We start from the raw sequence: 63,516 nt of genomic DNA on the forward strand, positions 1-63,516 counted from the left end.
ACATAACAATGGAGACAAGTGTTTGTATTCCAAAACTTGCAAAGTATATGTGATCATTGTTTGTCTATATGTGGATGACATGCTTATCCTAAGTGATAACATGAAAGAGATAGTAGAAATGAAGATATTTCTATCACCAACCTTCAAGGTGAAAGATCGTGGAGAAGTTGACATCGTACTTGGTATCAAAGTGAAGAAAAATAGTCGAGGTTTTGTGTTTGGTCAAGCCCACTATATTGATAAAGTATTGAGCAAATTTAACCATCTCAAGGTTAAAGATGCCAATACTCCATTCGACTATAGTGTAAAACTCAAGAAGAATGAAGGAAGAATGGTGGCTTAATTGGAATATGCAAGTAGTATAGGGAGTCTTATGTACGCCACTCAGTGTACTAGACCTGATATAGCTTTTGTGGTGAGTAAACTTAGCAGGTTTACAAGTAATCTAAGTGTGGATCACTGGAAGGCTATTGGAAGAAACCTAGGTTATCTTAAGAAAATCCAGGACTAAGCCTTCACTACTCCAAATTTCCTTCAATCTTAGAAGGGTATATAGATGAAAGTTGGATATCCAATCAAGGGGAAAACTTGTCCACCATTGGATAGATATTTACACTTGGTGGGGGTGCAATTTCTTGGGGTTCAAAGAAACAAACTTGTATATCTCCTTCTACTATGGAAGCAGAGTTCATACCTCTAGCTGCTACTGACAAAGAGGCTGAATGGTTAAGGGATCTTTTGATGGAGATACCCCTAATCAAAGAAAATGTATCCACTATATTGATACATTATGATAACCAAGCAACATTGGCTATAGCATATTAGTCTAAGACACAAATATGTCCGAGAATTGATTCAAGGAGGAGTCATCTCAATATCCTATGTGAGATCAAGTGAAAACTTGGCGGATTCTTTTTCTAAGCCACTAACGAGAGATTTAGTGGATACCTCATCTTGAGGGATGGGACTTAAATTCCCTAAAGAGATTCATGATTGATGGTAACCTATCTTAATACTAGTTACTTAACTAGTGCCAGTTTCAATAGGTAATAACAAGTCAATCAAGTGAATATTAGTTGTACTCAAAATAGTCTCATCTAAGATATGAGTAATTGTGAGTTACCTATTTGAGGGTTAAAATCGATAGGTTTTTTAATAGAACCCAGTCTTGAGAAGACAAGTATTTTATAGTATTCTCAAGAACGTTCATGAATGGAAAGTTCACATGGCCATTAACGGTGCAAAGCGGGACAACGAGGTCTCAAGTGAATATAGCAAATGTGTGTGTTATCACTGGTTTGTTATTATGGAAAGTTGGTTCAACATCAAGTGCAATCAAATTTTCAACAAAATTTATGATAATTACACTATAGTAAAGTTCAAGTTGAAGAACACTTTACTTTGTGCACCAATGCAATGACTTCTATATGAGAGAGCTATTATTTAATCAAGTCGGGGAAATATTATTTTAAATATAATGTTGATTGATTAAATAAGTGTTACAATAGTGAACTATTTAATCTAGTGGGAGAATGTTATATTATTTTATAATATGATATTTAGATTAAAAAATGTGATAATGAGTGTCACATATTGTAACATATAAAAGAGAGTTACAATATTTGGATATATGTGAATATTCAAATATGTAACATATTTGGAGTTCCAAATTCAGTTACAAATTTGTAACTCCCAAATATCACCCAATAATGTGTAGATTTGATGCTACACATTTTTATTTGAATTTGTTAAAGTCATAAGTGGTATGGCTGTTGGAGACATTATTTTAACCCCCATAATGTGTTTGGAGGTTACAAAGTCATGTGGGAAGAGTATATAACCGTTTAGAAAATTGCACAAAAAATATGTGCTGAAAATGGGCTATTGCCGCAACCACTAGTGTTCCTGGCCGCAGCGGTCTGTGGAACAGAGGCTCACGGCCGCGGCCAGTATTGGCTATGGCCACAGCCAGTGAGGCTGACAGCCAAGACCATTTTTCCATTTCTATTTTGAACGGTTCCAACAACTCATGTAACTCTCAAAACTCTTTTTTAATTCCATAAACATCCAATTAAACATTGGTAACAACCATGGGGGTTGGTGAAATTTGAAATTCAAAGGGTATCTCAAAACTCTATAAATAAGAGCCTATTGCTCACTTGTAAGACACACAATTTTCTATCCACAAGAGTACTTAGCTAGAAAATCACCTAGAGGCTTGATTATTCCAGAGAGCTATTTACAAAATGTGATAGTTCCATTAGTGCTTGAGATAGGGGCAAATAAGCTTTTGTACAAATGTTGTAAACCTTGTTCAAGTTGGTGATCCCCAAAACTCTTCACTTTGGTTGTGTGAGTGAGAATGTTTGTTTTATTCTTGTTCTTCATTTTCTACTGCGTTTTATCTTCATCTCTTCTTTTGCCTATTTACATTTTAGCTGTATATTTATGCTATAGAGTTGTATTTCCATCTTTATATTGTTCATCATCCTTTAGTTTATTTGTATCATTTTGTTATAGAGTTATATTTTTGATCACTCTCTTCTTCTAAATCTTTTCACATTTACATGTATATTTTGCAATAGAGTTGTAACTTATTTAATCAATCATTTTGTCTATTGTATTATTTTGCTTAGAGTTGTAAGGGTTTTGACATCTTTCCATCGAAGCAATTTAAATATCTCTAACATTCAAAAGCTTAACCCTTGTTTGTTTCAATGGAAGGTGAGACCACCAAGATCATGAACCAAGACCTAGTGAGGTTGGATAGGTTTGATGGATCCAATCTCACTAGGTGGCAAGACAATGTGAGATTCCTCCTGACCAATCTCAAGATCACCTACATCCTAGAGTTCACCTATGAACCTCTCCCGACACCATCCAATGTCAAACTTACAAAGCAAACTAGATTTATTTATTTATCATTCCATTCCAATATTTATTCCTTTAAATCTATCGTGCTATAAGAGTTATAAAGTAAGGTTTTGCGTAATATAATATATATATAATGTCGGTTTAATAATTTTTTTTATTTCTTTTTATTGGCGTAGATCAATTATTTATATATTGTTATTGGAGAATTTTGTAATATATAAGACCAAAATAGCAAGCAATCGAGTATAAGATTGCGAGTACTCAAATAAAGTATTGATGATTTATATCTTAATAACATGTGTTTAAAAATAAAATGTCAAGATTTATAGTGGTTCAACTTAATCAAGCTTACATCTACTTTGCGTATTGTGGAGGTTGATTCTCGAAAGTTGATAATGGACACGAGGTGGGTTAAGATGGTTTGGCCCAGACCTCTGTATCTTGATAGGGATCTTGTGGTGGCCATCCTCCTAGGTTTAGAGGACTCTGCTGAGCATCTTGATCCCTAGTTCACACATATATATATATATGTATATGCTCAGCATATATTTATGCACTAGGTGCATGTCGGACTCGTCCTTCAAAACCTCGAAGACACTTCTCCTTTAAGCGAAAAGTGTCACGTAGCCAACCACTGGCCTCGTCACAATGATGAGGGGATTGGCTTTTGTTTCAGTGAGTGAACAATACATGCAAGGAATTTGGAGAAGCATGCTACACGTCACCCCAACCTACGGATATGCTAAAGGGATTCACCCCAAACCGTCATATCAGTAAAGGGCAAAGGCTCTCTTTTGTCTCCTTAGACATGTTTGCTTCACTAGGTTTATGAGCTGATGTAACATCCAGATTACACAATGCAGACACCACTTGGACTCCCCAACGATTCAAGGACTTTAGGCTTTAGGTCTCCATCTATAAAAGGGAACCCTTTCTTTGTATTAGTGTAAAAGAAACTTGTTTTATTGATTGTAAAATTGTCTCTGTACAAAGAACAAGAAATGAGCTGATATATATATATATATGTATCAGCTTAACAGAATGGTTGTTAAAATAACAAGCTGTAACTATTTCTCAACTCATACAAAGTGACAACTAATTCTAATACTCCCCCTCAAGATGAGGTGTAAAGGTTCCTAACACTCATCTTGAATATAAGCTCTTTGAAATGAGTTGGAAATAAAGGCTTTGTAAAAAAGTCAGCGAGATTAAGTTGAGAAGAAACTGGTATAAGCTTTATGCAACCATCTTGAACTTTGTCCCAAACTATGTGACAATCAATATCAACGTGCTTTGTACGTTCGTGGAAGACAGGATTTTCAGAGTTATGGATTGTTGTACTTTTGTCACATAAAAGAAGGGCAGGTTTTGAATGTTGAATGTCGAAATCTTTGAGAAGAGCAAGCAGCCACATGATTTCACAAGTAGCATTTGCCATGGCGCGATATTCGGCTTCAGTGAGAGACAGTGTTTTGCTTTTTGGACTTCCACGAAATAAGAGAAGTACCTAGAAAAATACAATAACCAGCGACAGATCTTCTTGTATCTACACAAGAAGCCCAATCAGCATCAGAAAAAACTTTTAGTTGTAAGTTAGATGAAAAATCAGATTGATCATTAACTTGTAAATGATGGTGAATTTGAGATGGAAAAAACAAGCCTTGTCACGGTGTTCCTTTTAAATATTGAAGAATGCGTTGTGTAGCCCATAAATGAGGTAATCTTGGTGAAGCTAGAAATTGACTTAATCTATTAATAGCAAAAGATATGTCAGGTCTATTTATTGTGAGGTAAGTAAGCTTACTAATGAGACTTCCATAAGATGTTGGATCATCTAGAGGGTCTCCATCGTCTTTACTGAGCTTTAAGTTTGGTTCCATTAGAGTGGAAGCAACTTTAGCACCAAGATAACCTGTATCACTTAGTAGTTGCAAAACAAAAGGCCTTTGAGACACTAAAATTCCAGAATTAGATCGACCAATTTCTAGACCAAGGAAGAAACGAAGAAGACCAAGGTCTTTTAATTTAATTTTAGAATCTATTTGAGTTCTGAAGTCATCTATAGCTATAGGATTGTTACTAGCGATGACATTATCATCAACATAGATTAAAAGAGCTAGAAAAGTCCCTTCGGTACTCTTTATAAAAAGAGAGTGATCCGAGGGTGATTGGCGAAAGCCATCTTTTATAAGAGTGGTGCTTAGTTTAGCATACCACTGACGTGAGGGTTGTTTTAAGCCATATGAACTTTTGTTGAGTTTACATACCGGATTTGGTGGAAGCTCCCCCTTAGGTTGATATCCTTTGGGAATGGTCATGTAAATTTTCTCATCTAAGTCACCATGAAGAAAAGCATTATTAATATCCATTTAATGAAGGGACCAATTATAATTGACAGCAAGAGAAAGTAAAACTTTAAGAGTATTAAATTTCGCTACGGGAGCAAAAGTGTCAAGATAGTCTAAAGCGTGCTCTTGAGTATATCCTTTGGCCACTCAGAAAGCTTTGTAATGTTCAATGGCACCATTAGACTTTTGTTTTACCTTGTATACCCATTTGCTTCCAATTGTGTGTTGGCCATGAGGCAAGGAAACTATATTCCAAGTATTGTTAGCTTCAAGAGCGTCAATTTCAGATTGCATAGCATCTTGCCATTCTTGTATTTTGGAAGCAATATTGTAGGAAGTTGGTTCGATGGAGTTTTTGGCAGCAAGGATGGCAGCTCTAAATTCAAGGGAAAACCTGTCGTAAGATAAGAAATTAGCTAAAGGATGAGCAGTAGATGATATTGCAGCTGAATAAGAACAAACATAATCATGTAGATGCTGAGGTTTATGTACAATATGACCAGTTTTGATCATAGTATTTGTGGTGGTTTCCTTAGAAGAGGAAGAAGGAAGAAGTGTTGATGAAAAATGTGTATCATTTTGTCTTAAAGGTAAAGAAGCTTCATTGTTGTAACCTGTCATAGGAGAACTAGGCAGGAAATTGTTAGACAAAAGACTATCAATATCAACTTTGGCATTAGATTGAAGAGGATAATTATCCTCATAAAAATAACATCTCGATAATGAATTATTTGATTAGTTTCTAAGTCCAAAAATGTGTAAGCTTTCATACCTTGAGGGTATCCATTAAAAATGTCAGCACTTGACTGATGAGTAAACTTATGCCTTGTTCTATCAAGAGTAGAAACATAAGCAAGACACCCAAAACTTTGAAGGTACTCATAGTGAGGTAACTTTTTATCAAGCATTTCAAAAGGTGTCTTATGTTTTAGAAATGAAGAAGGTATTCTATTAACCAAGTAAACAGTTGTAGTAATGACATAATTCCAATAAGATAATGACATGTTAGATTGAAAGACAAGGGCTCTAGCAACATTTAAGACGTGTTGGTGCTTTCGTTCAACAACATAATTTTGTTGTGGATGGTCAACGCATGAGTGAAAAAGTTGAATGCCTTTTTATGCATAAAATGAAGTTAAATTGAGTTCCTTAGCATTATCACATCTTATAGCTTTTATATTAAGAGAATATTGATTTGCAATATGAGTATAAAAATGAGGAATAATGGTTTGAACATCATATTTTAGCTTTAGCATAAATGCCCAAGTATATCTAGTATGATCATCAACAATGGTAAGGAAGTATTTATAACCCTCAATACTCATAGGATGAAAAGGACCCCAAATATCAATATGGATTAAATCAAAAGGAGCGAAAGTAGTTTTATTCCGAGAAATGAAAGGCAATCGTTTTTGTTTTGCAAAATGACAAATTGAACAAGGTTTATCATGAGCTTTATTAATATCAAAATGGAAAGTTTTATTGAGAAGATTAGTCACTAACAAAGATGGATGCCCAAGGCGCTTATGCCAAAGATGAGCATCATTACAAATAGTAGAGTGAGTAAAAATAGTAGGACAAGATGAAAATCAACTTTGTCTTGCTCTAGGAGGTATAAATTGCCAACTCTATGAGTTGTCCCAATCGTTGTACCCACAGTAGTATCCTGAAGAGAACAAGATTGAGAGGGAAAAAAAAAGGAATGGGGACTGTTTTGTAGAAAAGCATTGACTGAAAAAAAAATTGAAATGAAATTGCGAAACATATAAGACTTCATGAAGAATGAGATTATTATGTAAATAGACAGTCCCTAATTTTTCTATTGTAATTTGTGAACCATTTGGAAGAGTGAAATTATTGGCAATGAAATTTTTAGAATATGATGTAAAACATTTGATGTCAAAATAGACATGGTGAGTAGCACCACTATCAACTATCCTACGATTAGAAGGAAGAGATACAAAGTTACCAGAAATGTTAGACACCAAGGGAGGATTCGGGTCTGAATTTGGTGGCCCTTGTTGTAGTTGTTGACTGATGAGGGACATCAAGTTGTGGCATTGAGAAAGCAAGCCATTGTGTTTGAGTGGAGGAGCAGGTGGTGTGGAAAATACGGCATGGTGAGGAGCTAGTGGCGTAGAAGCCATGGCACGAGGAGGAGCTGCTGAAGTAGAGGCCACTGCGTGATGGGGAGAAGCCATAGAGTGATAGGCAATAGGTTTGGGTTTGTCTTCAACCTTCTTGTTGTAACTTCCAGGGGGAAAACCATGGAGAAATTTTTTTTTATCAACAAGATGTCCTGGCCTTTGGCAATGAGAACAAGTGGGTCTGGGTTTTTTATTTCTAGGTTGGGGATTCTTGGTTGTAGAAAAGGCAGGGACAACAACAGTGATAGATAAAATTTGAGGATTGCCAAGGGTTCTTTGGCATTCATCTTGAACAACTAGAGTAAAAACCTTAGAGACAGAAAGTAGGGGATCATAGAGAAGAATTTGAGCCCTAATTTGGGTAAAGGTGTAGCACCCTCACTTATTTTAGTTAAAACCATATCTCAGGTATTACGTTTTAAAAATATATCATAATAATTACTTTCAGCGGAAGTCTGGATATTTTTTTTCTAAAAGAAAACTTATTTCACATTATTTACATTAAACATAAAGTGTGTCTCAAACATATTATACATAAGTATTAAATAACCCAATTTATTTTCAAAACACAACTTCACACTTTATTACAAACATACACACTGATAAACTGAAATAACCCACAAAATGTCGATATGTTCATATGTACAAATCAGGGTTAGGACCATGCTTCAGTTCTCCTTTGTCATTCACTCATTTCTTTCTCTACCTGCAACACAAGACAATTGTGAGCCTAAATCTCAGTAAGCAAAGTAATGCATGCAAAGCTAATGATTACCCAATGTCAATGAGCATACACCACTTATTTTTAAATTTTGGGCCCCTCAATATTGTGCACACTGTTTGATTAGGTCAATGCTTGCAGGGCTTGTTACACATATAATATAAATCCCATGGGTTCTTCTCCGGCTAGCCATCACCACAGTAGGGCGCATAAAAAACCTTATTCCATTGTTGCCCCGTCGGGCTCAAGAGTTAAGGCGGCCACACACTGTGGTGTCAATACATATAACAATAACTCATATGGAGGAGAAATAAAAACGAGAACATGGCAAATAATATAATTGGTTCACTAAAACCTAGCCCAAATTTTTGGACTGCTGCTATGAGCCTAACAATAGGCCTCCGTTTACACTTACTTACACTCTCATTTGCCTTTTCAAAACAGTGGCACTGAACTTAAACTTCTTATTACAACTTACTTTTATGTTGCATAAAACTTGCTAAGACATCACATAAATAATCATCATAATATCATGCATGGTCTTATATCATACAATAATTCACCATATCACTATTATGTCATGCATACAAATTTATGATGAAATGTCAATGTATGTTAATACCACTCACTCACAAAATATTCATATAATGCATACTTTCACATAACATGTAATTCTTGTGTTGCAGTTGAGTACTTTACTTACCTTGCGTCCAAAATATATTTCACCGTGTAACAAGTGGTGTCTTAGGTGTTGATGAACTTATCCTAACAATGGCATGAATTTTGCATCACTATAACATATGATTTTTCTTAGGGTCTCTAATGACATATATAAAAACTTACCTCATTGTTTTATTTCTTTAGAAAAATCCCAAAATCCTCATAATATCATAATCATGACCATGATAAATTTTAACACTTAATTAGGTTATTATCATCAAATTTATAGAAATCCAATTTCACACCATAATGATGGAAGCAAGACATTGAACTATCATTTAAAAATATTCATAGAACATCATATCAAATTTCATATCCAAATCATGCCTAAAATGTCTTAAACCACTTAGATTGAATATTAGATTTATCTTAGACACTTGGAAAAATTTTGATAGAGCTTCCCCTTAATTTTACCTATCCCCAAATATAAAAATCAATCAGTAATCAACATCAACTAATCTGTCATAACCACATATCTCAAATACCAACATAATTCATCACAAAGTTATCATATACCGATTTCGATAAAATTCTAATATCCAAGATCATCACCCAAATTAAATGAGTCTCTACGTCTATTCAAACATTTATAAACATATCTACCCTCTTATAAACTCAATCAAATAACCAAAAATCAGTTTGTACTCCAAGAACCACAAAAACCTCATAAAACACAAAATTTCACTTACCGAGCAAGTTTTTGGCGAAAACAATCTCTTCTAGCTTTTCTAAACCTCAAACCACTTGGAAACCACCAAGAAATATCTTAAAAAAAATTAAACACTATGGATAAGCTCTCAGCGAAATTCAAAAACGTGGTTTAACTTCCAGGTACAAGAACTTACCATAAAAAGGTCAAAACTAAGCTTAATCCACTTCTTTGGCTTTGATTTAACTTGGATCTCCTTAGAATCTCTTCAAGCCAGCTAAGAAATATTTTTGGTTTTCTTTTCTCTCTGTTTTTCAGTCTTGGTCGTGGAAAGTGATAAAATTGATGACAATTCTTTATTTTTTCAATGATTTGACCTTATTGTATCAAAACTTGACATATTTCACCTTATCATTTCACTTTTTGACTTATAAAAACCTTATCACTTCAATAATTTCGATTTAATCATCTCCTAGGCCTATTATCCTTATGTGTGAAACACTCACACCAAAGCTTAGGTCCATATAAGTTCATACCCAATAGTTATGCTTACCCGATTGAGCGTAGCGCACTTATGCTAAGCTTGTTTTGACTCTGCGTCAATACCACTGATTATGTATACCTCCCATCAAGACTTGATCTAATGATTCTAAAACTATTTTTACTTCATCAATGAGACCTTAATCTTACCTCAATTATATGTGGTAAATCCACTGATACTCAATTTTACACCGAAATACTAGTAATCGACATTGTACTATTTTTCACCACTTAACATCTTTTGCCTTCTATATCTCACTTTTCTCACTTGACTTCATGCCTTGTTCAAATTTTTTATCCTTTTTTATATCTTAAACACATCAAACACTCATAAAAGACAACTCAAACGTCACAAGGTTAATAATATTGAATATACACAAAGACATCATATATACAATTTTTATACTTATACGTGAAAATACTATAAGAATATGCATATGCTCAAATTATATATATTGTATGATATGCAATGCAATCATGTGATTATTAACTATATTATATCAAAATAATATGAGTGCTACAATAACTAATTCTCAACTCATACAAAGTGACAGCTAATTCTAATACTTTGCGCACAAACACACAAAAATGCGTCTTGCTCAATATACGAGTCTGTGCTTGAGATTTAGACTAATTTTCTTTCTGTTCTCTCTCAAAAATACCTCTCGAGGTATACCCCTTTATTATCCACTTACGATACTTGACTAAGGCTCAAGCATAGAAAATCAACTAGTGCATGTCTTTGTATATTTGCCCTTTGTTTTGTTCCATTGCAAAGAAATAAAACCTTGCACCGATAAATGTAGTTTGCTACTAACATTGATAAGAGTTTGGATCACCCATTTATAGTATATATTTATAATTTTATATGGATGGGTATATATTTTTACAGTTGTCCAACATAGATGTAAATGAACAAATAAGTTACTTTTGGGGTCAATGTTTATGTATGTAATGGAGATTGGTACAATTATTGTACAAAAAGCTAGTAACATAAAGCTTTTGTGGTCTTTTCAGAAGACCACACGAATAATAATAAAAGTTTTCACTTTATATTTATCTTCATTTCTTTTTTATATTTATATAATAATGAGAATGTTATCTACTGCAGCGTGCCTCTCTTTTAACGTGCCATGTTGACTGACTATTATTAAAGTTATATAATTAGTGCATAGCCATAGATGAGTACTAATAATTATAATGATATGGCAACATAGTGACTTGGTATAGCAAGTCACCAATAGGTAAATATTTTTTTCTACATTAACTTCAAATTTAGATATATTTTTTTGCCGTAATTAATGTTGTTTCCAACCAATAAGAGACACTAGCTATATTTAGAAATTAACATGCATTTGAAAAATAAAAAATTTACAATATTATATTTTCATAATAAATACATGTTTTCATCATGTAACCCTTCCAAAAATTTGAAAAAATCAAAATTTATTTTTAGAAATATTAATTAACAACTATAAATATGGACCATTGATCTTAATCTAATGGTTAATATTAAAGTAATCGTCCATGGGTAGTAACCATTAAGAGTGCACCCATATATATATATATTGTTTCACTAACACCAAAATTAAAAACATTTAGCAATATATTTTTTTTCTCTTTTAACCACAACACTAAAAATTACACTAAAAAATAAATTATTTATTATTATATTATTTTTTAATAAAATAAAATACTCTTTTTATTATTATATTATTTTATCATTTATTTATTTAATTAATCCATTAAGTAAAAATACTATTATTAATTACATAAAACTTATATCATAAATATTAAAACTTGACAAATTATACTAACATATTATATTTTCCTATTTAAATATTACACTACTAAAATAAAATACATTCAATTAACTCTAAAATATAACACACTTCTGAAATATTAATTAAATTAAACTAATTTTCCAAGTTAGTATATTCGTCCCACAAGTGTTCAATTAACGCATTGCGAAGTTCAATGTGAGCATCCTATCTTTGATTTTTCTAGGTCGAGCCAAAAATTCTTGAAACTGAGCATCTTCATTACCCACCATCTCAACTTCTGGATTTGGCACTTCGAATCGTTTTTCAATTGGTGCATTAACGTCGCGTTCATCTTCTATTATCATACTATGCATAATAATACATGAAGTCATTATATCATGTATTATCCTCTTATTCCATAGATGTAACAACCTACTTCCTTAGAGTCGTTACAATGTGAGTTAAAAATGTGTCATTAGCTCGCTAATTGAGGTTTTATGTTAAAAGTATGACTAAATTGAAATAAAACTAATTTAATGACATAAATTATAAATATTTGGACATTCATGGAAGTCATACAAAGTAATACATTTGGGATCCCAAAACACTGTTTAAAAATATATTGCAACTCAAAAATATAAATACGGTCAACCTAGGTGAAAAAACAACCATTACAGTACACTTTCCCAAAATAACCCTAGTCGTGGCATCCAGGTAGGCCGAACATGTACCCGTCGCTCCACGCTCTTCATACTCATGGTTGGTCGACATTTCCTTTGCCCTTACCTGCACCATAAAGCACCCGTGAGCCGAAGCCCAGCAAGAAAACTCAACATATAACATATAATATAACAATCCACGACATACAGCAAAACATCCAACAAGCTAAACACATAGCGACATACGCCGACCCAAGTGCTTCACCATGCCCTTGGTTTGCGGTCTTCACCGAGCGGGTGGATACAACACCCTTGGAGGGTCTCACCCTAGCAGCCTGCACTCAGCGTGCTCAATGCCGATCCTGCCCCATTGTCATACCTGGCTTCTTGCCGTTCTTGGCCTTCGCCATTCCCAGCCTCTGCCGTTCTCGGCCTTTGCCATTCCCGACCCTCGTCGTTCATTCTTAAACATACATAACATTCACAAATATTCACACATATATTAAGCATAAGCAATAGGGCCACACCCTGAAACACAAACAATAGGGTCATGCCCTGCTTTACGGGTACAACCGTTTTCTTACTTGTGTCCTGAACCGATTGACTACCGCGATCCCGAGCACGATCCCCTAACACGAGCCTTGTTGAAAACCTTACTGAGAATCCGGCCTAGGCTAGCTCTCCAACACTTCTAGCTGCAAATTCCCCAAGCTCCCAGCCTCTAATCTTGAGTTTCCCTTCAATTCTACCCAAAGTTCTCTAAGTCACAAAGAGAGGGAGAGAGAGAATTGAGAGAGAGAGAGTGTGGCAAAGCTGAGAAGGGTCCAAAACATTCTAGTGTGCTGTTGATTGAGTCTATCCTAGCTGCATAATGACCAAAATGCCCCTATGTCTATCCTCAATCCTTTAATGCTACCAAGGGCAATCCCATCAATTGTCACCTCCCGCTAAATCCTCGAGTGTTCCTATAAATTCCCATTTAATCTCTGACAAACTTAAACAAAAATTATATCACTACACGTTACCCGGTAAGTCCCGAACACATACTATATTCCCAAAATACCCCTAGATAATGCAAACAGGCACATATCATATGTCAAATATCCAAATATAAAGCATTCAACATGCTTAATCAATGATCATAAGCATAATCATAATCATGCACATACTCAAGCGTTCATGCCCTATTCATGTTCCTGTTCAACAATTCGAAATTACAAGCATAATAATAATCATGCACATTTACAGAGATTCAACCTCTAATCAATTCTATATTCAACATTTAGGCCACGCCATAATCACATGTATCATATACTAGGTGCAATTTTCTTACCTTTAGTCTAAGCACAGGTTACCAATATACGACCCTCGAGCACGATCCTGGTTTCGAGCCCCTAGCGATAACCTAGTCACAACCATGATATAGAATCCCATCAAAACAAGTAAACACAGGTTTCCTGTAACGCCCTGCTAATTAGGGTCCTTTACCGAGTGTGTTTAAAAATTAGTGTTGGACTTGCTAAACAAGTCGTTTAGACCAAACATGTGATTAAGCCACTAAAGGTTCAGGTATTAAAAATTTGGTTAAGTCATAAACATTTTTGTTAAACCAAAAACTTTGTTCTTTACACGGGATCCCCAAAATACTAGTTTAAAAGTTGGTTACAATACCAAGATTACAAAATAAGCCGACCTAGGTGGCAAAACTGGGTTCAACCCTAGCTTCCTTGAGTTTCTCGGCCGTGGCGGTCGAGCGAACTGCATATGTACATATCACTGCTATCACTCTGTTGGTTTTTATTGATCAAATCAGAGATTATACGCAGTGGAACAACAATCAAAATTGTTAATTTAATCCCACAAGATTTCTAGATCTACATCTTCATATGCATATATATATATATTGAATCAAAGATATGGATAGAAAATTACCTCAAGTCCTTCCTTGCTGCTATCTTTTTGTATGGCAAAAATCATTTAGATCTCACACCAAGATCTTCCAAAATGTTCTCAGCACACAAAGAACGAGTATAGACTCGCTATACAAAATAACAGACAAAATCTATTTATCAGATGTTCTCAACACATGAGATCTGATAAAGTTTGGACCTAAGTTTGTGAAGAACAGTGACCTACGCTTGTATCACTGTTCTCTTTCTCTCAGAGAGATTTCACGATATTTTTCTATCCCCGAAAAGTATTGTTCTGAAAAAACTGATATCCTATATTTAATATATCCAATATATTAAAAATAAAACATTTAGTTATTTTAAACAATTTGAAAATAACTAATCAGTTATCAGATTATATTTAAATAATAATATTTTAATCATATTACAATATCTCATTATTTATTTAATATTTAAATAACAAAAATTGTGGAACCCAGAAACTACCAAGAGCCTCTTATGCGTGTAGCACAGTGACTGTGCACTGTGCTACACGTGTACCACATGCCAGGGATGACATGTGATTTTTCCCAATTTTTTCTTATTATTTAAATACCAAAAATCCAAAAAAAAAATAATTCAAAATTAATTATATTTTTGTTAAATCAAATAATTAATTAATTCTCAGTTAACTAATTACACATAATTATACAATAATTATGTTTGATGCATAGAAAAAATATTTTACTTATCAAATAAGTCATTTTGTCCATTTTTGTATTTACCTTTGTCAGTGTTTGTTTGAGCTATTTCGGGGACCATGGACCTATAACATTAAGCTCTAATAAATTGAAACTAAATAATTAAACTCTTTAATTATAATAGTTAATTTATTAATTCTGATATTTCTCCACTATAAATTCAGAATTGCACTCTTTATGTTATAGATATACTTTTACAGAAATCTTATTCTAAGTTGTCCATTGATATAATCATCTTACAATAGTTCAACTCTCTAATTAATTAGTTCATAAATTAGAATGGAAGAATTACCATTTTACCTTTCTAATTTACTTCGTATTCCTTAAAACCATTAATTCACTAGTGAATAATTAATCTATAATCTAATTATAGATTTGAGCTCAAAATCATTCAGTTCCATAATTAATCCTTAAGGGAACTAATATACGATCCGTTAGGAAATATTAGATTTCGTATTGTTGATACATGTTCCCAGCCATCCATGATATTAAATCTCTAAAACAAAAGTCATTAGCCTCATTCTATGAAGATACCTTAACGAATGAATCAAAAGATTTAATAAACATGAACAGGAGTTCATGAGCACTCAGGATTTAGGTTGATCTATAAATGATCATCAGTTATGATATAAATTACAAGTCTTTATTGTTAAATGGTTTTTGGATAAAGACTTTTATTCATATCGGTCCATGTCATATATAATCATATTATATAAAACACCCTTACCAAGATGTCTTACCACATCAATAATCTGAATATAGATTATTTGTATCAACATGATACTCAGCAAACCATACTTACAACCCCAATTAAAGAGTTCTATAACTTTAATTTGTTGTTGTTGACTATTTTTATTCATTCATGTGATCTTAATTCTCTCGTAATAATACAATATCACATCCTCAATAATGAATATGAAATTTTTTCTAATATTTACAAAATTATTCAAACAATAATTTAATAATCTAAATATAACAATAATAGACCATTGTATTTATTTATTCATAGAAATAACAAATGTTTTTTACATGCTTTTAGGACACACTCCTAACATGCTCTCCAACTCATGGCTGGCTAAGCTTCTCCTTACCTTTACCTGCACCACAAAGCACCCGTGAGCCAAAAGACTCAGCAAGAAAACACATTCAACAATTCATGGAGTAATACATCAGACCAACAGTAATAACTGAAACTAGCATAAACATTTTACAGATCAACAACCATAGAGTTGCATAAGTGTGTGTCGCACTCCCTTTCAATTTGTTTGGCATCCGAGCCAGTTAGATGCTTGGTGCACCCCCAAGGTGGCCCAGCCATTGTGGCTTACACTCCACGTTCGTAATGCCAATCTCAGCTTATAAGCCGAGTCCTACAAGTCCTCGACTTATGAGTCGAGCCTCACATACCCCCGACTTGTAAGTCGAGGCTTAAAGACCCTCAACTTATAAGCCGAGCTTCAGAGATCCTCAACTTATAAGTCAAGCCCCTCAAATCAGATATGCCCTCGACTAAGAAGTCGGTCTTCAATTAGATGCTTCATCAAACCCCTGGTTTACAAACTGAGCTCCCTAGTTATAGCAGACAATCACATAATCCATTTATCATATATATATACACACAGATACAATGTACTATAATACATTTAATCAAGCATACATAGGCATAATCATAATCATGCGCATTCACAGGCCTAACGCCCAAATCAAGATTATACCCAGCATTCGGGCCGAGCCCCAATCATGTATATTATATTCTGGGTGCAGTTTTCTTACCTTCGGTCCAAGTGCAAGCTACCAATGAACGACTCTTGAGCACGATCCCTGATCCGAGCCCCTAGCGTTGACCTAGTCACAACCATAGCATTGAGCTGGGCATCGACGAATGGAACTTTAAAGCGGGCGTCTATCTGCCAATGGCTTGTCATCTTTGTGTGTTACCCTGCCACATGCGGACTCTGATGGCAAAGAGCATCTACAGATTGTGACAGCCACTTGCGGACAAAGAACCCATAACTGCATCAGGCTTCTTCTACCGTGGTCGTCCAGCCGTTGAGTCTAAATCGAGCACATAAAGAGGTTGATGAAGAGAGAGATTAAGGGAGGAAGACCAACCATTTTATAATAGAGTTGAGGAAAATGAACAAGAGGAGAGTTGATGAAGGTCAATAGATGGGTCAACCAAATCAAATATAAGGTGTTTAGGTTTTTTTTTAGTTAATAATTAATTAGGTTTTTAAAAAATTTGTAATATTAATAATCAACATTGTTTGTAAAAAATATATTTTGACTTTGCCACGTCATTAAATTTTGACATGTCAACACACATTCGGATAAATGACATTCTAGGTCCTCGTTGGCACTTAACTACCAAAACCTATCAAGTACAACGAAACATTACCTGAAGAAAGTTTTGCCTTCAAATTTTTTGATTGAGATCATACCATTTTTTGATTGCTGTCAAATTTGTGTCAATTTTGGCACAAAAAATGAGTCAATGTTATATTTAGCTCAATATTTATAATTGTGCTCCAATAAACAAGATGCAAACTAACTTAAAAAAGTCAACAATTTATTTAATTTTTATTGATAATATAAAAAAAATTAATATATATTTTTTCATTTTATATTGTAAAAAAGATTAATAAAAATGTATTATGGTTAGTCATTAATTGTTAATTAATAAATTAATGGTAAATAAAAAAATGATATTTATTGTTGTGCCAAATTTGGTCTATGCTATATCTTATACTAAATTTGATATAACTTTTAGCATGTGCCAAATTTAGCACAATTTTTAGAACACCATTAGAGTGATACTTTTACTAAAATATACATTTTGGCGCTCCACTGGAGATGATCAGTGTAATTTTTTAAAAATAATATATATATATGATTTTGCTGCAAATATTTAACAAATAAAAAAAGTTTATACTTTTTTAGATCCTGTGTTTTGTCTTATTATCTGTTTAGACTCTATGTTTTGATAAATTACTTTTTAGACCCTATGTTTTGTAAAATAGTTAAAATAGATCTTTAAACCCGATTTTGGTAAATGTTTTCTCAACTAAAATCACAAATAATTTACCAAAATAACAATTCAGAACAAAAATAAAATCATTCTGCTTAAAAAATGTGTTGTTATATTCAATTTTTTTTTCATCAAAATTGAGTTTATGATTCTATTTTAACTATTTTACAAAACATATGGTACAAAATGTAATTTATCGAGTCAAAACAGATAATGAAACAAAAACACTAGGTTAAAAATTATAAACCCAATAAAAAATAAAAAATAAATCTAGGAAGATTGTGTAATTATTTACACCTAACACTTACATAATGAGTTCCAATCCCACCCTAAAACTCACCAAATTAAAATGATATTTCAAAGCTGCAAAGCAAGAGCGGCCTGGGTTTGGGTTTCCCGCTACAATCTCATACTGACAGAGCTTCCTCCGACGAGGGTTTTGGGTTTATCCAAAGCAAACCCTCTTAGCAATGGGTGTCAAGACTCCCAAGAACCGCTCCATCCCCACCACAGACTCGATCCCTTCTCACGCTCAAGCCTTACAATCCCTAATTTCCGCATTTCAAACTTCAGAGGTAGGTACCCTTTACTTTACTTTCCTTTATTTGCTTGATTCAAACTCCTCTATTATTCCTCACATTTTTTAATCTATCTTCTGTTCGAATTTCAGGGTTTCAAGCCACCATTGTTGAAAAGCTTGTATTGTCTTCTTGTGCATTTGTCCTTAAACGAACCCATTCGAGGTTCTGATACCGAGGAGGATTCTCCAAAACTCTTGGATGGCGGCGGGTTTAATCAATTGGTTCAACTCTTGTTCGTGGAACTTGATAGTAGGTTCAAAGTCTTTTTCCATGCTCTGTCTGATGTTTCTGCTAATCGATCAGATAATTGGCCTCGTATTGATGAACTCACCCTTCTCTTGAGATGTTGCCTTGTAATCCTGACATTACTTGATTCTGATGGATTGCTTGAGAAAACCCAAGTTCTACTTTCTATAGTTGGTAGAATAATTTGCTTGGTTTCAAATGGGGGCAATGAGAAAACTTCTTTTACTTTTGACAAGTTTGTTTCTCGTGAATGCTCTTACAGCGATTCTGCTGGTACCACCTCTGTTTCTGAAGACTTTGCTGCTTCCTTATCCATCTTGGTACCTTCTGATCCATGGCGTCCATTTTTATGCCAAGTGCTTGAGGTAATGTCTGAAAATCTAACGTTTTTCTTTCACAAAGTTATGCAAATCTTTTACATTTTTCTTAGCTTTATAGATTAAGCATTCTCTCTTTACTATAATGCTTTATATTAAATTTAAATGAAGCAAAAGTTTGAAGTATTTTAACCTTTTTCATTGTGAGTCACTTATTTAAAACCTTGTTTATCATACCCCCAAGAGTAGTAGCTGGAGTGGTCTGGCATATGGTTTGCTATCCGGGTCTGAGACTCGAGTTACTCCTGATCATCTAAGTAGAAATTGCTATGGTTCACTAGTCCCTAAATATTGCGGGGTCAGACTGAGAGCCTAGTTTAAAAAGAACAAACCTTGTTTATTACTACAACTGACGATGTCATTTCCGTTGCCTCATCTTGTGTTAGCTAATTCATTATCTATGCACTATGCTTGCTATACTTTGTTTGTCCTTGATATTATTGAGAAATATGAGTTACCCTTAAGGGATCATATGTTTTCAATTTAATTACATTTTTTATATCTCAATCTTCATTTCTTTTCATACCTTATTTGCAATTAGGATAAGTAGAAGCTCTATCATATATCCACAACTTAATTTGGGCATATATTCTATAGGTATTTGCAGACGAGCTTTTGCTACATAGGCTTTTGAAAGAATATCTTATGCGTGTTGATTCCACATCTAGCTCAAGCAGGGCACTATTTAGGTCCCACTTTGTTAATGGTTATAGTGGAAGTGTATTAGAGGTGATTTCTGTTCATTTTATCTTATCACTTTCAGATGAACAAGCATTTGAGACTTTCCCTAGAAAATTAAGTGGCGGATGTGGCAAAGACTTTAGACATCCTGAACTAAGCCTGACTTCAGCCGTATCACTACTTAACCTGATCGTACTTTCGGCACCAAAAATATTCCAGGCACATGTGATTTTATTGGTTTCTGAAGCAATTGGTATAGAAAGGTCTTCAGAGAGTATTAGACCTTATCTTAAACTTATGACCTGTTACCTAACAGCATTTGAAATGTCAGTCATCTTGTACACTGGATACATGACCACTCTGCTTACAGATGGTCATCCAATTGGTAGTAAAGGTTCTTACGCAAATTCTCCTTTGTTTGGCAGAAGCTTTCAACCTTTTTTTGAATGTCATATTCAAGAATCCACAATGGCAAAAATAGATGATCTAGGTGTTAAGCTAGATTCTTCATGGAACTCACATGTGTGCAATATGTTCTATAAAGAAAAATCTGAGCTTCTGGCTGAAGCCATTTCGTTCATAAGCAATAGTGAAGGGATTTCTGATGATTCATGTAAAGATGATATTTTGTCAATTTCACGTGCCATAATGCTTGGCTCTTTTACAGACAGTTTGGGTGATACAGTATTACATAAAAAGGGAGAAACAAATCCACAAGATGTCTATCTTCTGGGTGCTATATTAAAGTTAATGAGTAGCTCGATGTCGGCAGTTATTCGGTGTTTAAGGTATGATGCTAATTTGGGTAATTTGAGAACCTTAGCAAATGCCTCAACATGCAAGGAATATGATTTTATTGTGGGTGTTATTGGCTGTTTTCAACATTTCAATGCATCTTTACCAAATCAGAAGAAAATGTTTGACTTGATGAAAGCTGACCTTGTCAGGCATAAGCCTAGCAAGTGGATACTTTTGCACTTTCAAGGCTTGCTATCATTAAGTTTTGCTAGTGGTATTGATTTCTTAGTGAAGAACTGTGTATCAATGATTGTGACACTGATGAATCTCTATGCCTTTGAAGACGGTAGTTTAGATGCTTTGAGAATATTACTTGTTCCTGGTGCAGAAACCATTTCATCTGAAGCATCTCACAAAGTTAGTGAGGTACTAAATATTATATACATTTGTGTTATTGTTCTCTACTTTCTCGTATGTGTGTGTGTTTACCTAATTTCTTATACCCTATTTTTTGTGCTTTCAATATAAATGTTGCAGGTCATACCAAATCATCAAGCAAGTAAAAAAATAGTGTCAAATATTCAGAAGACAAAATCGATGTACTCGAGGTATCTATTTCTGTTAATACGCATCTTCTAATTTCTTGCTCTTGTTCTCTTAATATAATTTTTATTTCTTTTAGGATTTGCTTATCTAGCTACTTTGAATTTATTTCCTGGAAATGTAAAATCTCTTCATATTGTTCCATAAACATGCATAAGCTACTCAAATTTGCGTTCTTATTTTTTGTACGGTGAAGCTTTTACTTTTATGCCTTTACCTGTAGCTTATGTAGTTATTTGGGGAGAAAACAGCTCACAAGAACAATATAGAGTTCTCCAGAGTGTGTTTGCTCTTTTTTTTTTTTCTGAACTCTGACACTATCGAAAAGAGGTGTTACAAGTAGAGGAGGTGTTCTGCATACTAGCCCCTTTTAAAATGTGATTTGCATAAATGCTTATATTTAAAAGTATTTGCAAAGTAGTGTTCCTGACAACATTCGACAATATCGGTTGAGCTAAGTAGTTCTTTTCTTTAATGCATATTGGACCATACTACCACTCGTCCTTGCAGCATAAGTAACTGTGTGACTAATTTATTCACTGAAAAAGATGACAGAAGGGGTTGTACAGGTTTAGGTTGAGAGGGAATTGTGCAAACATTTTAAGCATAATTACTTGGTCTAGGTCTAGGATCAATCTTATGGAATTGTTTGCATATGCACCTTGGCTTATTATTTCTTGAGCTTAGTTTGTGGAGGTGAGTATGTCTATGCAATATACTGAAGTATTGAAATTGCTATTTTAAAGATAGCCAATCTTTAAGACTAAGCCATTCTTATATCTTTTTCATGCAGCAGTACAGAGTGTTCTTCCATTTCCCTTTCAAGATCAGAAGATGAGATAGCAGAAGCTTCACAGAGTTCTTCCATCTTAAAACGTAAGACAGAGTCTAATATTGGTACAGAGGAGGAAACCAAGGAGTCTTGCACTGGAAAGGTCTTTTTACAATGTTTGCTAAACAACCCCAGAAACACACATGAGTGTGATGATTTGTTAGACTTTATCGAATGCAAGGAGGGCAAGGATTATTCCTACTGGTTGAGGAATCGAGCAAAATATCGAAAGTGGAAAACAGATAAGATGGCAGTTCGAAGGTGGAAGAAAAAGAAAAAAACTTGGAAATTCGTGGCAGGAGGAGGTAAAGCTTAGTTTAAAAACTCATAATGTAGTGCCCGAAAAACTACAGACAACCTAAACAGTACACTTAGCTAAGAACCAGTTGTGTATGAATGTATATAGTTAACTTTGCTTGAAGCTAATAAATCCCAGTTACAAATCTGTCTATGGGAGATCTAACCTGGCCATGTTGAAGCATTTAGGACCGATCCTGTAGGCGGCTGGCTCGGACCAGGCCGAGGACCCTAGCCATGAATGGTGGGCTCATTTTATTAAACTTTATAGACTACACCAGAAGAATTGTCTAGGTATACACCTGAAAAATATAAACATTCAATACAAGTACAGCTTTTAATTTTAGAAATTTGAGATGTATGGAATAGAAGGAAAGGGTTAAAGAATGAGGAGGAAACAATTATGGATTGATTTATGTTTTTCTTTGAAATGCACGTCACTTTGTTCATTAACTTGTGAAATTCACATATCATGTCTTGACGTAAAGACTTCATATTCAGGATCACACTAAGGTTGCCTATAAATTTTGGACGTGTAGGTAATTTGGTTACGTTAGAAAGAGATGTGAAAAAAATAAATATAAATATATAAAAAATGAACAAGTGAATTGGGCTTTATTGGTGGAATTGAAATAAGGATAGTTCATGTTATGGTAATATTGAGTGTCAATTTAGAGATTTTGAATAGAGTAATGATCGACACTCTCAAATTAAACACAATTTTTGTACATTATGATGTGTCATTATAATCAACGGTATAATACTTTTAAGTTTAATCGTTACAATTTAATTTCGTTGTTAATAACAAAATGTTTTGAAAAATGTGGAATAACACACATATATATACACACATTATTTTTACCTATTAGCTTAGGTGATTGAGTGTGTGTGGGGGAGGGAAATGGGGTTCAATTCTCTATTATATATATATAAAACTACAACAAATCTTGAGAAAAAAAATTAAAAAGAGAATAAGTCTTTATAGTTGGCTTGACATTACAAAATTTGGGGGACAAGATTAAGAGAAATGAAAGGGTGAATTACTTGTTTGGTGGAACTGAGAAAAATATTTTTAAATCTATAATTTTCAATAGAATTAGGAAAAAAGAGAAAAAGAATTAGCTAATTTTCATATCTATCTTTTTTTTAATAAGTTCTGTTGAAAGAGATTTTCTTGAATTTTACAACATTAGAAACAACTAAAGCATTAGAGGGTGTTTGGAACCTAACTAAAAAATTGTTTTTTGTTTTAAAAAGCTAAAAACTATTTTTTGAAAACAATTTGGGGTGTTTGGCGTTGTTTTCATAAAACAATTTTTAAAAACAAAGTTACAAAAAACAGAAAATTTTCAGAACAATAAAAAATTGTTTTCTGTTGTTCTAAAAAAAAAATTTATTTATCTTTTTTTTTTCTCACATTATTTATTTATTTATTATTATCTAACATCATTTATTTATTTATTATTATCTAACATCATTTATTGTCACATAATTTTCTCTCTCATTAGTTTCTCTCTCTTCAGTTTCTCTCACATCACTTTTTCTCTCATCACTTAATATATCATCATTTTCTCTCTCATCATTTTTTATCTCTCGTCATTTCATCTCTTATCACTTTCTCTTTACTTACGTCTCTCTCTTTACTTTCTTTCTCATCACATTCTCTCTCATTTTTTCTTGGATCAATTTCTCTCTTCTCAATTTCTATTTCTTCAAATTTTCTCTCCTTACTTTCTCACTTCTTATTTTTCATCATTTTTTTCAAATTATTTTATGTCATTATTTATTACAAACTTTTAAAATATTTTTTTTGTTAATATTTTATTTAAGATTTAAAAAAAATAAAACTAAAAAATTGTTTTTAGAAAACATTAACTAAACACCTCTTATTTTTTGAAAACTACAAAAATAATTTTCTGTTCTCATTTCTGAGAACACAATTTTGAAAACAAAAAACAATACCAAACAGACTCTTAATTTCTACTTCAACGGGGAGAAAAATCAGCAATGTAAACCCATTGAAGACCATAAGATAAACGGCCTTCGAAGGGTTTGGACATAGGACCATAACAACATTATACCTTTTTTTTTATTACTTAACACACATGATTACTTTTTAAAAGATATTTATATATATATATACCTTTTTTTCTTAGAATATTTAACGAAAATAACTCTAACATGTCAAATATAAAAAATGTATTAAATTTTATTGAATTAAAATTTCTAATCTATATTTATTTTTAGATTAAAAAAATACACTTACAAAAAAAGAAAAATATGAAGTAATAATTTTTGTTTTTTTACATTTTTAAAATAAAATATTTTAAAATGTAAACAAAAATCAAGAATTGTAATTTACAATTTCATTAAAATGTTTACATTGTAAACAAATTGTTTATATTTATATATAAATTTGAAATAGTAATAAAGTAGTTTACATTTATGTTTAAGTTGGTTTGAAATTATAAACAAATAGTTTATGTTTGAGTTTTTTTTATTATGTTTATTAGAAATTAACCACACCCATGAGATAAAAGTCCAGGTGATGACTAAATGAACGCCATGTTCGATCAAAATCACTAGGACACCTTAGGGCTATTGGTTTCGCAAGCAGTATTGGAATGCTTAGATGGGTCAGTGGATCTTTCTATTATTAACTCTACTGTTGTCACTTTGATTCCAAAAATTAAGATGGCCAATAAGTTAAGTGATTTTCGCCCTATCGGTCTATGTAATGGACTGCATAAGATTGTTTCCAAAATTCTGGTTCATCGACTGCATCCTTGGTTAGATGACATTATTTATAACGCTCAAAGTGATTTCATTGAAGGACGTCATATCACTGATAATGCTATGGTGGCTTATGAACTTTTGCATTCCTTACGAGCTACTAATAAAGGTCGAATGTCTTATTCAGTGATGAAGCCAGATATGAGTAAAGCTTATGACCGTGTTGAATAAGATTTTTTAGAAGCGGCTAAGCTAAAACTCGGTTTCGCTCCTTCTTGGATTGGTCTATTGATAAGTTGTGTTTGTTATTTTCACTATTCTTTTAACATCAAGGGAAAAATACTTGGAAATGTTTATCATTCTCGCAGTTTACGTTAGGAAGATCCTCTTTCTCCGTATTTGTTTCTTTTTTGTGTAGAAAGATTTTTTTCTCTTTGTTGTCGAGCATAACCAAATAAAGAACTCTTAGGTTATAAATTGCTTGGACGGCTCCTTCTATTTATTATCTCTTTTTTACAGATGACAGTCTCCTATTTTGTCCTACTTCAAAAAAATCATGTCAGACTATTGCTACGATTTTTGAATTATATTCAAAAGCTTCAAGACAAGTGCCTTATTGTTTCTAAAATGATATCTATAAAGTTTTATATTGATAATTTAATTTTTTTTAATTATTTATGTTTATTTTACATATTTTTTTGTTAAATAGGTTATGCTCAAAATTTGTTTTCTGAATTCCGTTCTTTAATTTCCTTGTCAAACTTTTGGTACCTAGGCTATGTTTTTTTGGCTTTCTTCCCAAGCTTTTGGTCTTGAATTGCTTGTTTTTTTTTATATATGTTTAGGCTCCTTTATTATTTAGTTAGTATTTATATATAACTATTTGATTATTTGATTTCGGACTGCTTGCTTGTGACTGTTCTAAATTATTTAATCTGAATAGTAGTTAAATAAAATATGCCTACTTTTTTGTACTTTTATATTTATTTACTTTATATAATTAGCAACCTTTTGGTTATGAATTGCTTGTTTTTTTATGTATGTTTAGGCTACTTTATTGTTTAGTTAGTATTGATTATTTGGTTTCAGACTTGATTGTGGCTGTTCTAAATTATTTAGATGAATAGTAGTTAAATAAATATGCCTACTTTTTTTTTACTTTTATATTTAATTATAATTAGCAGGCCTTGTATATTTTTTATTTATTTACTTTTCTTTGCTATTAAATATTGATATTGATTTTATTTCTTTCCACTTGCTACAACTAATTAATTTTAACAAGTCTACCATGTATTTCTCTTCCAATACACCAGATAATTTGAAAGACATCTATGTTTCTGTATTTAAGATGCCAATTACCAATTCAATTGAGAAATATTTGGGTCTCCATATATTAAGTGATTGAAATAAGTCTAAGCTTTTTGCTAATATTAAAGAGAAAGTTTGGTCAAAGATCAATTCTTGAAATTCTAAATTATTCTCTTATCGAGGTCGCGAAATCCTTCTTAAAGTAGTAATTCAGGCAATGCCAACATATGTGATGTCGTGTTTTCAAATTCCAAAATATTTGTGTGATGAGTTAGAATCGATGATGGCTCGATATTGGTGAAGTTGTTTTGTTCATCATCGTAAAATTTATTGGTTAGCCTGACACAAATTATGTTTTCCTAAAACTCAAGGAGGGTAAGGTTTTCGATCTTTTGTGTACCATAACCAAGCCTTGTTGGTTGCACAAGCATTTTCTTGTCAATCCTACTTCCTTAGTGGCTTTGGTTTTTAATGTTAAATATTACTGTCATGAACACTTTCTAACAACTTCATGTATTATGTTAGTTTGTTTTAATTTGTATTATATTTTCATTGTATCAGTGGTGAATTGGTTTTTTCCCTTTTGTCATATTTAGTTATGTATATTTTTAATATTTCAGTTTTCTCATTATTGTAACACTATATTGTATTTCTTGATTACGTGCTCTACTTTTATGTGCCTCTAACATTTTTGATACTTTCTAACTTGGTTATTTAACTCATTAATTTTTTTTATTATAGTTCTCTTCTTTGTCCCTATTGTTTTGTTGTACTAATGACATATTCATTCAGTTGGGTATACACCAAGTTATGTCTTGCGAAGTATTATTTGGGGGCAGTCTCTATTACTAAAAGGTTTACGTCGACGTGTTGGGAATGTCGAAAATATTTTAGCCTTTGAGGACCCTTGGCTACCACGTCCTTTTTCATTCTTGCCTATAACTATGGATGTGTCCAGTTCAAATTTGTTGGTCAAAGATCTTATATTAGATAGAGATGGTTGGAATATGGATTTACTCCAAATGCATTTCAATGTGGTTGATCAAGAATATATTTGTTCTATTCCAATTAGCAGATTTTCTAAGGATGATAGTTGGTTATGGCATTTTACCAATGACGGCAATTATTCTGTTAAAAGCGAATACTCTTTGGACACAAGTTTAGCTTCTGTTGTTCCCTCTCCATCTAAAGCAATTTTTTTTTTTTGGAATGGTGGAAAAAGTAATGGAAGTTAGATTTACCAAACAAAATTTTACATTTTTCGTGGCGGGGCTTCCATGACATTTTACATACGTCAGTTGGGGTTCATAATACGAAAGTATTACCTAATTCAAGTTACCCTCTATGTGGTTGTCCTGAAGATTCTAATGGTCATGCTATATTTTGGTGTTATGGGGTCAGGAAGATTTGGAGATTGTTACGCTTTGAATTTCTGCAAGGAGTGTTATTTGATGTCTCTTTTCAACAAGTGATACTCAAGGCTTCTGAGGTGCTTACTCAATCTGAGTTTTAGTTATTTATACTATCAACTTGGTATATTTGGGGGAAAGAAACAATATTACTCATGGTTTGCTTCCACATTTACCTCATATTGTTGTGTCCCGAATTAAATCTTTGTTTCAGGAGTATTCTGAGGTCAGGGTCTCAAACTTTATACTTGTTGTTACACCCAAATTTTGAGAATAGAAATCTTGATCTCAAAAGTCAGGCTCGTAAAGTGTAAGCTCGAAATAAGCAAATTAGTCATGAGATCAGCATTAATGACAATCGAGTTTGACAGTCTCATTCAATATTAAAACGACGACGTCGTAGGTGGTAAGCTCGGAACCATATGATCTCGAAGGTTCGAGCCAAGCTTGAAGTTACAGATACATGGGTTCAACACTTGTTTAATTTTCCTGGTCTGTTTGTATTAGCATCAGTCAAGAAGGTTCGAGCCTGAATATTGCAAGCTCGGAGGAGACGAATTCGATAAAGATACTTAATCAGACCAGGGGAAGCCGAGCTGGCAAGCTCGTGATGATTTTTTGATCTCGAAGATATGTAAGTCAAACGTGTGAGGTCGATGGCCAAGTGTGGACGCGGTTACTGTTTAAAAATACCTTTATCTAAGGGATTTGTCGTAATCTGTTAATGAATCCCAAATATCATGGGATTTATACGTGTATTATATATTTATATGTATTTAATTGTATTTATTTTGAGATTTGAATTATAACTCCCCGAAATGTGAGGGGAGATATTCTGTAAACCAGTGTATAAATAGATTGGAGAAATTCATTTGTAGAGACACTAAAATGGGCACTGAGAATACTCTGCCGAATCGCTCCCTAAAAAAGCTTTGAGAGAATTCCCTAGTTGAATAACATCGACTCGTGGACTAGGCAGATTTTAACTGTTGAACCACGTAAAAAATTGCGTGTTTCCTCTTTATTTTTATGATTTTGTGCTTAGTGCTCTTCATTTCTAAGTTGATGAAACACGACGTCAACACTTGTTTTTTATTTTCTTTATTTCATTTCTGTCATTATGTTCCATGTTTATTCTCTGAATCTTGGTTAGGCAATTTTTAATAATTGGTTGTATTCATCTCTATTTCTATTTTGTTTCTCTTGTATCCTAATCCAATCGGTATTAAATATATTATTGATATTAGGATTATATTGCATGTGTTCATTTTTCTTATGCATTATGTTATAATTGTACTAGTGGTGACCGACAGTCCCAAGTACGAACTAAAACTATACTCTCTAACTAGTTAATGTAACTATGTTTATGCTAAAGGTTATGTCTGTATGATTAGTTGAACTATAATCTCATATAATTTTCTTTTTTAAAATATAAAAGTTTATTCATCCAACAATTATTTGTCCTTCCATTCCTCTAGGCCTTTTAATATTATTGTGACTATTTAGTCTTGGATTTCTAAGGCATCAGATGGTTCCCTTAAGTGCACTTCAAGGGTTAGAGTTAAAAAATTTGGTTAAAGGAACCATTGACTTTTATTTAAAAAGTTTCATACATTCATGGGATCCCAGAATATTACAACTAAACTTTTAAAAAGGTGTATATACATCAAAAATTACATCCAGGCAACCTAAGCGGCAAAAACAGGACTACAACCCTAGTTCCTCTGAAATATCCCCGGTCGTAGTGGTCGAACAACCGCATATGTACACGCCGCCACCAAAGCTCTCCAACTCATGGCTGGTCAAGCTTTCCCTTCCCCTTACCTGCACCACAAAGCACTCGTGAGCCAATGCTCAGCAAGAAAACTCTACATGTGCATAAATAGAAAATACATATTTCTAGATACTTATCTAGCATGTCCAACAATAATAACCTACACATACAATCATTCAGTTACAAACAAATGGTCATTGGACCAATTTGGGGCCGCTGCCCTGAACTGTTGACCATAGAGCCAACCTCGGGGCCTATGCCCTAGCTATGTGACCATAGAGTCACCTGGGGCCCTCGCCCTTAGCTCTGAGTAACTAGCCATAGAGTCAGCCAACCTAATAGTACGTTGCTAATTTAGGCCTAAGCCTTTCAACTAGATCACAACACACTTTTTCCGTCCTTGACTAATAAGTTAAGCCCTGATCCAGGTATTCAAACCTCCATACAGAAACAGATATGAATAGACATATCCCAAAAAAACGAGCACGCATGTTTGTTAATCACATAATACCATCGAGTAACCGTACTCATAATACTAATCATACCTATTTAACGAGGCCTCAGGCCCTAACCTCAGAATCCATGCAACAAACATGAAACACTTAAGCAGGTATAGAATGTTCAAGTAGGATCAATCAACATGTGAAACAATATCTTAAACATAAACGTTCTCAGGGGCCTAAGCCCTAATCATAATTACTGATAACAGTTGGACTAAGCCCTGATCACATATAACACGTATTGGGTGTAATTTTCTTACTTCAGGTCTGAGTATAGCGTAAAATAAGGACGACCATCGAACATGATCCCAGTTCCGAGCCGTAGCGATAACCTAGTCACAACCATAATATAGGATTCCATCAATAACGAGCAAATAAAGGCTTCCAGACCGAGTCCTAGCCTCTGGGGCCTCGAATTCCACTAAATCGGGTAGTAGAATCAATCCCGAGCCCTAAGGAAAAGGTTCCCGTCATTAAAAACTCACCAAGGCCAAAACTGCCCAGGTGGGCCGCAACCTGCCCTTGAGGGTTGCGACGCACCCCTCTAATCTGAGGCTCTCTCCCTCTGCCAAAGGGACGCAGGCCGCGACCTGCCCAAGAGGGTCGCGGCGCGCCTCTCAGACAAAGGCCTCCCAAGGCCTTGGGTTCGGCTAAGTCGCGGCCCCTCAAGAACAAAGCCGTGACTTGGCACTGCGAACCCAGGTTTTTCTTCATTTTCGAACAACCAAATCCTACCTACAATATCAAAATTTTACCCCAAAACCATAATTCAATCACCACAACAATTCTAACATCTTCCCAGCAGCAGAACCCAACAAAAATATAGTTATAAAACTCATCAAAACACCAAATTCAACTCTTGAGCTATAAGGTTCAAAAACACCTCAAAAACAGCTGCAAATTGTTACATAAATTAGTTAAACACAGAGGTTAAATTGTTACCTTAGATGTGAATGATGATCCCCTAGCCACAAGCTATTCAAATCCCAATCCCGAGCCTTCAATTCTTTGGTTTCTAGCCAAAATCCTTCTTAATTCCTTAAAGACAAGCTTAAGGAAGCTTTAGAGAAAAAGAGGTTGAAAGAGAGAGAAAGAGTCGGTCCAGAGAAGTGTGTGTGTGCTTCTTTATGTTTCCTAAGGCTTAAGTTCCTCTTAAGCTAACTCGGGGCTCGTGGTACCAAAAACGTCCCCGACGGCAAAATGGTCAAATTCTCCAGTATTCTCTCTTAAACTCTCTAACTCCAAATATATCCTCAAATATTCCTTCCCATTACCCGATAACCCAATTAAATACCAAATACCCAAAATACCACCTGACTCGCCCCGAGTCGGGTATTTGGTCCCGTTGTGACTTTCCCGCCAACTTGCTCCCTAGGATCATCTTTTGCCAAGTAACTAAAATAAACCCACATAATAATGCGGTTTCACACATATATGCACATATATACAATTATGCCCATAACAAACCAAATTATCAAAATTGTCATTACAATAAGAAACGGGCTCACATGCATATTTAATATCTCTAAACATGCACAACTAGTTAAATTATCATACAACTCACATAATCACAATCAAATATATCAAATAAACATATAACTTTATATATTGCCATCCTGACCCCCTAATCAAGGCCCTAAGCCTTATTAGGTAATTTTGGGACGTTACAGATAAACAACTTGTGTGGTTAGATGACATCCCGTCTTTTCTTAGGAATGCTTAGTTTTTTTAGGTTGTACGACTTTTTGATTATAATCAATGAAGTTATCATTGGCCAAAAAAAAAAAAAACCAAACCCATGGGAATTGACATACAAAAATATATTTATGTTTAAATTTGAAATTGCAAACAAGTGTTTACATATTATTATAGAGCCTATATTTTGTGGAGACTACAACAATTTTTTTAAAAAATATCAATGAAAATACAAACAACATACACCACAACAAAATAGAGGTTTTATGACTTTAATTGGGAGACATTAGAAGTCTACAATGTCTCCCAATTGGGGAGACGTTGCTGCTAGGGTCATTGTAGATATATCCCACGTCTCCCATTGGGAGACGTGGGAAGTGACTCACCTCTCCCAATGGGAGACGTGGGAAGTCCCTAGGAGACATCCAACGTCTCCCATTGGGAGAGGTGAGTCACTTCCCACGTCTCCCACCTCTCCCAGTGGGAGACATTGAAAGTCTCCCACATTTAAAAAAAATAAATTTATAATTAATATTATTTTAATTTGATTTAATAATTAATTAAATTGAAATTATTTTAATTTAAATTGAAATGATTTTAATCTAAATTTAAATTGATTTAATAATCAATTAAATTGAAAGAAAAAAATATATTTGTTAGACATATACAATAAATACAATATTTGTTAGACATATTCAAAATGAACAAATATTGCATTGTGTATGAAGAAAGAGTTAAAAAATAAACAAAAAACCTACCAACGAGGTCGGTAACTTTGGATTATCAGCAACATATATGTCGCCCATTCTTGTCGCAACTCATCAATTTGTGCCTCTGTATATGATGTGCTTGTTAGCTGCAAGAAATATAAAGTAAAATATATTAATTAATTATTTGATTACATTTATAGTTTCAAAAATAATTTGTAAATTTTAATTAATAATACCGTTCTCAAGTAATGCCCGGGACTCGCATGTTCAATCAAATCCTTCAACATCCTCATTAAGTAGTATCCACATGCCACATTGTCCGGTTGGTGTGAACACTAATTATTTAAAAATATGAGTAATTTATTATTAAATTGAAACTTTTTAAAAAATGCATACATATTATTCTACTTAATTATTATAAATGTTCAAAAATTTCTGCTGAAGTTACTTACCTGAGGTTGCTTAATGCGTAGAGTATCAGGGATCTCGACATCAGGAAGATTCATAGAGAAAAAAAGATTGAAAGCGCTGACGATCACTGATACAATCTCCTCACGGTTATTTGGCTCTGAATTCACCGGATCACAACAATAAACATGATATGCATATGGTGCCAAAATAAGCAACATCCAATGTTCACTGTATAAGAAAAACAAAAAAATTATAGCTCAAATGTTAAACAAAGAAATTATTGATATGGGTCGGAAAAATGACAACTTTTTAAATTTACCCATGGTTCCAAGGGACAAGCATAACTTGTTCTTTTGATTTTACGTCATTGCAACGTCTGAACAGATTCTGAACACGATCGTCGAATGAACTCCCTTGAGTGGCGACGATATTAGGATTGACAAATAAAAACTTATTTTGGCGACCTTGTTGTACCACATATCTGAAAATGAACCTAATACAAAAATATGAAAAATTGTTATATGAATGAATAAATCAAATTAGAAAATTAAATGAACAAACTTATTTGTGAGATATATACCACAAAACTTTGGCAGGTACTCCTTCCTTGACATCGTCACCATTTCTTTTCTTTTTCCATCGTGACTCACCACAAGTAGGACATGATTTTGCGTCTGCAAAACTATTTCGATATAATATGCAATCATTAGGACATGCATGCATTTTTTCGTACTGCATGCCTAATGAGCATAACGTCTTCTTTGCCTCATAAAATGAAATTGGAATTTCATTATCTTCAGGCAATAACTCCTTCAAAAAACCAAATAAATCAGTAATGTTTTTATCACTCCAGCCATGTTTATCTTTTAGATTGTACAACCTAAGAAGCGCAGATAATTTTGTAAATCTTGTACAACCAGGGTAAATTGGTTTCTCGGCATCATTAAGGAGTGTCTCAAACTTATTTGGGTCTACTCCTGATCCATAATGTGCATCGTCAATCATTTCATCTAATGGATCCCAGTTCTCCTCCACTATATTCCTCCTCACTCCTTTTGGTCTACTTGGCAGAGTTGGAGCAATCGGATCTATCTCCCCATGGTAATACCAAATTGTGTAACTCTTGTCGATCCCATTGAAATATAAGTGTTCTTTAATCTTTTTAAGATCCATCTTTTTAACATTTCCACACTTAAGACATGGACAATAAGTAAAATTTGGGTCTTTTACATTTTCCGAACAAAACCTTAAGAACAAATCGACTCCGTTCCTATATTCCGCAGATAACCTATTCGCTGACATCCACTGTTTATCCATATATTCTCCTATGTCTATGGAAAAGAAAAGAAACAACACTAAATAAGCACGTGATAAAGTTGTATGTCTATATAAAACTAATTTTTTATTATCCTAGATAAAATCGGACAGCATTTCCCCTATAATAGTGACCTAACCATCTGCATGTGTATAACAAAACAAACAATTCAAACAACATAAAATAAGTTTCTTCCTTATAGGATGTCTATATTAAACTAATTATTTATTATCCTAGATAAAATCGGGCAGCATTTCCCCTATAATAGTAACCTAACCATCTGCATGTGAATAGCAAAATAAACAATTCAAACAGCATACAATAAGTTTCTTCCTTATAGCTCCGCAGCACACAACCAAATTTCTCAGAACCTACTTCACTAAAACACACAAGTTCTCAACCTTCCGTTATCATCGCAGCACACAATTTTAATCTCAGAACCTACTTCACTATGGATGAATATTTAAGATATTCAAACTCCTCTAACATTTGTTTAATAATATTAAAAGTAGAAGTAAGAGAATATATATGTACCTCTTGCAATCAATAATCCAAAAGCTAGCAAAATTACTTCACTTAGTAATCAAATTCGCTATTAAATCCACAAACCAATAAAATTAAATTAATAAATAATAAATAAAACATCACTAAATATCTAGCAATATATAACGTATTATTGTAATTTTAGAAACTTAATTACCTCAAATGTGTGATTGATATAGGAATTTTGATGCAAAATACTCTCTAAAATCTCACCACAAAAATCACAACCTATGAAATTAAATTAATTAATATGTTAAACATTACTAAACAAATATCACTAAATATCTAATAATAGTAAATGATATTGGTAAACAAATAAAAAAAATCCCAATGTGCCACTAATTATAACCTCAACAAAAAATCAATATAAAATTACATAACCTAAAAACTTAATAATCAACAAAAACATAAAAAATTTCATATATTTATATTTTATAAATTATTTAATAAATTTATTTTAACATAACTATATATATAACAAATAGTTACAATTTAAAAAAAAATTCAAATATACAAAAATATATCTAAATTTTGAAATAAAAAATGATAAAAATTTTAAAAAATCATGAACATATATACTCTAATGAAATCTATACAATGTGATAGGTTAAATTAAAAAGAAACTAAAAAATCATAAATCCCTAAAAAACTTCTATGAAAAAACCACAAAATCCTACAATGTATATAAAAAAATGCATAAAAATGTAAAACTAACACAAAATCATGTATATTACTCATCCTAATACAAAACCTATGATTTTTTTTCAAAATAATTAACTAAAAATCAAGAAAATTAAAAAAAAACTTACCTTAGAACCCTAAAAACGCAGCCCCAATTCGGTTTCTCTCCTCTGTTTTTGCTCTCTGGTTCGTGTGTGTGAGGAAGAAGGCTGAAATTTTAGAGTAATATAAGAGGGAGTACATCCAACGTCTCCAACTGGGAGACGTGCCACGTGTCCCACGTCTCCCAACAGGAGACGTTGGATGTACCCATGAACACTTCCCCAGCCTATTTCCAACGTCTTCCACCATTTTTAATGTCTTCTAATTGTAGTCATTAATATAAACTTTTAATGTCTTACACCATTAGACATTTAAAACCCCTGATAAGTGTAGGGAGTCATTGTATATTAAATTTGTTGTAGTGATATTTTTTATTTTTATTTTAATAAAATTGTAAACAATGAGTTACTGGGTAAAATATCTATGAGTTACTATATAATAAATAATGAGTTACACGTGAATAATACAATTTTACACTCCAATATTATATTTATTATTCTGACTTTTTTTTAATGACCTATATATAAATAAATAATAAGATGTTACTTAAAAGAAACAAAGTGATTATTAATTGTAAATTTAAGTATAAGTTTTAGGTATCCATTGCTCTATTATTATAATAATTATTAATTATGCATTAATGTGTCAAGTTCTTTCCTATCTCTTGTAAATATGGATGTCAATTTAATCTACCTTGCCTCTGAACACGTAAAATACCCACCTTAATGGGACGCGGGGCGGGGACATGAATCCCACTACGTTTACATTGTAATTTTAATTTGTTTTTTAAATATAAATATTATTAAATATATAATACAATAACTTATATGAAAATGTACAAATCTAATAGTAGAATCTTAATTTTTTTGTTATTTTATATTAAAACGTATTAATTTTTTAAATTATTTTATCAATTAAAAAAATTTATTATTTTTTAATTAAATAGGTACTCGTTGGAAGTTGGAACCATTGGAGCCCCGACCCTGACACAAAGCGAGGGTGGGGGAGCCAACCCTTGCCCTACCCCATTTACATCACTACTTGCAAAACTAAGTTAAGTGAGAAAACATTAGACTTTAATTAATTGATTTGAAATAAATACACCTATGCATAGCCTAACCCCCATTCAACACTCTCCTTCACATAACATCAACCTATAAAAGCATATATTAAGAATTAAAAATATATACATATATATTAAAATTGTACGCCATTTATTGTAATTGTTTACAATAGAATAAATAGTCAATTTGTAGCTATGATAATCATATCCTAACATAAATTTTCCCTACATATATAACTAGGAAATCTAATGCGAGAAATATTCATTTCCATCCCTACTTTTTCTTCTTTTTCAATATAATAATTTCAAAATTTATTCAGAAAAAATAATATATTTTTTTTAGAAAAATGTATACAAAAGTTTGTGTTTTCAAAAAAGATAATTTAGAATGTAAAATATTTATAAATATGAAAATTTTGATAACCAAATGCTAAAGTTGTTAAAAAGATACGAAGAGGATAAAAGAGAAATATAGACAAAAAAATTAATAAGATGAATAATATTAGTTACTAAATTAGAGTAATATTAGTAACCAATGACTAAAATAGAAAAATAAATTTGAAGCCTCATTAATGACAAACTAAAATCAATAAAAGAACTTTTTGGTTGGAAAAATTTCTACATCTAAATTACATTTTCTTTCAATCATAATTGTGATAAAGTCACTCTTTAAAAAAAAAACTTCAAAATATGCTTAAGATATAAAATAACAATAACTAATTGATAACACTAAAAATTAAAAGGGTGAAGCTATTGTACCAAAAAAATTTGGATGGGAAGAGAAAAAAAATGGTTGTACATAAAAGCCTCACATAGAATAGTGGTTGAAAAAAAAAAGCTAAAAAAAAGTTATTATCTATTTCTAAAAAAGGTGAGAAAGTAAAGAAAATCAAAGAAATTTGTGTAAAAATCTACCGTGATGGACAGTGTAAAATATTGAAAATAACCAAAGAAAGAAAAAAAATTATGATCTAATATTCCTAAAATATGAGAGAGTAGGGAAAGTGAAAGAAATCTAGCCACAAGTTTGTCATAAAATGAAATCTAACCAATATATTATTATTGTTATTATTATTATTATCTAATTTGAAACAATAAATAGACATTAGCTTGTCCTTAAACAATTTTGCAAACTACAACATATTTATATAGAATCAACTTCTTTTAGTTATGAGGTAAAAATATATATATATTTTTTATCAATTATTTGAATAAACTTCAGAAAAAGTTTATTTTTAATAGTGAGAGAAAAAGTTAGGAGTATGTAGAGTGTATATTTTTCGTGTGGGGATAAGTTTTCACAAAAATTCTTCATCTAAACGAAAAACGAAGTGGGGACATATATAAATTTTTGTCTTTAAATATTAAATGAGACAGGGAAGAGAATTATACTCATGTTTCGTACTTTTTCCTAAATGAGAATGACATTTCCAACCTAAATAAGATATCCCTTTCCATTAATTTATCGAAATTGCAAAATTATTGCTAAAGTATCTAATAAGGAGTTGCTACTCAAATCACATTTGAAATAAAATAAAATGTAGAAGACATACTTTATAATAAGTTGAGAAATGTTTTTTTTTAAGTAAATGTAATTAAAAATTAATCTCTGAAACTGACATTTCATGCAGTGTATTTGCATTACAAGTGGGTTTTTTTGAAATCGACAATCTAAGAATAAGATTATAGCAGTGAAATATAACAAAAAATGTGTATCAATTAGTGACAAAATCAAGCACGAATATATATATATATACACACACATATACACACGTTTACATAATGTAAATTTTATAAAATTTGACCATTTACATATAAGGTTGACTTGAAAAGACGACAGCTACTAATGAATGAGATTCATCACTATGTATTCATGTAATTTCTTTTTAGCTACTGAATCACTGTCGTATTCACGTGTATATATGCATGCACATGACTTTTTTCGAGGAAAAAAAAGAAAAAAGATATATAAAGCTTTAATAATGGTCAACACAGACACCAACAAAGACTTTGACTAATGTTAATGTTGTTAATAACAACCAAACCAAATTACTGTTTATAACTCCCTCCTTCCTTCTTTTTTTGACCCAAAAGCATACTATAATATTACCATATATCTTTTTTTTGGTTGAATTTGTTGCTATTATTATTATTATTATTATTATTATTATTATTATGTTGAGGAGATACATAACCAAATATATCCATTACATATATTCTGGTTTAACTTCCATCTATGTAAATATAATAAAGATAATTGGTATATCTCCAAATTGAATGAAATTTATCTTGTAAAAATAATGAATGTATAATATCTCTTTTATATATAAAAAATGTTGATAATGGAAATTTTTTGTTTTAACGATTTGTTTGGTTAATTTTAACATAATATTCTAAATATTTAACAAAATATACTTTTAATATTAACTAAAAATAGATATTTATTAACTATATTAATTTAAATTTCAATATTATAAAATATTATCATGATAATAATATATAGTTATAATTTTTTATTAATTATATTAATATAAATTTAAATATTATAAAATATTATTATTATAATATATAATACATAATCTTAATTTTTATTAAAAAAATGATCATTTGTTTTAAAAAGTTATCGTATTATATATATATATATAAAATCATAATAACAATAATCTTTTAATTTAATTTTTCATTTAATATGTTTATGTCATTTTTTTATATAATAATATTATTTATTTAAAATTTATATAATAATAATACAAATTTAATAAATATAATTAATACATTCTATAACCAAAACTAAACAAACTAACAAACGTTTGCTATGTGATTTGTATGTATATATATATAGATGGTGGTTTATAATCACAAAAAAATGTCAACAAACCTATATTTTAAGAAATTTATGAAGTGGAATCACTTAGAAGATTTTCTAAAATTATTTTCAGAAACAAGTGGGATCGATTATAAAGTTGAATTTTAAAAAAGAAGGTGACAAAAAAAAAACAACAAAAAAGTTTGCCTGCAAGGATTATTTATGTTGTCTTCTGACAGATTTTCATATGGTTCTAAACACATTATCTCTATTTCTTAAATGTATATCTAAAAATAAAAATAAATATTCAAAAACACATACAACAACTTAAATGGGGTCCAACAAAGAATGACCACTTTACTACCCATAATGTTTTTAAATTTGTAATTTAAAAGTTTATGTATTTATTGTTATATATTTTTTAAAAGAATTGATATATAATGTTGATGTCCACTTGGATAAGTATTTATTGTTGTTCTGGCTCAGACCCATCTTGTGCAAAATATTAATATGTATGATATTTGATGTAATTTAATATTGAGTTTTATAAATTTTATTTTAAATTAAAATAGGTATGGCTTAATACTAAATTATACTAATAACAATATACTAAATAAGACAGTGTTTGACTAAGCACGACACTAACTCGTTATTGACTATATAAGTCTGTGTATTTATCCTCTTGTCAATTGTAATAAATAAATAATTCGAACATAATCAGAAACCTTAGATATACATTTTTGAATTAGTCATTGTTGTTTTACATTTTTTTATACATTATGACATATTGATCTAAATTTGTCGTAATAAACAAAATTCTTAATTTTTTTGAGCAATAAAGTTGAAAATTTTCTTTGATTTTTTTCAATATATAAATTTATATAACTAACAATGCAAAATTCCTATAAATTTTAAATTTTGTTTTTGTTTGTTTTAACAATTAATACAAATTTTTTGAACTCTAAGAACCTAAAGTTGAAATTTTGGTATGATAGATATTTATACAACATTTTATCGATAATTTTGCATACAACTTATAACATTATAAACAATTAAAGAATAAAGAAAACATACGTGATTCAGCTATGAAGAAAACATGAATCGTTAATGCAATACTAACTAATTAAGTTTTTTTCCCTAAGACCTCTATTTCTGAAGCAGATTATCAGATAACACAATAGCAATCAGACTATTCGTATATATAAAGTTAAGGAGGAGACTTAGCTTATATTAACCTAGTTGGATTGTGTCTCCTTATCAAAAACTTCAGTTAACTAGAAAGCTCACACTTCTGCTTCAACTAGACTACTATAAATACTAAGTACATAAACAAGAGATCACTAAAATTAAATGAGCTAGATTAGCAAATAACTATATTTATCAACCCATATTTTATAAAACATTAAAATATTAATGTAAGCCCAAATAAAAGTCTAACATGGTCCTTTAAGATTTAGGAATATATATTTTTTAAAACTTTAAACTTAATTCTTAGACTTTTTTATTTTGAAATGAACTTAATTCTTAGACTTTAAACACTGATTATAGTTGAAATTTGATATTGTACTTTTTACAAATTTAATCTTTTTAAACTATAAATACGTACCCAAATTTAAAAATTATAATATACACAATATCCTTAGATTTTTTTTTTTGAAGATAATATCCTTAGCTTGAGCCTTGACTTCAACTTCTCAATTACTCACTTATTAAATCTACTAACACTATTTTTAATTATCTCAAAAAATGACATCAACTTCTGAATTTCAATTAGATTGCTTGGTGGAGTACCAAATATTAAATTATTTCACATGTTATTTAAAATTATTAAATAGCATGGATTGGACCACAATATAGGAATATCATAGCTATAATAAGCTGAGAACTTGTCATATATATATATATATATATACATGGATCAACATATTAAATGCTCAAGTATGAAATTATTAGATATGTGTTTTCCAAAAGATGGAATTGTAAAATTTCATAGAATTTACTCTTAAATTTCTATTTTTTTTTCTTTCCGCAAATGCACTGTGCTTGACTTGATCACATGAGACTATATTTATACAGAGAGAGTATACAGTTCAACTATATAAATATAAATATATACAACTAAATATTTATATCGTGATTATTCTCACGGTAGAGTCTGACTGTTTTAATGCTATTAGTACTTTTCCCAGCGCATTTCGGAATTTGCGGTGACATTACATGACATATTCTAATGGTTTCTAAAAGCTTTGTTGATACTCACTATAATTATAGTCGTAAAGAGATCAATGGTGTAGCACATTGTAACATCCCAAATTTTCTAATGTGGTTTAGTGCCTGGATTAGGAGGCCGGGAGGCAATAATTGAGTTATTATGTGAATTATATTATAATATAATTATGCTTACATGTTAGAGATATTAATATGTGTATGTGGGCCCATTCTTATAAGAAGGGTATCTTAGTAATTTGACTCGTTCGGGGTATAAATGCAATATATGTGATATTTGTGATATATTGGTGATATATTTGTGATGCATGATCCGAGATGGTCATGGGGATCCAATTAGCAAGAAAGTCACAACGGGGTCAAATACTCGGCTCAGGAGGAGCCTAGGTGTAGAGTCCAAGAACTTTACTTAGCTAGTTAGATAGTAGTAGTAATAGTAATAGCTAGTAGTAGTTATAGTATGTTTATTACAGTGGATTTTGGTTCAAGCCGGAATTTAGTTGAAAATTCCTAGCAATAGTTATGGATTTTATAAATTTAACCTATAGTTTAAGAATATTAATTATAACATAAGGTTTGATTAATATTGCTGGTTATTAATATGATAATTATTATAACCTAAGGTTTAGATAGAGCTAATAAGAATATGACATTTGTCATGAGCATGGATTATTCCTAATGTTTAGATAGAACCAATAGGAATATGACACTTGTCATATGTATGATTATTAAGGAATTATTATTTTAATGATAAAATAAAGGAAATATAAGACTTAGTCTTCACCAGAATCTGTTAGGAGCTTGACATTTGTCACAATTTTATTTATTTGTGATTTAGATATTTAAATAGATTTTTCGTAACTTTAGAGTACTGTAGCTTTCGACCTATTTTTGATCTAGTTACGTTATGAATTTCGAAAAATAATATTTCTAAAAAGTTGTAGATAATTGAATTATCTTTCTAATGGTATAAAGATATTCTAAATAGGAGTCCTGCAACTCCAGATATGTTGATTTTACTGTAGGTTAGTTTAGAGTTACAAGATTTAGGGAGTTAGAAGTTAGGATTCTATTTGATTTTTTTTTTAAAAAAATCAAGCTTTGTTGACCAAGTCCTAAGCCTTTGGCTGAAGGATATTAAAATATTTTCAATTAAATTCATTATTTTTATTCAAAGCCAAAAAGAAGATTTTTATTTCTAGAACTCTATAAATAGGACCTAGAACCAAGCCTTTTCATTCATTCTTCAAGCCTTGATCAGAGCCTTCTAGGTGCTAGTGAGACTATAGAGTGATAAACACTTGGGTTGGGGTTATAAGCTTTGTCATTCTAAGCTTATTAGACACTTGGGAAGTAAGGTTCATAAAGTGTATTTCGGTTTCGAGGTGTAGTTCTGTCATAGCAATTTCAAAGGTATTCCTATTCTTAGTTTCTTTTCTGTATTGTTAGTTCTTATAGTTTTTCTCTACTCAATTCCTAACCCAATCTTCTCTATTCTTGGTTAGGTATCTAAGTTTTTCGAACTTGAGATTTCTTGTTGGTAAGTATCTTCTCGATGGTTTAGTTTATTCCTCTTCATCTCTTTCTTTTAGAAAACTCACCTCTCTATTAATGGTTTTTAGGAGTGTTCCAAAATCCCGACTTTGTTCTCATCATCTCGGTATTCTGGTAAGGAAAATAGGATAGATCTTGTATGTTTGTATGATATGTTATGTTTATGTTATGATAAGTTTATGTTATGATATGTTTATGCTATAATATGTATATGTATAATATGTTTTGTAGTCCTTGGGCATATGACTTGTTTAGATAACAAGCCCCAAGATTATGTTTTTAGTCGCTTGGGCATATAACTTGCTTAGATAGCAAGCCCCAGGATTAGTTTATCATTTTCATGGTTTAGAGTTATGGTTTACCCTACCTCAGATATTAGACAGGGGACCTAGATAGGTTATCATATACTACCATGTGATCTAACCTACCTCAGATATTAGACAGGGGACCTAGATGGTTTATCGCATGCCATGTTAATGAGTTAATGGCCATTAATATTGTAGTCCTATATGGTATATGTTTTATAGTGTATGCTTATGATATATGGTATATGTTTTATAGTTTATGTTTATGATGAAGTTTTATGCTTATGATATATGATGTATGTTTTTAGTAGGTTTTCCTTGCTGGGCATTAGGCTCATTCCTTTATTTTTAGTGTGATCCAGGAAAATGAATATGGAAGGCGGAAGGATTCTTGGTAGCTTGGCTTGTGTGTTGAGGATGGATGGAATGTGTGGACTGCGTGTCGATTGAGGATGAAGTTATTTATTTTTATTCTTTTAAATCATGTTTTTTCCGCATTTAGTTTTGTAAATAATTTTCTTTAGTTTAAAATTATAGTGATGGCCTGAGATGAAGAGGGATATAATGAGACACGTGTAAAGTTCTTAACCTGTTAGCAGGTCAAGACAGAGTATCAGGAATCAGCAAGGCCATTACAGCCTTTGGGTATTTCATAATGGGAATAAGAGAGCATCGCGATGAGTTTCGCGGTGGGATTCCCAGGTTGATGGATCAACGTGAGTTGGCATTGAGACATTGTGGACTGGTAGTCCAAGTGAGTTCATTTTATCAGTAAGGATAAGTGAATGGTACAGCTGATCGGTATTCAAATCTCTTGTGAAAGGGATAAAGTGCATTCATGAAATTTAAGGTCTATCTTATTAGATGAAGACTTTATTGGGACTTCCAAGTTTTGGAAGGGTTAGAAGGATGTAACACCCTAAGTTGCTAATAAGGTTTAGGACCTTGATTAGCGTGCCTAGAGGGCAATAAGTGAATTAATATGATAATATGTGAATTTAAATGAGTATGTGACTAGAATGCATGTTTAGGTGGTATAAATATGCGTGTGGGCCCCGTTTGCAAGATAGGGGTAAATTGGTAATCTTAGCCCGTTGAGGGCATAAATGTGATAATTGTATTATGTGGTTTGTACCACATGGGTGTGGTGATATTAATGTGATGCACGTGCCGAGACTGTCCTAGAGAGCTAGATAACTCAAAAGTCACAACGAGATTTTATACCCGGCTCGGGAGGAGCCCAGGGGTGTTTTGGGGATTTTGTAAGTTTAGTACTTGTGAGTTAATGGTAACTGGTAAACTGGTAACTCGTGTAACCATTAGTAACTTCTCAGAGTAACAAATTCAGATGGAGAAATGGTAGAATTGCAATGTAAGTGAAAGGACAAGAGTGCCCTTGAGGTTTAGTTAGGAAGGGATTTTAATGGAGGGATAAGATGGTCTTTTGGTAGAGGTTTAGATAGCTTCAGCTGAGGGAAAGATCATTTACGTTATTTTTACTTGGGCAATTGGGTTTATGCTGAAATTTGACGAAAATCCAGAAGAAAAGAGAAGAAGAGGAAGGCTGAAGTTGGGAGACCTAGGAGGAGAGTTTTTGGTGGTTCAAGGCAACTAGGTTGAGCACAAGCCAAGATTATTCAGAGGTAAGGATTTGTCCCTGTTTTGTTTAAGTTTCAAGTCTGGTTTATAGAGAATAAGCATGAAATTGAAAGAGGATGGTGGCTGGTTTTGTATGGAATTCAGAGTTGGGATAATCAAAAGGAAGGTGACTTGAAGCTAGAGTTGAGGGGAATTAAAGCTGGGTTCTTGATTGAGGTAAGGGTTTATCATGTTTGAGTTGTGTATCTGGTTTGGTTTGAGTTGTTAGAGGCATGGTTTATACTTTTCAAGCTTTGGTTTAGGTCTTAGGAGTTATGGTTTGAATTTCTGAAATCTTTAACTCAAGTGTGGATTTTGAGTGTAAGTGAGTAATTAAGCTTGTTGTTGAGGTTTATAGTTTGTTTAATGGTCTATTTGGGGTTTTGAATTGGTTTTGGGGCTTAGGTACGAGTATGGGATGATTTGGAGTGGTTTTGGCTCGGGGAAATGCAGGGGAAAAACCCAGATTTCTGGGTTCGCGAAGGAGCGCTGCGGCCCTGTTCTTGGGGGCCGTGGCGCGAGGCTGATTCTGGGCAGGGGAAGCTCTCTGACTTGCTGGCCGTCGCGGCCCTCTAGGGCAGCGCCGCCGCGATGCTAGGCTATTTTCAAAACATAGGATTTTGCAATTTTGATCTTTTTGCTCCGGGGGTTCGGGGGATGTTTCCGATGTATGATTTTAGGAATTTGGGGATTCCGAGAGTGTGGGATTGGTCCCGGGAAGTAGTTTTGGATTTATTAGTAATAAAGGATGTTTTATATGTGTTGTGACTAGGTCTTTGGAGAGGCTCGGGTTAGAGCACCGCACTCGCGGCTTTGGGGCATTGGAAGCTCGGGATACAGGTAAGAAAACCACTGTTTCCACAGAGCTTGTACGCAGGGCTGAGCCCAATATGTTTGAATTGCAGGGCGTAGCCCTTTGGTTGAATTTGTTAGTACTTAGTATATGTCTGTCATGCTATGATTACGATTATGTGAATGTTCGGCGAGAGCCGGGAACGGCGCAGGCCGAGGTCGGCATGGGTCGGGAGCGGCAAAGGGCCGGGAATGGTGTTGGGCACGTTGAGTGCTAGGCTGAGTACGGCAAGGGGTCGGGAGCAGCGTTGTGCACGTGGGGTGCAAGTTGCCAGGGTGAGACCCTAAAGGATACCTGGGTTATCCTCACGGTGTGGACCGCGAACCCAAGGCCTGGTAAAGCGCATGGTCGTATGTGTTTAGCCCATTGGTGGCCTGAATGTATGCTAAGTGTTTGTTGTGCATATGTTTTCTTCTTGTGAGGGTTTTCTTGCTGGGTTTCGGCTCACGAGTGCTCTGTGGTGCAGGTAAGAGCAAGGGAAAGGTCAACCAACCATGAGTATGGAGAGCGTGAAGCGGCGTGTACATGTTCGGTCTGCCTAGCTGCCACGGCCAGTGGTTTTGGGAAATGGTTGTATTAAAACTTAGATTTTGTCGTTTAGTCGACTCAAACTTGTAAATTATATGTTGTAAATGTTTCTAGACAGTATCTTGGGATCCTAAGTGTCAAACACTCAACGTTTTGTAGTGATGGAATTGTTTTCAAAGTTAATTTCACAGTTTATGATTTAATTATACTTTTAACCTAAAAACCTCGATTAGCGAGTTAACTGCACGTTTAAAACTCACTTGGTAACGACTCTAAGGAAGTAGGGCGTTACAAAGGCCATGAGAATAGAGATAAAATTCAGTACAGATTATTACTCTCAAACTGGTGGTAAATCAGAGAGAGAGAGGGTTATCCAATTATTATTGGAGGAACATCTTATAAGATGAATGCATTGATGTATATCTGGATCCTGAGGTGGTTCAGGGGATTAATGAGATTACTAGGGAGTGGAGCTTGGATGCTCACTTCTCAGAATAAATGGAAAAGTTTTGCTGAATTGAAAAAAAATAGAAATGTGGAATTCCAGGTAAGAGAATGTATCTTCTTTAAAGTATCACCATGGAAAGGGGTGAGGAATTAAGGCAAGTTAAGTCCTAGTTCATTTCGGCAGTTGAATCCTGGATAGGTCTGGATAGGTTGATTCTGGATCAGTTATATCTTAGCACTGGCAGTTGTATACGGTAAGTTATGTACTTCCATGTAGTGAACATGGGTTAAAGGAACTTATGGGTTGAGTTATGAGAATCTGAAAGTTGAGGTTAAGTATTCCGGTAAGGAATAGCCAGTTCAGATTGTGACATAAGCAATAAGGTTCCATTTAACAGAGTGTACCTTGGGTTAAGGTAATACTGTAGAGATAGTGAGGTCGAGGAAATGACCCGAGGAATTGGAATCAATTGTGCGGAATTGTTACTCCGAGCTGTTGGAGTAAATTTCGAGGACGAAATTTCTGTAAGGAGGGGATAGTTGCAATGCCCCGAATTTCCTAATAAGGGTTAGGACCTTGATTAGGAGGCCGGGAGGGCCATAATTGAATTATGATGATATTTAATGATCATATGCATGTCATGTGAATTATATTATTATATGATGATAAATGCGTGCATATGGGAGTATTTATAATTATAAGGGCATTTTGGTAATTTGACTGTTGTGGGTGTAATTGTGCATTTTGGGTGCAAGTTTGTGATTAATTAGTATAGCCACATTGCAAGGTGGATTGGTTTGAGCTAGTCGGCATGAGACGATCATGGAATGCAAGTGCTTAGCCTAGTCATAACGGGTTTAAGTCCAAGGCTCGGGGTGAGTCTCGAGGTGAATTTAATGATTAGAGTGTTACCAGGAATTATAGGGTAACGGGATATGAATTATTGGTGTTTGATAGTTTTGAGATTAGCGGGAATTAGAGAGCGTTAATTATAATTAACAGTATAGGTTGAAAAGGACAATTTTGCCCTTGGGAAGGCTTTAGAAACTTTTAATGACCTAGGGGCATTTAGGTCATTTGGTTTGGATTTATATTGACTTTGAAGGCTGTAGAAAATACATAACAAAAACAGAGCCCTTATATCTTTCTCACCCGTGCATTATCTCCTCTTCTTACGCTTGGAGGTTTTTGGTCCCAAATTGAAGAAACAAGCTAGGGAATCAAAGCTTGGGGATTATAGACTTAGTTCAGCCATTGGGAAGGATTCAAACCAGCTTAAGGTAAGGAATTGAACCTGAATTTTGAGCCATACCCTGTTTTTCTTTTAATTTTCAACTTATGATTGTGTTGAGGATAGTTTGGATTAATGGAAGTTTTGATTGATGTTCAACTTGGGTTTTGATGAGGGTTTGATATAAATGATGTTTAGGGGTTGGATTGAGTGTTTGGATGAGGTTTGGGACTGGTTTGAAGGTTTGGTTTCAAGGAAAAACGCAGGGGAAGAAAGCTGGTGGATTGCAGGTTTGTGTAAAGGGCCGCGGCATGGCTATGGTGAGCCGCGGCCTATGTTGGTTTCTGGGGAGGAAATGCCTCTGTCAGAGAGGTGAGCCGCGGCATGGCTGTGGTGAGTCGCGGTCCATAGAGGTATTTTTGGCCAGAAATAGGTTTTTGACTTGGGGATGCTAGCCTTAGGCCTTGGGGTCGATCCTACTACTCGGTTTAGTTTGGATTGATGTCCCGGAGGCTAGATATTGGTTTGGGAACCTATGTTAATCATTTTTATTAATGGTGTCCCGTATTTGGTTATGACTATGAGACTGCTAAAGGGCTAAAAGTTGATTGTTCTCAAGGGTCGCTCTTTTAATCATTCTAGCTCGAATCTGATGTAAGAAAACTGCACCCTGTGTAAATGTGACATGCATGGCTATTCTTGATGCATGTTGGTTGACTATTAAATGTGACATGCATGGCTATTATTGGTGCATGTTGGATTGTTAAATATAATGCATATGATGCACGAGAAACATGTGATTAGGACATGCTTTATATACTGAGTATGATATCGTTCAGAGCTTGAGCCTTTGTGTTCGTGCATGGTCCTAATTGTACTAGTACTTGTTGAGTAAGTATGCTGAATACCTTGTATATGGATATTGGATACGTGATATATGTTTGGTGGCATGGCTTACTTGTGTATGGCACTGACTTATTAGTCAGATTCGGCAACGGTGTTAGATCCATCTGTGAAGCTGTGATTTATTAGTCAAGTTCACAATGAGTTGAACACTGGTCGTGTTTTACTGACCTAAGAGTCAGAGATGGCATAGCGTTATGAACGCCGAGCCAAATGAAGATTAGATCTAATCGATATCAGCGTTGAATGACTCATATGGGGTATTAATGCTGGACCGACCAGAAGGTCGATGAAAATTATAAGTGCTTGGCTAGTCTGAGACTAGTTATTCAAAGCCAGGGCATACGGCTCCGGTGACTGTTTGTCAAATGGCTAGGGAACGCTGTTCCACAGTTATGAATCTAGAGTCAGGAGGAAGGTTATGTTGGTGACTAATCACCATGCACCTATCCTGTTTAAGCTAGTGAGATGCTCACTTATTTGTTAAGCCCTGGTGATCCTATCGTCACATGGCAAAAGGGTGCTGTTCCCATATTAGTGACTTTTGATATCTGTTAAGCCCTGGTGATCCTATCATCACATGGCTAAAGGGTGTTGTCCCCATATTTGTGACTTTTGTGATAATCACCTATTTGTTTGGATTGTTGGTCCTGAATAATTAATACAATCACTATTGATATTATATCATGTTATATTGTGTTTTCTTGCTGGGCTTCGGCTCACGGGTGCTATGTGGTGCAGGTAAAGGCAAAAGAAAGCTGGACCATCCTTGAGTTGGAGAGCTTAGGTGATGATGTGTACATATGCAGCTGCTCATCCGCCACGGCCGAGGTTTAAAGGCGAACTAGGGTTAAACCCTGTTTTGCTGCATAGAACGGCCTGTTGTAAACATTTTCTTGTAATAGACTCTGAAATTATAATTTTGGGATCCCAGCATATATATTAAACGTTCTAATGAAACGTTACATCTTAACCAAATTTTTTAATCCCTAAATGTGACGCCCCACGTTACTATGGCTGCTTTCTGGAAAGACGACTGACCCTACAAACCAACACGAGTCTTTTCAACGTGCTTTGTCCTCACTCACATGCTTCCTAGGAAAACTTCCCAAGAGGTCACCCATCCCTAGATTATCCCAGGTCAAGCACGCTTAACTTTGGAGTTCTCAAGTGATGGGTTACCGAAAAGAAGATGCATCTTGTTGATATAGGTAGTACCCATCAATCTATTTAAGCCCTCTTCAACTGTGTAGTCCCATACCTACACAGTCTTAGAATCATCACACTTGACCTTCTCCAGGCGGTGTGGGATTGCACAGCTTACCCGGTCTTTCCCTTTACGGATCATGGGATTCTGACTGTCACAAAAAAAAAATGATTATATCACTAAGGTTTGGTAGAGTAAGAAATAGTTGAGAGTTTTCGGGAAGAGAATGGGTGGTCATATATTTATATAGATTTAATATTTATTTTGTTGAAGATATTTTCTAAAATCTGTTTTGACGAGTTTAAATCAGAATAGAGGATGAGGTTAGATAAATATATATATAGGCTATATGTTCCTGTATAGAGTAAAATAAAAATAAGAGGCAGCCATTAGTGAAGTGGAAAAACAAACAGAGTGCAAATAGTTAAGGTAAGGCTTTCTTTTGTGTTATTGTTAATTTAGTTAGTTTGATTTAATTAGTTTTGGCGAAGACAATAATGAGATTGTATTTTTGATGATATAGGTTCTGCTTTCTGAAATCTCTCATATTAAGTTCTCTCATAATAAATTCTTTTTTTCCAAGGTAAGGAAATTAGGTAGTTATTTATGTTAGAATATGCATGTGTGATATGTTTGTATGGAATATGTATGACTAACATTACAGGGACAGGAGGGATTTTTACGTGAGGTAATGTGGCTCTAGTTTGCCTATTACGGTTATCTCTACCCTCATAAACTGTCTGTTTCGTTATAATGTATGAAATGATATCCTTGGTATTTCTAGAATCATGTTTGGATTAAGCTATGATATTAGTAAGGTTATGCATGATTTTGTATGGCTATGTTGAACAGGAATATGAATGTGATATAAAACTTGTTTAGAAACTCTCTGCTATGTGTTATATGATTGTTATGCCTATGTATTTGTTTGCATTTCCTTACTGGGCTTAGAAGCCCACTCCTTATGTTTTATATATGTAGATAAAGCCAGGTAGAATGTTAGACTGTTGAGTACAAGTTGATTCCAAGCAGCAGTGTGTGTATCAGTGAGGATCATATAGATGATGGTGGTCAAAAGGGGCACACGCGGTTTTTTTTTAGTATTTATTATTTTAAATAAGATATTAATAAATGTTGCTTCCTTTTGTATTACTTTATGCATTACAAATTCTAAAGTATATTTTCCTTTTGACTGGGTACCATATTGCATTGTTTATAATAAAAAGGCAACATTTATTATTATTATTATTATTATTTTCAACGTTTAAATTATTATGTGATTTTATTGTATAAATGCGGGTGTGACAAGTGGTATCAGAGCCACGGCTATCTCGATGCCGAACGTTCTCACGAGATACACACAATGGCTGGAAAGAGGGTCAACTTGTTACTCTGTAAGTATGTTTAAGTTTTGAACAGTTTTTGTGTTGTTGGAGAATGTTAATTTTTGGAGGTTTGTTTCAGGCAAAAAAAAAAAAAAAAGAGAAGAGAGAAGAGGAATACTTTATTTCAAATGGCTTTAAATGCAAATGATATCAGGGAGATTAAATCTTTGAGGAGAATTCGAATACCAGACGACGTCACAGATCCATTAGAAAGAGTATATCTAAAGATAGTGAAGATACACACTAAAATGCGGCAACTAGTAGAAACTAGGTTGATATTGTTAAGGGCATATGAGAAATGTATGGTCTTACTGCATTCACTAGAAAATGAACCTATAGCCAGCCTTAGACTAAAAGTGATATGGCAAGAACTGGAGGATGAGGGGGTTGCAGAACATGAAGAATACCTGAGGTTGATAGATCGTTTTGCAAGAACAATTAGATACACAGTAATGCAGAAAGTAATAACAGTTGATGCTAATGGAGAGTATGAGACACTGGAGCCTAGAGAGCTATTTCTTGTTGAAGAGTCACGATATATATTGATTAATAGCGTACCTGCTACTCCTTGGTATATTCACGGTCCAAATGGGGATTATATGGAAATAACTTATGACATGCTGGAAGATGGATCTGATTTGGAGGATTAAGAAAAACTTTTAGAATAAATTGTTATGCTTTAGTCTTAGTACAACTTTTTAAAGTTTAGTATTGTTTTTATTTTTAGTGGAGGTTATGTAAAAATTTCCTTTTCAATATAAATAAAGATGCATTTTTTTTTTTTTTTATATATATATATTTAAATTTCTTTATTAATGTATGTTATAGTTTTGAGATCTTTAAGAATTATTTTTAAAAAAATAAAAGAAAAAGGAAGAGATTTATGGATCCTGAGCCTAGAAGGTCAGTTTGCATTAACGGTCATGAAGCTGTTGGCCGAGGTGGGAGACCAGGAGGTAGAGGTAGAGGCAGAGGCAGAGGCAGAGGCAGGGGAACACCTGTTGCACCAACAACTGAAGCGGTTCCAGAAGTTCGAGCTGAAGATCCTGCGCCTGGGCAAGTGGACCTCGAAAGAGAAAACAGGCGACTGAGGGAGGAACTCAGAAGGAGGGAGGAGGAACTGCAACACCATCGACAACCGGTTCCACACGTCCAAGAATAACAACTACTATACAGAGGACTACCCCTGGCCCCATACATGCAAATGTCAAACCACCACTACGAGTTTGTAAGTGAACGATTTCGTAAGCAGCACCCACCAAATTTTGAAGGAAGTACAGATTCGATAGAGGCTTAAGAGTGGTTAAGATCTGTAGAGTCTATATTGGAACATATGAGGCTTAATGATGAGGATAAAGTGCCCTGTGCAACGAGTTTGTTAAAGAAGGATGCCCGCATATGGTGGGACGTAGTTAAGCAAACCAGAAATGTGGCTACTATGACCTGGGCCAACTTCATTCAGGTCTTTAACAAGAAGTATTACAGTGCCGCAATACTTGCTACTCGAGTAGACGAATTCATAGCCTTAGTCCAAGGAAACTCCACAGTAACTGAATATGCCCAAAAGTTTGATCGGCTAGCGAAGTTTGCAGCAGATTTAGTGCCAACAGAGACACTCAGAATCCATAGGTTTATGAGAGGGTTGAAACCTATGATTGCTCGGGATGTGAAGATGACAAGCTCTGGGGTGACCACTTATGCTGAGACACTGGAAAGAGCCTTGGAAGCAGAACTCATGGAGGATCGCATATGGAAAGAGGGGGCCGCTCGGAGAGAAGCTAAGAAGGGAAATTCAGTACAAGGCGATAACAAAAGGAAGTTTCCTGAGAACAAGAGTAATGAAGCTGAAAAGAAAGGAAAGACAAATGCAAGTAACAGCAATGGTCAGAAGCAGTATGTAGAGTATCCCCAGTGCCCTAAATGCAACAAGAAACATCCAAGAGAATGTAGGTACAAGTCACGTGCATGCTACAAGTGTGGTCAGGAGGGTCACATAAAGAAAATCTGTCCACAGGTAACTGAGCAGAAGAAGGATGAAAAATTGGGTCCTGCTCGGGTATTTTCCCTAACTCAGGGAGAGGCAGAAACTAGCAACATGGTGGTAACAGGTCAGCTATCTATTTATGGAAAGTTATGTACTGTATTGTTCGATTCTGGAGCTACGCATTCTTTTGTTTCTATAAAGATGATAGATAGATTAGATAAACCTTATGAATACTTTAGAGATAGATTTGTTACGGAATTACCCTCGGGTGAGGTAATGATATCATCTAGAGGAGTGTGTGAGGCATCAGTCAGAATTGAAGATCGCGAGTTGCTAGCAAATTTAATAGAGTTGGATATAAAGGACTATGACGTGATCTTGGGCATGGATTGGCTCGCGAGACACGGGGATACGATAGACTGCAAAAGCAAAATGGTAATCTTCAAGACTGAAGATGGGGGACAATTCTTTTTTATGGGAGACATGACAGGACCTCGAGTACTGATTATCACGGCATTAGAAGCACAAAGGATGATATGCAATGGGTGTCAGACGTATTTAGCAAGTGTCGTCGATAAATCACGAGAAACACAACTTAGGCCAAAAAATGTTCACATAGTGTGTGAATTTCCTGAAGTGTTTCCAGAGGACCTACCCGGATTGCCTCCAAACCGTGAAATAGAATTCATTATTGAGCTAGCGCCAGAAACGAATCCGATTTCAAAGGCTCCTTACCGAATGGCACCAACGGAATTGAAGGAGTTAAAAACGCAGTTACAAGAATTACTGGATAAAGGGTTTATCCGACTAAGTTATTCTCCTTGGGGAGCGCCGGTACTGTTTGTCAAAAAGAAGGATGGGTCTATGCGCATGTGTATTGACTACCGGGAACTTAATAAAGTCACTATTAAGAACAAATACCCATTACCGCGAATAGACGATCTCTTTTATCAACTCCAAGGATCAACGATATTTTCAAAAATCGATCTACGGTCAGGATATCACCAATTAAGGGTGCGAGAAGAGGATATTCCCAAAACAGCTTTTCGGACTCGGTATGGACACTACGAGTTCTTGGTAATGTCATTTGGGTTAACAAATGCCCCAGCTGCATTCATGGACCTTATGAATCGGGTATTCAAAGATTTTTTAGACAAGTTCGTGGTGGTATTCATAGACGACATCTTAATCTACTCAAAGACTGTGGTCGAACATGAGGAACACCTTCGGTTGGCACTAAACAAACTCAAGGAACATCACTTGTATGCGAAATTCAAGAAATGTGAATTCTGGTTGGAAAAGGTAGCCTTTTTAGGTCACATAGTGTCTAAAGATGGAGTGGAAGTGGATCCTACAAAAATCAAAGCTGTAAGGGATTGGCCAAAACCTAAGAACACAACGGAAGTAAGAAGCTTCTTGGGATTGGCAGGATATTATAGGAAGTTTGTTGAGGGATTCTCAAAGATAGCCACACCCTTAACAAATTTGACTCGAAAGCAGCAAAAGTTTGTTTGGGATGACAGATGTGAAGAGAGTTTCCAAACATTGAAGGATAAATTAATATCTGCGCCAGTGCTATGTGTACCCACCAATAAGGATAAGTTTGTGGTATATTGCGATGCATCCAAACAGGGTTTGGGGTGCGTGTTAATGCAAAATGAAAAGGTAGTAGCATATGCCTCAAGACAGTTGAAGGACTACGAGCAGAGGTACCCTACTCATGATCTTGAGTTAGCAGCGGTGGATTTTGCGTTAAAGATTTGGAGGCACTATCAGTATGGAGAGAAGTGTGAAATCTACACGGACCACAAGAGCCTGAAGTACTTTTTCACCCAGAAGGAATTGAATATGAGGCAGAGGAGATGGCTAGAACTTGTGAAGGATTACGATTGCGAGATTTTATATCACCCTGGTAAAGCCAATGTTGTGGCAGATGCTTTAAGTATACGAAGTTATGGAAATCTGTCTAACTTAAAAGGTATAGAATGGACATTACAGCAGGAGATTGTAAAAGCTGGAATCAAATTGGTAACAGGAAGTTTGGCGAATCTCACGTTGCAGTCAACTCTATTGGAACGGATTAAAGGAAAACAAGGTGAAGATGATGCCTTGCTCAAGCAGATGGCTTTGGTACAAGATAACAAGGATGGAGAGTTCTCAATGTAAAAAGGGGGCTTGCTTTGTTATAAAGCACGTGTGTGTGTGTGCCAAATGATGATAATATTAAGAGGTGTATAATGTAGGAGGCGCATACTACGCCCTATTCGTTACATCCAGGATCTACCAAGATGTATAATGATTTGAAAACTATGTACTGGTGGCCATGAATGAAGAAAGATGTAGCGGAATATGTAGCCAAGTGCCTCACTTGTCAGCAAGTGAAAGCAGAACATCAAAGACTTGCTAGACCACTCCAACCGCTAGAAATTCCCGAATGGAAATGGGATGACATAGCTATGGATTTTGTAGTGGGGTTACCCAAAACGACAAAGCAATACGATTCAGTTTGGGTGGTAATTGATAGACTCACCAAGTCAGTGCATTTTCTACAGGTACGAACCACATACACAGCTGAGAATTATGCAGAGTTATATGTCAGAGAAATAGTGCGACTACACGGGGTACCCAAGACGATAGTGTCTGATAGAGGCTCTATTTTTACGTCAAAGTTTTGGGAAAGTATGCAACGTGCAATGGGTACCCATCTTAAGTTGAGTACGGTATTTCATCCCTAGACAGATGGACAGTCAGAACGTACAATACAGATTTTAGAAGATATGTTGAGAGCCTACGCTTTGGACTTCATAGGGTTTTGGAGTAAATATCTACCGTTGATAGAATTCTCTTATAATAATAGCTACCAGTCTACTATAGGGATGGCACCTTATGAGATGTTGTACGGACAAAAATGTAGATCACCTTTACACTGGGATGAGGTTGGTGAAAGGCGATATTTAGGTCCGGAGGCAGTAAGAGAGGCTAGTGAAGCGATAGAAAAGATCAGGAAGCGAATGATAACTGCTCAGAGTCGACAAAAGAGCTATGCAGATCCCAAGCGAAGGGATATTGAGTTTGCAGTAGGTGATCAAGTGTTTTTGAAAGTATCGCCTATGAAGGGTGTTATGCGTTTTGGAAAAAATGGTAAGCTATGTCCACGATAAATAGGTCCATTTGAGATTCTGGACAGGGTTGGACAGGTGGCCTATCGATTAGCACTACCACCAGCACTAGCTGAGATGCATAATGTGTTCCATATTTCGATGTTAAGGGAATACGTGTCAGATCCATCTCACGTGCTGAACTATGATGTTTTAGAACTGAAGCAGGACTTGAGTTATGATGAACGACCAATACGCGTTCTGGAGACGGGAACTAAGGAGTTAAGGCCCAAAAGTATCCCTCTAGTTAAAGTCTTGTGGAGTAATTGTTCGGATAGAGAAGCAACGTGGGAGTTGGAGGAAGACATGAAGAAACAATATCCTGAATTATTTTGGTAAGTTAAATTTCGAGAACGAAATTCCTTTAAGGTGGAAAGATTGTAATAACCAAGTTTTTATTTTATTATGTAGAACCCAAGTAGCCTAGCTAACTGATTACTTGTCTCTTATTTGATTATGTTCTGTTCAGGAATTTTGGTAACAATACTTTTAGTTGTGGTATTATTTTGAGTAATGTTAGAAAAATAAGATAATTGCATAGAGTTGTATAAAGTTAGTTTATTAGATAAATTAGTATTTATCTTAGTCTATAATTTATTTATTTTTTTATATTTAATTTTCTTGGTGGGTGTATAGATTGTTAATAATAGTGATAATTGCCTAGAATTTAATATTGTAGACACATGTGTGTGTGTGTGTGGTGTTTATGTTTTTTGAATAGATTAACTTGTTTTATTTTATGTATTAGATTATATAAAGATGATGAATATGATAGTGCATGGTTGATTCGGTCAACTTTTGTAGGCTAAGATTTGAATGTTAGTTTTTAAGATTTGGTTAACAAGGAAGTAGGGAATCAGGTTGTAGTCAGATAGTTAGTATGTAAGAGAAAAAAAATATATTATATCACTAAGGTTTGGTAGAGTAAGAAATAGTTGAGAGTTTTCGGGAAGAGAATGGGTGGTCATATATTTATATAGATTTAATATTTATTTTGTTGAAGATATTTTCTAAAATCTGTTTTGACGAGTTTAAATCAGAATAGAGGATGAGGTTAGATATATATATATATATATATATATAGGCTATATGTTTCCGTATAGAGTAAGATAAAAATAAGAGGCAGCTATTAGTGAAGTGGAAAAACAAACAGAGTGCAAATAGTTAAGGTAAGGCTTTCTTTTGTGTTATTGTTAATTTAGTTAGTTTTGATTTAATTAGTTTTGGGGAAGACAATAATGAGATTGTATTTTTGATGATATAGGTTCTGCTTTTGGCAATCTCTCATATTAAGTTCTCTCATAATAAATTCTTTTTTTTCCAAGATAAGGAAATTAGGTAGTTATTTATGTTAGAATATGCATGTGTGATATGTTTGTATGGAATATGTATGGCTAACGTTACAGGGACATAAGGGATTTTTACGTAAGGTAATGTGGCTCTAGTTTGCCTATTACGGTTATCTCTACCCTCATAAACTGTCTGTTTCGTTATTATGTATGAAAGGATATCCTTGGTATTTCTATAATCATGTTTGGATTAAGCTTTGATATTAGTAAGGTTATGTATGATTTTGTATGGCTATGTTAAACAGGAATATGAATGTGATATAAAACTTGTTTAGAAACTCTCTGCTATGTGTTATATGATTGTTAGGCCTATGTATTTGTTTGCATTTCCTTACTGGGCTTATAAACTCACTCCTTATGTTTTATATATGTAGATAAAGCCAGGTAGAATGTTAGATTGTTGAGTACAAGTTGATTCCAAGCAGTAGTGTGTGTATCAGTGAGGATCATATAGCTGATGGTGGTCAAAAGGGGCACACGCGGTTTTTTTTTAGTATTTATTATTTTAAATAAGATATTAATAAATGTTGTTTCGTTTTGTATTACTTTATGCTTTAAAAATTCTAAAGTATATTTTCCTTTTGACTGGGTACCCTATTGCATTGTTTATAATAAAAAGGGCAACATTTATTATTATTTTTTTCAACATTTAAATTATTATGTGATTTTATTGTATAAATGCGGGCAGATGCGAGGCAAGTTTGCCTCTGTTTTGGGGTGCGGCGCGGCGCTTAAGGGAGGTTGGGTCGCGGCCTAAATGTGGATTTTTGGCGAAATGAGGGTTTTTAGCTCAGGAACTTGAACGTTAAGGCTTGGGAAGGTTTCTACTACCCGGTTTGGTAGAAACCAAGGTCTCGGAAGTTAGAATTTTATCTCGAAGTTATTTAATGGATTAGAATGTGATGGTTGATTATTATTCATGCGTTGTGACTAGGATTTCTTCAAGGCTCAAGTTAGAGGATTGTGCTCGTGATCGCGGTGCGCGGATAACTTGGGTCACAGGTAAGAAAACTGCACCCAGAACGTGAATGTGTGGTTAGAGCTTAGTCAATGCTGAATATAGATATGATTAATGCTTTGGCCCTATTAATGAACATGATTATAATTATGTTGAAAATATCTGATTAAGTACACTGGGGTGCGCTTAATTATGATTACACCTATGGCTGTTGTTTGAATGTGTTATAATGCATTGTAATTGTTGATATGTGTGCTATATGAGATATGTGATTGTCTGTTGTGACTGGGAAGATCGGGTTATAAACCAGAGGGTTATTAGGATGTTAAATGGGAATTGACTTATTAGTCAAGGGCCCTTAGGCTTCGACTTACAAGTCGGAGGCATGTGAGACTTGACTTATAAGTCAAGGACTTAAAGGACTCAGTTTATAAGCTGAGAATGGCATTATGCACGTGGAGTGCAGGCCACCATGGCCGGGCCACCCTGGGAGTGCAACATGCACTTGACTGGCTTGGATGCCAACACATTGAAAGGAAGTGCGACATGCGCTTGCGTAACCCTATGGTTGCCAACTTGTATAATGAATACACCAGTTTCAGTTATTACTGTTTGATAGTTATATTACATTGTGAACTATTCTATATGTTTTCTTGCTGAGTCTTTTGGCTCACAGGTGCTTTGTGGTACAGGTAAAGGTAAAGAAAAGCTCAACCAGCCATGAGTCGAAGGGCAATAGTAGTGATATGTACATATGCAGTCCGCTCGACCACCACGACCAAGATGCTCAAGGGAATTAGGGTTAAACCCAGCTTTTGCCGCCTAAGTCGGCTTGTTGTGTAACCTGAGTATTGTAATTAACTTTTAAACTGATGTTTTTGGGATTCCGTGTAAAGAACATGTTTTTAATTTAATGAAAATACGTTTGAGTTTATCAAAGATTTTTACATTTAGTCTAAATGACTTGTTTAGCAAGTCCAGCACTGGTTTTAAATACACTTGGTAACAGACCCTAATTAGCAGGGCGTTACACACATGCTCTTGCAAAAATGGTTCTTTCTATGGAAAATGAATATGTATTAGAGCTGTAAATACGGGCCGGGTTTTCTAGCACGGCACGAGCCCGGGAGGCACGAGCACAATACGAAAAAATATGGTCTTGGGCCAGGCACGACATGAATTGAAAATTCACACGGCACGACACGACATGGGCCTGAGCACGGCATGACACGACAAGCCCGAAGGCACAGCTTTAAAGCACGAACAAACTAGTCCGAAAGCACGACACGATAAAAAACCTGATATTTTGACATTAATAATGATAATAAATTTTTATTTGTCAATTATCTATAAATTAAAATGATAATAAAAGTCTATTATTTTTCTCAATTTTATATTTTTATAATTATATTAATTTATTTTAAGATTTGTGAGTTAAAAATTTTAGTATTTATTATTAGGTATTCAAATTCTAATAATTATCTTTGATATAATTTTGTGCAAAATATTGTTAAAAAATATATAAAAATATCTAAAACTATAATTTAAACAAAAAAATGTATTTTGATTGATGGTGTGTCCATTGATTGTTAGGCGGCCGCCCACATTTACAGCTCTATATGTATGGTGGGCTGAATATCCAAGTACTATTGTAAATTTGATCAGGGCTGATTTTATAGTCTTCTTAATGATATTGCTTTAAAAAAAATGAAAAAAAGATCCTTTTCCTATTAATATATTCAAGGATTTATTTAAATTTTCAAATTAATATTTGATCAAAGCTTACTTACCTTGCTATAAATAATAGATACATCTCTTAATTGCAATATTGTATTTATAAAAAAAATACATATAATGTGGGTAAATCAATTAAGATATATACAAAACTAACACATATTATACTCATGAAATTTCCAAATCATATTTGTTAATGGTAGGAAATTTTTGTGCCAATTATATTGGGATACAGAGATGTGCAGGTACCAGTTATACATAATTTAGAGATTCATTAAAAAAAATCTAGAATGTGGTAAAATTTAATTATAGTGACTATGAATTTGAACCAGCGATCTCTTTGGCAAAACATTTAATGATGTAAGTGTCTACTTTAATATATCTGATTAATTGGGTCCTTAATACAATTTACTCAGCTATTACAATAATTTAAAATACTATCATCACTAGGTTCACCCATTGATAATTAATTATTTATAAGGTGTATTTAGAAGTAAGTGTGTATAATTACTAAAGGAGTAATTACATAGCATAATAATTATATAATTACATAATATTTTAAAATACATAGTTTGGATGTCAAGTACTAATTACATTTATATGTCATGTTTGGTGAGACATATAATATAATACACCATAAAATAAATATTGTGTGATGAATAATAATATTAAGTAAAAAAATTTAAACAAAATTTTATTAGCATCAAATACTTAAAATGAAATTAGATGTTTTGAGCATTTTTTTTTATTTCTATGCCAATTAAAAATTCAAGTATATAATATATAGGATAAAATACTAAATATTTAAGATTTCTTATAATTTAGTACCCAATATATATATATTTGCAGTAAAAGTACCCAATGTCAAGTTTTGTATGTTTTCGTTGGTACCCAGTCCGTTAGGGTTGTTAAAAACTGACTATGTATGCTCGTGTCAGCTCCTCATTAGTCCAACTTATAACTATTTAAAAAAAGTATAGTGACTAGGTCATAGTGAATTATAATTGTAATTACATGTTAAAGATAATTAATCCTAAGATTAAATCAGTGCACATGATTTTCACTGATTTAGTAATCTACGATATGATCTACATATACAATGGTGTGGTGTCTTATCCAAGATATTGACCGAGCATATAAGATTGGGTGTATCTAGTTACATCATAATAGAACCGACATTGATTATTAATAGATAAAAAAATATCGTTATTATCAAATCTAATCAGTGTCACAACGTTGACCACAGGTCAAGTCGATCTCAATTCCGAGTGATAATATTTCTATTAATTATATTATCTGAATCTTTTTTACTTGTTTGTTAAAAGCTTACCCTACGACATAGCATATACTTACTTCTTGGAGATTCAATGGTGTAATTAAGTGAGAATATTAATTATATATATGAAATCTATAGCTTCCGTAATAAAAGTCAAAAGATGATTACCTTAATAGCTTAGTTCAAATGATTAAATGATTGAGTACTCATTTATGTAATTAAGTTTATGGAATTATCATTTATAAGGAATTTAGTAGGAGTTAAGGATAAAATATCAATGAGCAGTAAAATTGTAAAATTCACTCGACTCATCAGTAGGTCATCGATAGAGGATTGACTAACGGTAGTGGTTATAACAATGGACAACATATTTACATTAGTGGATATGCATTCTATGAATTCAAAAGTCCGATTCCGAGTCTATAGTGGAGTCACGAGAACTTACTGTATCTTGTATTCATGGATTCATGGTCCTCACGTCATCTTTGATTAAATCAATTCTAAATGTCTCATACAATTGATTTAATTATCAATTTAGAATATCGAATTGACTAGGTCAACTTTGTGATATTTACATGAATTATGAATTAGAGAAAATAAGAGAGTTATTGTAAAATAGTGGGGATATTTATTAATAATGATAAATTGATGTTAATATTAATAAAAAATATTAAATCAAGTTTCAAATTATAAATAGTTAATTTGAATAAACATTTAATTAATTATAAAATAGATAGATAAAATAGTCTTGAATTTGAGCCCATTGGGCCTTAAATTTAAGACACACTTCATGAGCCCAACACACATGGTTTTCAATTAATTTAATTAAGAAAATAAGTCCATGGATGTGTCTATAAATAGAATGTTATAAGTCCATGGATGTGTCTATAAGTCCATGGATGTGTCTGGAGTTTTGAAAGATACAATTTTTGGTAAGTGCCCAGTCATAGAAATCCCTAGAGATTACACTCTTCTAGTCATTACCTCATCTCCTCCTCTAGATCTCTATCTCGTGTGTTGAGAAAATTATCCACACTAGTGAGGCTTGATCAAAGATTGGCGAGGAAGATTGTGGTTGCAGTTGGTAAATTATTATTTCAGTTCTTGACAATTCATAGCAATCAGAAAAGGACAAAATGATAGATAACTGAAGGGTGGAACCTCATTAATTCCGCTGCACATAAATAAATAATTTAGTTTATCTCTATGTTTATTGTTCAATTTCAATAGATGCATGTTCTAGGATTTCTATTTATGTTTTGATTAAATGTGAAA

General features: G+C 33.5%; 3 protein-coding genes across 4 annotated transcripts; 2 read left to right on the top strand and 1 right to left on the bottom strand.

Annotated features, from left to right (window-relative positions):
• The first annotated feature begins 18,411 nt into the window (after positions 1 to 18,411).
• LOC133789154 (uncharacterized) lies at positions 18,412 to 22,602 on the top strand. 2 transcript variants are annotated; one of them, XM_062226908.1, is made up of 5 exons: positions 18,412 to 18,674; positions 18,770 to 19,291; positions 19,901 to 21,148; positions 21,260 to 21,330; positions 22,122 to 22,602. In XM_062226908.1, the coding sequence occupies exons 1-5, from the start codon at positions 18,570 to 18,572 to the stop codon at positions 22,471 to 22,473; spliced, it is 2,298 nt and encodes a 765-aa protein (XP_062082892.1). In that variant the 5' UTR covers positions 18,412 to 18,569; the 3' UTR covers positions 22,474 to 22,602. The 2 variants fall into 2 exon arrangements, with proteins under 2 accessions (XP_062082892.1, XP_062082891.1); XM_062226907.1 differs by having other exon boundaries at positions 18,415 to 18,674; positions 22,119 to 22,602.
• A 9,852-nt stretch (positions 22,603 to 32,454) lies between these two features.
• LOC133790155 (uncharacterized) lies at positions 32,455 to 33,217 on the bottom strand. Its single transcript, XM_062227691.1, has 3 exons — positions 33,036 to 33,217; positions 32,820 to 32,918; positions 32,455 to 32,729 (listed from the first exon to the last, which is right to left on the bottom strand). Exons 1-3 carry the CDS (start codon positions 33,210 to 33,212, stop codon positions 32,628 to 32,630), a joined length of 378 nt encoding a protein of 125 aa, XP_062083675.1. The 5' UTR covers positions 33,213 to 33,217; the 3' UTR covers positions 32,455 to 32,627.
• A 19,898-nt stretch (positions 33,218 to 53,115) lies between these two features.
• Positions 53,116 to 55,932, top strand: LOC133792620 (uncharacterized). The gene is made up of 3 exons (XM_062230526.1): positions 53,116 to 55,170; positions 55,399 to 55,506; positions 55,624 to 55,932. The coding sequence occupies exons 1-3, from the start codon at positions 53,116 to 53,118 to the stop codon at positions 55,930 to 55,932; spliced, it is 2,472 nt and encodes an 823-aa protein (XP_062086510.1).
• Positions 55,933 to 63,516: the final 7,584 nt, after the last annotated feature.

Source organism: Humulus lupulus, chromosome 7 (assembly GCF_963169125.1).
Source record: "Humulus lupulus chromosome 7, drHumLupu1.1, whole genome shotgun sequence".
NCBI classification, from domain to species: domain Eukaryota; kingdom Viridiplantae; phylum Streptophyta; class Magnoliopsida; order Rosales; family Cannabaceae; genus Humulus; species Humulus lupulus.

Excerpts from the sequence above, each read along its gene's own strand:
- LOC133789154 (XM_062226907.1), top strand. The coding sequence starts at position 18,570 with ATGGGTGTCAAGACTCCCAAGAACCGCTCCATCCCCACCACAGACTCG. Across the intron at positions 19,292-19,900 it reads TTTTATGCCAAGTGCTTGAG|GTATTTGCAGACGAGCTTTT; the intron begins GTAATGTCTGAA and ends TATATTCTATAG. Across the intron at positions 21,331-22,118 it reads ACAAAATCGATGTACTCGAG|CAGTACAGAGTGTTCTTCCA; the intron begins GTATCTATTTCT and ends TTTTTCATGCAG.
- LOC133790155 (XM_062227691.1), bottom strand. The coding sequence starts at position 33,212 with ATGTTGCTTATTTTGGCACCATATGCATATCATGTTTATTGTTGTGAT. Across the intron at positions 32,919-33,035 it reads TACGCATTAAGCAACCTCAG|TGTTCACACCAACCGGACAA; the intron begins GTAAGTAACTTC and ends TTAAATAATTAG. Across the intron at positions 32,730-32,819 it reads CCGGGCATTACTTGAGAACG|CTAACAAGCACATCATATAC; the intron begins GTATTATTAATT and ends TATTTCTTGCAG.
- LOC133792620 (XM_062230526.1), top strand. The coding sequence starts at position 53,116 with ATGAGGCTTAATGATGAGGATAAAGTGCCCTGTGCAACGAGTTTGTTA. Across the intron at positions 55,171-55,398 it reads AACCTAAGAACACAACGGAA|GGTTTGGGGTGCGTGTTAAT; the intron begins GTAAGAAGCTTC and ends GCATCCAAACAG. Across the intron at positions 55,507-55,623 it reads ATGATCTTGAGTTAGCAGCG|AGGAGATGGCTAGAACTTGT; the intron begins GTGGATTTTGCG and ends AATATGAGGCAG.